The following is a 72,089-nucleotide window of genomic DNA, read 5'->3' on the forward strand; positions in this document are numbered from 1 at the left end:
TCCCTGTAAAGTAAAAGAAGAGGGGATTTCACATTTGAGAGAATATGGAAAGACAGAGAGAGAGAGAGAGAGAGAGAGAGAGAGAGAGAGAGAGAGAGAGGGAGAGAGTGAGAGAGAGAGAGACAGAGAGAGACAGAGAGAGAGAGAGAGAGAGACAGAGAGAGAGAGAGAGAGAGAGAGAGAGAGAGAGAGAAAGAGAGAGAGAGAAAGAGAGAGAGAGAGAGAGAGAGAGAGAGAGAGAGAGAGAGAGAGAGAACATTTCTATAGAAGGAAATGAAGTCATATCCATCATAGCAGATACCTTCCAATAAAACTAGATGATCTCAACCATGATTTAGGTTTTTCCAAAGCCTAAAACCAAGACGATAATGAACATTTTGGGGCTAGGAAAATCCCGAGCACACCATGCACTATGTCCTTTTGCACATGCTGTACTTTCATTTTTCAATCTAGTGAGAACATAACTGGGTCGCTGAATGTGGCATTCAGTAGGATGGTATAGAGATCTGTGAGTTGCATAGTTGCCAGTTTTAAATTGTTTCCCTGTATTTCTAATTCTTGTATACTTCCCTCATCAAGATAGTTTGGGTAATTTGGAACCCACTTATCAAAATACCCTTTTCATTCTAATTGTTTGTTCTTTGAAACCCAAGGCCATGAGGTCTTAAGAATTTGCTGACTTGAACTACCAAGAGATTAGTCGGTCTAGAAATGGTCAATCAACCAGAGATGTAACATCTAAACTTGCTCTGCTATGACCTCTTTGTAAAGGGTTCTTGGTGGCTGCATAATGTCTGTGTTTCCCCCAAATCATGCTTATCATCCCCGGAGTAGATAGGATATCTTACACCCTTTCCCAGGAGTAGCTTCCCCTCCCCTCTGTGTAAATTCATAGCATAAGGGAGCTGCAAATGATCTTAGAGATTATCCAATCCAGTCACCTTCTTTGAAGCCTCAAGTGAAGAAATGACTTGCCCAAAGTCACTGAAAAGCCAGAATTTAACTCATTCTGCATGGTTGTCTCCCTCTTCTTGTAGGTACCTAGTGCTCTCCTTTTTCTCTTTCTTCTGCCCTAGCGAAACTTGCTTTGAAGGGATATTGGCTTTCCTGGAGAAGTTCTGGACGAGTTATAAAGATATTATAAAGATATGTGAGAATAATTCATTTTGTTTAGTGTTTCTAAGTTTACAAGATGCTTTCTTGTAGAATCACAGAATATCAGATCTTAGAGTCCTTCCCACACTGGGGTGTGCCGGAGATGTTCAAACTGGTTTGCAAGAACCAGTTGTTAAATTTTCAGTGAGCATTTGTTGTTGTTCAGGGTTTTTTTTTTAGTAGTGTCCAACTCATTGTGACCCCATTTGGGGTTTTCTTGGCAAAGATATTGGAGCAGTTGGTCATTTCCTTCTCCAGCTCATTTTACAGATGAGGAAACTGAGGCAAACAGGGTGAAGTGACTTGCCCAGGATCACACAGCTAGTAAGTGTCTGAGGCCAGATTTGGACTTAAGAAGATGAGTCTTCCCGACTCCAGGCCCACTCCATCCACTGCACGCCCTACTGCCTTAGTTTGTAAGAGCCAGTTGTTAAATTTTCAGTGTGATTATTTTCACCACAGAAATCATCAAATGTTACAAATCAGGGCTAGATTTGTTTTGTTGATTATCTAAAATTAAGAAAGTGATGGAGTAATAGTGCAGGTTAAGCTTAAAAGTGTGTCCTGCATTCGTTCCCTCCCCCCATTCCCACCTCCAGTTGTTAAACATTTACCAGTATACCCTCCTCAGAGTTCATCTAGTTTCTGGTCCAACCCTTGCTTTTATGTATGAGAAAACTGGGGGGTGGGGTGGGGTGGGGGTGGTTGGAGAGGTCATATGACCTGCCTGAGGTCAGAGGTCATACATTAAGTAAGAAACAAGACTCAAACCCAGAGCTTTTGAGTCCAAATCCATCTTCCTATTGTATCACGCCATCCTCTACATTGTTTCATTTTACCCTTGCAACAGTCTTGTGATAGGTGTTATCCTTCCCACTGTAGAGGTTAGAACACTGAATTTCAAAGTGGTAGCATGACTTGTCCAACGTCTCATAATTATAAGTACCCAGTCTCAAACTAGAATCCAGTTTTCTTGTCTTAGTCTAGAATTCTTTCTACCAGATCCTCACACAGATGATTTTTCTCCCATTATTCTCCTTGCAGTTTTCCTTGTGATATGAGTGGCCTTCTTTGGAGGTCTTTCTCCCATTCAGGGCCGATTAACAATATTTTCCCCTACAGGAAATTAAAGAGTTATAGGTTCATTAGACTAAGGCTTAGTCAGTCATTTTCAACATAAATTCTCTGAAAGGGTTATCATTTTAAACTCTTGTTCTTGGTTATGACCCGAGTACAGGAGATGATTGGGTATATAGAAGGGAGCATCTGACCACAGGGAAGGTATGGATTGGGAATGGAGAGTGGTATTGGGGTAGGGAGTGGGGAGATAAATGGCTTGGGTGTCAATTCCACTAGGATTTATACACACACACACACACACACACACACAAATACACACACACACAAATACACATACACACAAATACACATATGCATGTATACATACATACATACACACATGTATACACACATACACACACAAATAAACATACACACATACACACACACACACACACCCCAAAACCTGACCCTTTTCTAGGTGGGGAGAGGGAATGCATCAAGGGAGAAGTTATATTACGTGTGTGTTTTCAAGAAAACATCAACAGTAAACAAAGTATAATGAAAGTACATTTGCCCATTTGAAATTTTTCAGGGTAATAAAGACATGCTCTCTTTATGGTCCATTGGGATCCTCAGTGAAATGAATTCTGCAAAAAGAGAAAAGTTAAGACTCATAAATATTGCCTTCTTTTTCACCATTAAACCAATGAAATATGTAATCTGCTATTCATAAACTATTGGGAGATACAAATATCAAGAGAAAAGTATTGTTTAAACCTCCAGGTGTTTCAATAGAGCCAAGAACTAATTATAAAATTCCAGAAATCAAGAAGCTAGTCACAGAACAAAAGAAACTTCTCCCAAAGGGTTAATGCTGTTTGGAGACTAATTGTGTCAGTGTCTGCATGTTTAGCCCTCTGGCACTAGAAATAAGTCCTCTCTCAGCAAAGATGATCGCTGGCAGCAGGAAATGGATAAATTCAAGCCTGTAATTTAGTTAAAAGAAAAAAAAACTTGATTTCAAGGCCAAGCACCAAATGGTCCCATTGGCTCTGGGATGGCTGTCCAAAAAGCCCTCTCCAGTGAACTGTGGCTTTGGGGTCTGAATAAGGGAAGTCATTCCAATCTATCTTCTCCCCTGATAGACAGCAGTTCAAGCTCTTTCTTTCCTCAGCCAGAAGCTAATGAACTGCACCTGAAAAAGAAGAGAAAGGGTTAGCTAAATGGGCCTGAGAGTGACAGGACAGGGACAGGAAACAGGTGTGAGGAAGTAGAGGGGTAAGGTGGGGGAGACTGGACTCTGGGGACCCCATGTCAAAGTGGAGCTGCTCTCCTCGAGTTAAAAACTAGAGAGGAGTCTGTATTTCTTTGCTAGTTTGGAATCATGGTTTAGGCCAGTACTTCAAAGGAAAAACTCTTTAGTTTGTGGGCTGTGGGCATGGCTGGCTCCATGAATGAATATATTTAGTCAAACCTTGTGTAATTAGCTATAGGGAAAACAGAGGACATTTGGATAGAATGTACTATACTTGGAATGTGGACTTCTGGCCACATTCCCTGAATCACTAGGGTATTCATGGGAGGGATAGAAGGAAGGCGGGGAGAGAGAAAGAGAGAGAGAGAGAGAGAGAGAGAGAGAGAGAGAGAGAGGAAGACAGAGACAGAGACACAGAGACAGACAGAGAGACCACAGAGAGAGAGACAGAGAGACACACAGAGAGAGACAGAGACAGAAAAAGAGAGAGACAGATTGAGACAGAGGCAGAGAGAGAGACAGAAAGAGACAGAGACAGAGAGAGATTGAGAGAGATGCAGAGAGAAAGAGACAGAGAGAGGCAGAGAGAGAGAGAGGGAGAGAGAGAGAGAGAGAGAGAAGTTTCATGGCACATGAGTTGATGCCATAGTCTAGCCAGGAGTGGGGAACCTGCAGCCTCAAGGTCGCATGTGGGGCCTGGTCCAGGCAGTATTCTTTCTTCATTCACTTTGTTTTTATAGTATGATTAACCAGTCTCTTGAATTAGGATGGATTACACTGAGGAAGCTTTGAAGTGTTTCTAGTCTTAATTCAATTAATACAGTGCCCTTCTTTCCACTCACATAGCTGCCACACTGATGCAGGCCCCTCCCCACCTCCAATCTTCAGTCAGAACTATTGCAAAAGCCATCTGGTGGGCCTCCCATTTTCAAGTCTTTCCTCACCCCAACCCATCCTCCACCGAGCTGCCAAAGCGATCTTTCTAACATTCAAGTCTAACCAGAACTTTATTCTGAGAAGGGGTCCATAGGCTTCACCAAGATGTCAAAGGGGTCCATGACATGAAACAGTTTAATAACCCCTGAAAGGACTGCTTATGGAGACCTACTGTGAGCTACCACTGAGCTGAAAGCCATGGTCTCTAACCATGAGGACAATACACTAACTAGCTGTGTGATCATGGATGAATCATTTAACCTCTCTAAGTATCAGTTTCCTCATCTGTAAGATGGGAGAAATGATACCCATTCTACATAAGTCTTAAATAACTGTAAGATGCAATGTCCATTGCCATTGTCATTTGCACTCAAAAAGTTAATTCTCTATTGATTTTGAAGTCAGGGGTATTGAAGAACACAGTCTATCCTGAAGCACTGCTTGCATAGTGGCCTGTATGGGAACTATTAAACCCGGGTTCTCCACATATCCTGACCGTCTTCTTTTTGTCTGACATTTGCCTGGTATCTGGAAGCTCCTCCTAGCAGCCCTTCAGGAAGTGCGGAGGCCTTTAGCCAGCTTCGGCTTCCCTTCCAGAGACCCCGTGCACAAATTGCTGCCTTCTTTATTCACTTAACGTCAGAAATGCTGTTGCGACCGATTCAATCCTCCTGGCCAAGCCCTGTGTCACAGGATGGCAGGGGTAGAAAGGCTGGCCTGGCTGGGAATTGGAGAGCATCCTGTCTAGTCTTTCATTCAGCCAAATGAAACTCTCAGTGGAACTGATGCATGAGGATGAGGAGTCCACTCCAGCAGAGGCCTGTTTCTTCATACCTCTATCTGTAATCAGAATGGGTGGTGGCACCAAGGCTCCTGCTGAGTCAATACAACTAATGCCTCCATCAGAACTCTCCTGTTCCTGGGGACAATGACAGCAGCCTGATCCATTGTCGGATGCAGAACTGGCTGATACTGTATATGTCAGGCACAATTAAGAAAAATAGCAGAGTGGGGAGAAAGCTTCTGAGAGATGGTATGATATTGTGCTTGGCGAGCTAGCCTTGGAGCTAGGAATACCTGGTTCAAGTCTCACCTTTAACGCATAAAATGGTATAAACTTTAGCCCTTTAACTCTCAGTGGTATGAACAACATTTCGAGACTAGAAGTTACATAGAAAGTGTCATCCTACACTGGCAGAGTAAGTTTCTTGATCAAGGAGTTTCTTCTACCAATGAAACTATAGCTAGAGTCCCTAAACCTTCATTGTTCACTTCTCTACATAGAAGCTATAGAAAACTATTGTCACTTTCTCTTCTTTGGGGGTAAAGTGTTTTTTAAAGGCAAACATACTTTGTAAATGAACAATATAGGTACTCACTTATTAATGCTAAAGCACACGCCTTTCTTCTCTTCGAACGAAGAGTAAACAACTGATATGTAAGGCTACATACACTATCATTCTTTTGTGGGTTTTTTCTTTCATTCTTTCTTTTTTGCTGTGTCTTTTAACTGCATGGGAAGACTATCCACCACGGGAGATTGAATTATGAGTTTGTTGCAGGGAGGGGTGTGTACGCTTTTAAAACAAATTCCATCAAGAAATCACTTTAGAAGGACAAATAGAAGCATGCTTCATATTTTCAAAGAGAAGGAACATAATATGTCTTGGTGAGGATGCTCTAAATCAAGAGGTCAAGGGCACTCAGGGAAGAAGATAACCTATACACACGATAGTATGGCTGCCTTCCTTCTCTTGTCTCCTCCCTGGGATGAGGGAGTGATTCAGGTCATCTGCCTTGGCTTCCTTTGTCTGTCACCAGAGTGAGTCTGCATTGCTAGGAGACTGTGTAATTGGGTTCCAAGTCTCTCTGAGCCTTTTGTATCTGCAAATTCATTTGCTGTCTAGGAGATGGCAAGAACCCAGGCTAGTCCATGAGAAATTGTTGGAAAAATGAAGGTTTCTTACCCAAATAAGACTTAAGTTGGGGGAGTGGAGGTGGAAATGGGAGACGAATGACCAAGGGAACGTCCTTCATATGGACAAGGGATGGAAAAAACCAAGGAGGAGAAGTGGAAACTGGGGATACAGAACCTCATAAAGGAAATTTCACACCCTTTCTCAGATTTTCTGCCCAACCAACGCCCTTGACTGTTTAGATAAATGCTCCCATCGTGTGGCCAAAATGTAGAATGCACAGTAGCCTGAAAAGTCACCCCCCAGAAGTGAGGAGGAAGGGCCTGGTGTTGGTCCTGCCTTTTCTGCAATGCTGTACTCCAATTGTATGTGTTTTCCAAGAGTTTCTTCCTATATACAGAGTAAGGTCCCATTTGCAAAGATTTATAATGTAAAAGTCTCACCTTGAGTGCTGTCTCCTTAGTGACATCTTCTATGATCATTTCAGCCAAGAGTGGTTCCTTTCCTAGTTGATTGTAGTATTAAGCTTGTATCTCCCTCAGAGTACTTATTCTGTACAGATGTTAGTACAAAGGACTCCTTGCCTTTCCTATTCTACTAGATGGTAAGCTCCTTGAGGGCAGGGACTTTCATACTTTGTATTCCTCACACACATCACAGTAAATTGTATTAATAGTGGCTCAGTAAATGTTTGTTGAATTAAAGAGTAAAGATTCAAATGAATTATATATAAGATTATTGAAAGAATTTATTGACGTGAAATATAGAGACACAACTGAGAAATTAGAGAGAATGAGAGATAACTAGAAATTTGTCAATGTGAGATACATACACACAATGAATGGATAAATATGTATATATTTAGTGATTTTATTATAAAAATATGTTCATGTTTGATAAGAACTAAAATTAATAGCTTGTATTCTGATATGCATGTAAGTTGTTGACATAGTTTATTATTTCTTATTTAGGTTTCTAATATCAACAGCTAATAAGTTGACTTTCAATCCTGAAAACATCTATTTAGAACTTAAAAAGAAATATTTAAATTGGGAATCTGATTTTATGTGTGTATACATATGCATACATATATTTACACATACATACATATATACATACCTGTGTGTGTATGAATGTAACTAGAGGCTCAAGCCCTATTGTATAAGGCTCTTTTCATTGGTAGAGATTGATTTTGACCATGTCAACTTCTTTCCATAGTCTTTCTCTACCTTCAGAGACCTCTCCCTGAAGAGAACCTGGAACTACAATGCCTTTTTTCTCAAAACCAGAAAGCCAGAAAGGAGGGTCTCTCCTCTCCCAAGCTCTGGCCAACTCTGCTCCTCTTGAAGACTTGGAGCACAGAGCACTCCACCAATGAGAAGGGTCTTATACAACTGGATTTGATCCCTGGTAACATTGAAAAAGAGACAGAAACAGAGAAACAGAGACAAAGAGACAGAGAGACAGAGAGATACGAATATATAGATATCTATGCAGACATAGATACAGATATCTATCTATATTTACATATTGATAGTTATATATAGATAAAGATAGTTATTGATATCTATCTAAACCCATATATAAATATAGGTCTATGTAGATATAAATAGATATCTATCTGTATGTAGATATATAAATATATAAAATAGATATATCAGGAGATAGGTTCTGGACCTATGAGTTTATTGGTAGAAAGCTGTTGTTGTTGTTTGTCCTTTGTTCCTGAAAATGACATCAGGAAGGTGATGCCATGACTTGCAAGTGAATTGGATTTGAATGAGGGAGGGCTATCCAAAGTCACCAGCCTCACTTTCTCCTCCAGAGTCATCTGGGTCTCAGTGGCAAGAGATGCTCCTCTCCACCCCCACAACCCCACCATTGGTAGAAAGAACTATTGATGATTGAGGAAACTCCCTCTACCAATGCAGGTCAACAACAATATATATGTGTATGTGTGTGTGTGTGTGTGTGTGTGTATATACACACACACACACACACATATATATACATACACATATATACAACTTATATATTTATAAATAATATAGGTTGTGATCTGCAATGTTAGAATGAACATCCGATCAATGAGATCATGGATCCATTTCAGTGTTTGAGAACATACACATATATACACACACACATATACATACATACATACATACGTATATATATATATAAATAGGATTATTAATCTAGAAGGGACTTTTCATGAAGACACTGAGGCCTAGGAAAGTTTAGGTATTTGCCCAAGGCAATATAGATAAGGAACATCTAAATCACGATTTGGACTCCAGTCTTCTGACTCCTGAGTCAGAAGGACAGGACTCTTTCTCCTGTAGTGCATAGCCTCCCTCAATTGTACATATATCTGTGTGTTCTTCTGGTTATACAACTTCAATCAGTTCTTGTAGGCAAATGGAAAGAGATAGTAGGTATCTTTCTGACCTCCAAAAGACCTTGGAGTGGGAGACAAACCAACCAGTAGTAAACGGAGACTTGGTCAAGCAGGGTGACTAGAACAAGCTTCCACAACCACCTGAGGAAACCCTTGGTGGATTTAGTGGGGCTGTGGTGTTCAGGTATAAAATCCAAAAAGTTTCAAATAGCCGGGGGAATTTTGGTTTCTAGAGTATAAGTGAGTTGATAGAAGATCTGGATCTGGCCAGCAATATTAATATGCCAGTGTCTTTTCCTACATGACTATAAATCTTACTTCAGATTCATACATGTTTTAAGCTCCCAAACTTAACTCAGTGGGGATTCCAAGTGTATTGTCAATGTCTTTGAAACCCCAAATTTTCTATGTGCCTATTGAATTGAAGAAACCAAGTGATCAATCCCTCATTGCCTCAAGGGGAAGCCTAGGTAAGCAGTTGGATTCTTTCTTACCCTTTTCAGGAACTTATCTAGATGAAATGCTCATATTCTTCTGAAAAGAAGAGAGGGCCTGGGACAATATTTTCGGGACCCTAACACTTAGGAGGCAGTAAAAGAAGAGCTATCAAATAAGTAAAGAGGAATACCAGACAAGAGCAATATCGTGGGGATCAGAGGAGTGAACTTTTGGGGGAGGTGGCTGATAATGTCAAGGCTGCAAAGAGGTCAGTGAAGATGAGGGCTGGGAAAAGACCATCACTGGCACTTGAGAGATGACTGGTAACTTCTGAGAGCACATTTTCAGGAGAGATATGAGGTTAGAAACCACATTGATATGGGTTACAAAGTGAGTGGGAAGCAGGGAAGTGGAGGCAGCAAGTGCAGATGACTCGACTTTGAACATGGACAATGTGGGAATTTGCACATTTTCAATGTGAAAATATGAATATTTGTTAAGTTTTTCTTTCCTGTTTTCCCATGGAGAGGGAGGTGGGAGTGGAAAAATTAAATGCTTCTTAACTTTTTTTTAAGTTTTAAGTATAGTTGAGCTGGGTGTGGTGATTCACACCTGCAGTCCTGACTGCTGGGGAAACTGAGGTTGGTGGAGGAAAGAGATAAGAAGTTCTGAGCAGCAGTGGGGATAATTCAATCATATGTGTACCCAAAGTCTGGTGCAAATATAGTAAGATTCTGGGAGGAGGAGTGCCAGGTGTGGAGATGGAGGGATGGGGGGAGGGGCAGGGGGCGGTAAGTAAGACCGCCTAAGGAAGGAAAAGCCATTATTCCAGGTTAGAGGAAAAGAAGATTAAAGTGCCCATGATGATCATTAGTGAGATCGAGCCCATAAATGACCAATGTGTTTCCAGCCTGGGAAAGATAAGGAGACCTAATCTCTAAAAAATATATAGACATAGACATAGACATAGACATAGACATAGACATAGACATGACTCTTTCTAGCTGCCACTCGGGTATCTAGTCAAACCTAGACCATTTTGCATAAGACTTGCCTAATGGGTAGAGAGAATGACAACTCTATACTATAGCCCTGCAAGTGGAGCAGAGTTGGATTTGAGAGCTCTGGAGAGGAGAGATACTCTTCATTCTTGATTCAAAAGATGACCTTTGTGGTCTCTTTAGGATCAAATTCAGGGAGAAGAAAGAAAAAATATTTTCTTGCAGACGAATAAGGAGAGGCCAATCCATCAACATGTCCCTGATTGCCAGCTTACCTCTCTAGAGGCTTCAGAAATTTCCCCTTGGTTGAGGTTGGAGCCTCTCTCTTGGTGGAATGAGATTTCAGCTTGTTCCCTTTCTAAAGAGCCTATTCACTTTCTATTTCTCACATATTACCTTCTGTAGAACTCTGATTTCTGCTCACCATTTGCTTGGATAAATGGGTTTACTCACCATTCACTAATTGTGTTGGTCTTTTATATAACTAGTATTTAGTGAAAAGGGGCCAAGCCAATAGATATAAGCTTGGTGTACACTCCCCCATTAAGAGTTAGCAACCAGAAAAACTTGAACCTAAAAATTGTGTCCTTAGACTAACAAAATGCAGGGAAGAAGAAAGATGACATTCTAGAACCTATCAGAGGAGAACAGAGTGACTAGCCTCAGGGTCCCTTCTCCAGCTCCCCTCCTGGAGAAGAGTGGGCAATATTTCAGAGATATCTGTTCATGCTATCTCTCAAGCTGCCTATGCATTTCTATATTATATGTATGTATATGTATATATATATATGGATATATGGATATACACATCTTACCTGTACAGCACACACCCTACATAAGAGTTTGGCTGTGAAAGAAACAAGATGGATAGGACAACATATTAAGAGATTGACAGGATCGAGTGAAGGCTTTTTTTTCTTTTTTACAGACTTCATGTGTTTATGTTTAGTAAGGAAGGAGCCAGTGGATAGGAAGACATTAAAGGTGAGAAACAGAAAGTGGATCAAAAGGGCAAACTGCTGGAGAAGATAGGAGAGGAAAGGGCCAAGGGCCCGGGTTGCGGGGTTTGCTTTGGCAAAGAGAAGGGCAGGGCAAGGTAAAAAACATTTATTAAGCCTTTACTGTGTGTCAGGCATGTGCTAAGTGCTAAGGATACAGATCCAAGCAAAAAGAAAGACAGTCTTTGCTCTCAAGGAGCTTACATTTTAATGGTGGAAGAAGCTCACAAAAGGGAGCTGAAAAGTGGGGTTGGCAGCAGGAAAGATCCTGCACAGGAACATGGTGTCAAAGTCTGGAAAGGCAGAAGGCAGAAACAGAGCCAGAAGGGGAGAGGCCTTCCCCAAATTGGAGGCTCTGGGAGGAATTCACTAATGGGGGAAACGGGCCAGCAGCAGGGTATGGGGGTGGGAATGTTCCTGGGTAAGAAGGCTACATGGACACATGGACACAGGGATGTTTCAGAGTGAGGAGGCCTGGCTTTGAGGGAAGTTCCAGTACGAGGAGCAACAGAAACATGATGGCAAAGTCCATAAAGTCTGAAGAATCACTATCTCTTCCTCAGAAACTGGAGAAAAGGAGAAGACAGGGCCAGTGTAGAGGGGTTTTTGAGAATCTTAGCAAGATAGAAGAGAGAACCCACAATAAACATGGGCTATTGTCCAAAATACAGTCTTAGATCAACCAATGTACCTCTCCTGCATCTTTCTTAGTGGCTGAAGATAAGAGAAGCTGAGGCCATTAACAAGGAGAATGTTTTTAATAATTTCTATTAGGATCCAGCTGGGAAGCATCAATTTATATCAGACTATTGTCCAAGTCCTCCATATTATTTTTACAGTAATCGCAGGAAAGGTCATCCTTTACCTTTCGGATACACACTCAACTTTGAGCTACTGAAATCACAGACTAAATTTTCAGCACTGAGTCTGGAGGTGTCAAACTGCCCAATGCTACTTTACACCTCTCAGCACAGTAGCCCCACAAAGTGTCTAGTACCTACAACTATCAACTAACTCATTTCTGTTGTTCATTGTTGTTCAATTGTTTTGATCATGTCTGACCCTTTGTGACCCCATTTGAGGTTTTCTTGGCAAAGATACTAGAATGGTTTGCCATTTCCTTCTCCAGCTCATTTCACAGATGAAGAAACTGAGCCAAACAGGGTTAAGTGACTCACTCAGGGTCACACAGCTAGTCAGTGTTTGAGGTTGGATTTGAACTCAGGTCTTCCTGACTCTAGAGCTGATGCCACTGTACCACCCAGCTGCCCCAGTTCATTTCTACTTCACCATGTCCCTCTGGTGTAGGCAATTTACTATTATCCCAATTTTACAGATGAAGACATAGTAAGAGAAGAGGTGACTTGGTTAAGGTTATGAAGTGTCAGGGCTAGAATCTAAGCCCAGGTTTATGACTCTAAATCCAATCTTTTTCTCTATTGTTCCATTTTGTTTTGTATTGACCCGTGATTTCACTACTATAGGGAACTTACACAGAGGAATTAGATGGCATAGGATCAAGGGCCTGAGTAGAGGGTCTTCCCTCTGTGTAGAGCAAGGCAAGGCCACAAATGTTTATTAAGCCCGTATCGTGTGCCTGGATTAAGAGTTACTGTGGATCCCCCTTTCATCAGTTACATCCCCAGTGCTGTCCTAGGCAGAATAGGGACACAATTCTTCCTGACTCCAAAGACAGCTCTTTATGTGCTAGCCACCTACCTCTTTCTTAACTCTAACCACAAAAATATATGTTAATTGAATAGAAGAATGATGATATGACCGCCAAATGAGGTGAGAGGAAAGGAATGAGCATTTATTAAGCACCTGCTATGTGCCAGGCACTGTGTTGAGTACTTTACAGATATCTCATTTGAGCCTCATAACACTAGGGAATATTATAGCCCCCCACTTTACAGTTGAGGAAACTGAAGCAGACAGAGGTCAAACAGCTTGCCCGGGGTCACACAGAAAGTAAGTGTCTGAGGGCTGAATTTGAATTCAGGCCTTCCTGACTCCAGCCCAGCTCACTATTCACTACTCCACCTACCTGCCTGGGTGAGACCTATGCCTATCCCTTTTTGTATTTATGTATCAGGAGTGCCGAGTTTATAATCTCAAAGAGGATCATAAACATGTCTGAAAGGTTCGGAACCGCCGGATATAAGAAACTCTCAAAGTAGAAGGCAGAAGAATCAAAACATTTATTTAGGCTCCACAGTAACCAACCCATGAACCAGAAGCCCCATTTTGATATGTTGATCATAATCTTCCAGGCCCAATAAGTACGCCTTGAAAGAGTAACCAGGAGGCTACAGAGAAACATGATTGCGTAAAGCAAAATCATGTTTCCCCCTTGATGGTAATAAGATTACCCACTGGCCTGAAGTCTTTGTTCAGCTTCTTCCCGTAGATCAGCTCTGCTACTGGCAGCTCCTGCCTCAGCTGTGTCTGTGGCTGAAACTGACGTAACTGTCGTAACTGCCTCTGTAACTGCCTCTGGCTCCAACTGTCGCTGTAACTGTCGCTGTAATGGCCTGAAGTCTTTGTTCAGCTTTCTCCCGTAGGTTAGCTCTGCTACTGGCAGCTCCTGCTTCAGCTGTGTCTGTCGCTGTGGCTGTAACTGACGTAACTGTCGTAACTGCCTCTGTAACTGTCGTTGTAACTGTCGCTGGCTCCAACCGGAAAAGGAAGAGAGAATCTTCAAGCTGTCCTCTCCCCTCTTATAGGGTCTTTTACATCATCAAGCTCCGCCTGAATGACCAGGGCTGATTGGTTCTTGAGTTGGCCCCTCCCCCTAGGGTAGAGGTCAACACCTCCCCTCAGCCAGCCCCATGACTCATCACACAGGAAGTCGTCTGCTTCCCGGCATGCTCCCCGGGCCTCCTGCCCCGGAAGAGCAAGCCACAGTGTCCAGAGGCTCAATGAGGTAAGCTGAGTCATTCAAAGAAAACAAAGGCCATTCTGGCTACACTCCACCCCTTGTTATAGGATACATAATCTAATCAGCCATGTATCCTAGAACATACATTGTGATCCAATTACAAAGGAAACTAAAACATATCATTCATTATAAAGCAAAACATATCATTTGGTGACATTCCTATAACTTGTACAATTTCAGTTTCAACATTTTAAAATAATAAAATCACACTGTGATTTTTCTTTGTGTGGTTCTTTCCTCCACCAACACTAATCATAACCCACTTGTAATTCAAAGTTACCATGGCTGAAAAGTACATCAGTCCAGAGTGAATGGTTTAACGATTCAAATGCGATCCACCCCTAGGTCCCAGCAAGATAATCTCTTCAATCAATCATCCCCAAAATAATTATTAATAATTCAAATGTCCACCCCTAAATCCTTGTATCCATTACATAGGATCAATAATATCATAACAATAAAACAACACAGCAAGGATAACACAAAATAAGTAAACAGAACACTATCATCATTTCCACCCCCCTTGAACGATTGGGGCTCAAAATCTTGGGGTGAGGGGTGAAGGTCTCATTTTCCATAGCTTCTTCATGCTGAAATTGGATGTAGAGATGGCCCTGCCCCCAAAAAGTCCCATTCCAGAGGTCATTTCTTTAACAAGCTGGCAGGAATTCCAAGAATGCTACATGCTTAGGCAGTCACCGGAAAGTGCAGGGTGCTTAAGCCTGAAGGAAACAAAACTAGCAACAAGGTTAGCCAAAACAAAGGACAGAAAGAATAGACAAGTATGGACTATAATTCTCCTATTCACGGTAAAATATATGGTTCAGGGGTACGATTTGGTAATTATTTTCCCCTGAATAGACAACTGTTACAGTGTTGTCCTTCCCATGGGCTATAACTTCTGCAGCCTTTGGAATATCATCTGGCTTCCGTTTTACCCATACCTTAGCTCCTGACTTTATTCTATCAATGGAGCAAGACCCTTTTGCCCCTCTAGTAGTTATTTTGGGAGGAGGGTCAGTTTTCACAAAGGGTATTTTTTCACAGGGGATAATAATGACTTGAACCATCCTATCATTTCTACAAAATTGTACAGGTTTTTTACCCATATTCTGGAGTGTCACAACAATTTCTTTTTGATAATTAGAATCTATCACTCCAGCCAATACATGTATTCCTTGAGCCGCTAATCCTGGTTTAGGTAATATCCGTCCAAGATGATTCTTGGGGATTCTCATACATACTCCAGTAGGGGTTTTTCTTATCTCTTTCCTATTTAACCTAAAATTCTCTATACAATGTAAATCATATCCTGCTGAACCAGGTGTTCCTGGACTTGGTAGTGGGACATCTTCCCTCACAGTCCAAAATTCAATGTTTTGGATCTCACATGTTTGCTGTTCTCTGATCTGCAGATTTGGGGTCATCATTCTGGCTAGAGGTGTACTTCCCCCTAAGGGCCTATTATTCAAATTACGTAAGGCAATAGACAAATTATCCTTCCAATGTCGATATGAATTATTTGAGCTTAATTTTCTCAGCTGTTCTTTCAACAATCCATTCATTCTTTCAATTAGCCCAGATGCTTGTGGGTAATATGGAATATGATATATCCATTCTATATTATTCAACACACAATATCTTTTCACTTCTTTGCCCTTGAAATGTGACCCATTGTCACTTTGAATCTGCATTGGGGTTCCATAATATAAACTTACAATATCTAGAGTTTTACAGGTGTTTTTCTGAGTTGCGTCTTTATAAGGACAAGCCACTAGTACACCTGAATAGGTGTCAACACACGTACATACATATTTACATCCTTTATCCTGGGGTAGTGGGCCAATATAATCTATCTGCCAAATTTGGGCTGGAACTTTTCCCCTTGCTATTTCTCCAGTAACTATCCTAGGAAGAGTTCGTTCTTTTTCTAATTGGCATATACAACACTCCTCTGTTATTTGTTTTAACAACGCATGAGAAATACTGATACCTCGATCCTGTGCCCATCGATGGGTGGCCTGGACCCCTAAATGGCCAGCAGTCTGGTGGACCCATCTTGCTAAGGCTGGGTCATCAGTTGGAGTTGGAGTAGGGACAATACATTCAGTAGCAATCTTTGCTAGTCGATCCGCATGTGCATTGTACTCACGTTCTGGTGTGGTCAGGGTTGCATGAGCATCAACATGAAAAACTGACAGATCTGTAACCAAAGACATGTCCCATATATTTTCCCATAACTCTTTACCCCAAACTTGTTTGCCATGAATCTCCCAATTCTGATTCCTCCATATAGGCATCCACGTAGCTAATCCATTAGCTACCGCCCACGAGTCAGTAAATATATGACACTGTCCTCCTTTCTCTGCTCTGATGGCCTGATGCACTGCCATCAGTTCAGCATATTGGCTACTTCCACCTATCCCAGAACTTTCCAGAGTTCTCCTTGTACAGGGGTTATAGGCTACTGCTTTCCAATGTCTCTTCTGTCCTAAATATTTTGCTGTCCCATCAGTAAACCAAGCATGTTTCTTCTGTTCTTCATTTAGTCCGTCATATCCATTATTCCATTTCATGTGATTCACTTGGGTATGAAGGTTCAACATCTGTAGCATTTGCAGGAGCAGTTCTGATTTCCCTATCTCTCCTGTTATCAAGGCCTTTATCTCTGTACATTCTATATAATTCATTGGTTGGAATTCCATCTATCATTTCAAAACCTACTCCTGCTCTCAATAAAGCAGTAAACATTTCTTTCCTTGTTACTCTCCTTTGGCGCCAAGTTTGCTGGTTATTCACCCTTCTCTCTTGAGGAGATCTATCCCTTCCCCAGTCACCTAAGTCATATAACTGTAAAATCTTATTTATCACTGTTGTAAGACGGCTACCTACTTCTCCAAGTAATAAATTCAAAATTAGTTGTTTATAAGCAGGGGGAGCTGTCCTAATTATTAAATTCCTATGAGGCAGTTCCATTGAATCATTGTAATATTTGTCTGCAGTTCCTGTCATAATGGCAGTCTTCATTACCTCCTCCTTTAGTCTCATGATACAATCTCTAAGTGAATACCAGGGTCTGTGCTCAGTGGGCCACATAGAATCAGTAGCATATCTCTTATTGCATCCCACAGCGGCTAATGCCAACAGAGTAGTCCTGCTATCACCATCTCCTTGCTGATGATGTTCCCTAAAAGCTTGTTGAACTAGAGGATCATGGCTGATACCTATGAATCTCATGCAGTCTGTCCCATCTACTGATATTCCACCGGCCCCTTGATCACTGAGTCTTACCATCCAAGATATCAATGGTTCTCCTATTCTTTGGCTGAATCTACTCAAAATATCTGTGACCTCTTGCGGTGAGAAATCTTCCTGAATTTCCCTTGTAACTGAATCTTCACCTCGGGTTTCTGTCTTCCTCCTTTGTATGGGTCGAGCCCTTGTCTGATCATTTAACCATCTCCTATTCTCTGTGTGAGGCACATCCTGAACCCCAGTAGTGTTTTGTGCCTCAGCCCCTAACATTGTCTCATTCTCCCCCCACTCACTTCCTCTGCCACCATGGCTAGGACGAAGCAGGCAGTCAGGCTCTTTCTGGGCTGGGTTGAAATGCACTCTGGGCTTTTTTGGTCTCCTGTTGCTCTTAGCCACATTAATAGAAAAGTTCTCATTTGAGTCAGTTTGGTCTCCTGCTATCTGAGATTCCTCTTCTTCCTGTGGGGTAGGAGTGCCCCCATGTCTTTCACTTAATCTCAATCTTTCGTATACTAGCCGGTAGGCTGATAACACTATCCAGCTTTGCCTAGATAGTGATGCCCCTGACTGAATCCCAACTTCTCGTAAACACTTTTCCAAATCCCTAGGATCTCCTCTCCGTAGCCTTGGTTCCCAGTTTTCACAGGGTCCAGCTTTTTTAGCCAATTCTTTTGCTAGGGAGGAATAAAATGGATCCTCCCATCCTGGGATATTCATCTCTTCCTCTGAAATTGTTCTGCTTCTAAATAGAGATCTTATACCTAGCGATCCTGTTCGTGACGCCAAATGTATCAGGAGTGCCGAGTTTATAATCTCAAAGAGGATCATAAACATGTCTGAAAGGTTCGGAACCGCCGGATATAAGAAACTCTCAAAGTAGAAGGCAGAAGAATCAAAACATTTATTTAGGCTCCACAGTAACCAACCCATGAACCAGAAGCCCCATTTTGATATGTTGATCATAATCTTCCAGGCCCAATAAGTACGCCTTGAAAGAGTAACCAGGAGGCTACAGAGAAACATGATTGCGTAAAGCAAAATCATGTTTCCCCCTTGATGGTAATAAGATTACCCACTGGCCTGAAGTCTTTGTTCAGCTTCTTCCCGTAGATCAGCTCTGCTACTGGCAGCTCCTGCCTCAGCTGTGTCTGTGGCTGAAACTGACGTAACTGTCGTAACTGCCTCTGTAACTGCCTCTGGCTCCAACTGTCGCTGTAACTGTCGCTGTAATGGCCTGAAGTCTTTGTTCAGCTTTCTCCCGTAGGTTAGCTCTGCTACTGGCAGCTCCTGCTTCAGCTGTGTCTGTCGCTGTGGCTGTAACTGACGTAACTGTCGTAACTGCCTCTGTAACTGTCGTTGTAACTGTCGCTGGCTCCAACCGGAAAAGGAAGAGAGAATCTTCAAGCTGTCCTCTCCCCTCTTATAGGGTCTTTTACATCATCAAGCTCCGCCTGAATGACCAGGGCTGATTGGTTCTTGAGTTGGCCCCTCCCCCTAGGGTAGAGGTCAACACCTCCCCTCAGCCAGCCCCATGACTCATCACACAGGAAGTCGTCTGCTTCCCGGCATGCTCCCCGGGCCTCCTGCCCCGGAAGAGCAAGCCACAGTGTCCAGAGGCTCAATGAGGTAAGCTGAGTCATTCAAAGAAAACAAAGGCCATTCTGGCTACAATTTACCACATGCCTCTCTTTTGTAAATGGGCTGAGATGGATGCTGCTAGCTCCGTGCTAACTAAACAGTTAAAAAAAAACCAACCAAACGTGCTATCCATTCAATCAGTAGATGAAATATAAATGATAAATCAAATAATTTAAAGGTAAGTATGAAAATGCTGAAGTGTCCTGTATAGTTTCCAAGAAAATGTAGATGCGTTCAGAACAGAATGAACTGAACATTTACAGACTGGGTTTACAGAAGAAAGATGGCACTGACATCTTGGTTATCAAGTCAGTTTATCAGATTATTCTAAACTGAAAGTGATCCGAACAGGCTGAAACCAAATCTTCTACCAACAACCCAATGGCACCTTCGTCCATGATTACATTACATGTCCACCATCTAGTGAGTATGATAGGCGTGTTCCTTGTTTGTCCCTGTATGCCAGGCCCACACATTTCCTATTCGTTCTCTGGAAACGCTCAACTGGATGAACCATGTATCTAACACCTCCTATGTGAAAAGGCATTTGTGGAGAAACAGAAGGGGAAAAGGCTGTATTCCAGTCCTTAAAAAATGATCTTGCTGCTAAAGGCCATGCTTCCACGGCACTGGTTAAAAGGGGCTTGGGACTTTTTCCAACAAACTCCATTGTTACAAGAAAAATTCAGAATCATTTCTTAGGTAATTAGTTTAGCCTAAGTAATGCTTTTTAGTACTGCAATTAAGGGTAATTATTCAATTCTCCTCCCGGCCCCCCTCCATTTTCTCAGGTACTTTGTTCTGCCCTGAAGAAACAGGCTTCTGCTCCTATATATTTCCATTATCAAACTGCATGTTGAGCTTTGCTCTTTAGAGGGAGGATAACTTTGTTTGCTTGGAAAAGAGAAGGCAACGAATGCTACCGAGTGAAGACAGTCAGAGGTGCAAGTAGGATGAGGCAACCTGGATGTTGTCTGGGAGGACCCACGTGGCAAGCTCTCCTCACCCTCAGTAGTGACCTACAAACCACTGTTTCTGTGCCTTGGGCCACCTTGGTCCTCTGCCCACCTGTGTGTATCACAGACACACACACACACACACACACACACACACACACACACACACCCTTTCCTAACCGTGTGGCATCCCTCTCCGAAAGACCACCTTCTACCCTACCTATCTGAGGTAGGATTTGAACTCAGGTCTTCCTGATTCCAAGTCTAAAACTCTAAAATGATGAATTATTCCCCCCTTCTACCCATGTTCCCACTCAAGACAGCTTTCATAGTGATGCAGACTGGACTCCAGTACACTACTACAGGGAAAAAATCACTGTCCTCCCCATCAGACTGTCCCTGATGCTGCTGAAGCCCTCCACAATTCAAAGCATCGAAATGCCTCCTCTGTCACACACATCCTACTCCCAATCATTTTGGCCTCATGCAAAAGAATTCCTGGCTTTTCCTCTATAATGATTGCCTCCAACTCGGGGGCACCCTTATCAGAAACAACAGAAAGTAGAGACGAGATACAGAAAACAGGTATGGCTTGCTCTTTATAAAAGCAAGAGTCACAGATACCTCTGCAAGCCACGGAATTTCTGCACCCTCGTGACAGTCACACAATTCTATATAGCCTGTGAAAACAGACCAGAAGTGGACTGATTTAACCAAGTCTTTCAGACCCTGTACAATGGCGTGAGTTTAACTTCTGAGCCTCCAAGCAAATTCTCTAAAGACCCAGCTTCTAAGGTACTTGCCTGAGAAATGTCTTGATCATGCATCAGACAGAGAAAGGGAAGTTATTCTTCTGTCCACAGCACTGCCCCTGCCCAGGCCTCCTTAGCCTAACCTAACCACCCCACCGCACTCCTAAAGCTGCCTAAGGCATAATTCTGCCTTTGGCCAAAGCTGATTCTGAAATATCCATATTTGTTCTCAATCTCTCTCTCTCTCTCTCTCTCTCTCTCTCTCTCTCTCTCTCTCTCTCTCTCTCTCCCTCACTCCCTCCCTCTCTCCCTCCCTCTCTCCCTCCCTCCACCCCTCCCTGTCTCTCTTTCTCTTTGTTTTTAGATACATAGGGATGGGGACTGAACCTGTGATTTAATGGATATAAGGAACTCTAGGTGAGGAAACTTTTCTATCATTATAGTATCAACAGCTCTGCAATTTATCGTCTTAGAGCACAGAGGGTCACAGCACCAGTAGGTATTCAGGGCAGAGCTTGAACTCAGGTCTTCTTGACTCTGAGGCCACTACAACTTCCTCCCCTCCTCCTCCTCCATCTTCTTCTTCTTCTTCTTCTTCTTCTTCTTCTTCTTCTTCTTCTTCTTCTTCTTCTTCTGCTTCTGCTTCTGCTTCTTCTTCCTTTCCTCCTCCTCCTCCCCCTCCTCTATCCTTTCCTTCCCCTCTCATTCTCTCTCTCTCACTCTCTCCCCTTTCTCTCACTCTCTTTCTCTCTCCCTCCTTCCTTCCATTCCTCCTTCTCCTTCTCCCCCCCCGCATAGCTGTATAGATGCAAAACCCAGGATTATATTTACTAATAGTACACTATAAAACATCATTATCTGCTTATATTTTTATCCTTTTTAAACCATAGTCTATCATCACAACCAAAAATGGTAAAGCTTAACTTATCCCATGGAGAGGGGGGCAGGGAGGGATGGCACCGAGAATGGTGGGCAAAGCTTTGGTTTGTTTAAATGGACCTGGATTCTCCCACATGAATCAACAGAAGGGAGCAGCTGAGGTATGGTGAATAATTGGAATCCCATTTCTATTTGTGTTCATGGATGCCTGATGCCCACCTTGGCCACTCTTCTCTAGGCTGGGATATTCGAAGCAAGCTCAGCTGATATCATTCAGAGAGTCAGCACTGGACGAGATCTGCCCACACTGGACAAGAGCTGCCCACAGTCCTCGGCATTTCTGTCTTCCCCAGTTGTAGTGCACATTGTGAGTGGGTCTTGAAACTACAACAGAAGCTACACGAGCTAACCCAGCACAGTCACTCGTGGACACCCCTTCCTTTCGTGAACACCATGACCAAAGGGGAGGAATTCCAGAACCAAACGGTATGGCCGCCACGGGGAGTCTCTCATTTTCCTTGCACTCAATCCACTGACTCACCGCACCATTACAACCAAGCAAGGGCCAGTCTGGATGAAGAATATGACATCCTAATGGACTAGTGACAGAGAAGGAGACGCACATTCTCAAATATGGCCACTAAATTGATTTGTTTTGTTGGACTCTACGTCTCTGTTACAAGGGCGGGCTTCCAGTCTGGGAGGAGAAGTGGATAGCTTCATGGCCAATAATAACAATTACAAAAACAACAGCTAGTAATTGTATGGTGCTTTAAGGTTTGCAAAGTGCTTTACTACATAAGTAAATTCAAAATAATCGTGTGAGGTAGATGCTATTAATAGCCCCATTTTACAGAAGAGGAAACTGAACCTAAAATGACTTGCCCAAGTCACAGAGTTAGTAAGTGTCTGAGGTAGGATTTGAACTCAGGTCTTCCTGATTCCAAGTCTAAAACTCTAAAGTGATGAATGATTCCCCCCTCAAAAAAAAAGCATCAACAAAACATTTTTCAGGGAACAGAAAAAAAAATCAAAAAGTATAAAAGAAGACACAAAAAATAGAACAGTCCTGTTACTACCTTGTTAAATGTGCTATATATAATGTATACATATGCACACATTTATTTCTATAAAAATAAACTGTATATAATAAAAGTTCAGTCTTCTTTCCAAGCCTCTTTTTGGTTCTTTATAGATTGAAATGCTCGTATTTTTTGATGATTAAGTCAACAACCAAAACTTTAATAATAATAACAATAATGTGAAGAATATCCCAGACCTGGGGGTCTCTTTTAATCTGCTTTTGCTCCCCTGGCACCGCTGGATCTCCTGAGACCAAGCCCTAGGTAACTTAATCCCCTCACCTTTGGGGACATCACTGTGGGGCCCTGCTGTCCTGTCTGGTGAGTCACCATTGTGAACACTAAGGGCCTAATATCTGCCTGGTCCAGACTCCAAACCATTCTTCTCAGTCCTACCATTACTTCTGGAAATGGCACATCAAGGGCATTGTTCTATGGCTCCACTTGACCATCCCTTAACTTCCCAAGCCAAAACACCGCACCTGGCCACCAATACCCGATAGGTGTTGTAGGATGCAGACTCCTTGAGGTCAGGGCCCGTCTTACTTTCATATTTGAATGTCTGGTACTGAGCACAATATTTGGCACATAGTAAGTGTCTAATAAGTGATTTCCAACCATTCACTTCTCCTTCTTGCCCATTACCCATTACCATTGTCTGGTTCCCTGAAATAACCTAGCAGAATTGTAGAAATAATCAGTAGTCATTCAACTAATGGGTTTCTCAGAGCCATGATGCAGAGGCAGACATACCAGAGAGCCTTTCCTTCTCCCCCACTAAGAGCATATTATAAGACACCATTATCTCTTTATGTCTGAGGATCCTAGTAGTTGGGATATGGAAGTTCATATCCCCAACCATTAGAAGAGGGGCTATGGGAGTCCTCCTCCCCAAACTTCCTGGAATTTTCCCTTCCCTTTTCTCCTCCAAACTGGTTGATGACTCCAAAGGAAGGAACCTAGAGTACACCGTATTTAGTGGTTCTAACCCCTTTAACCCTACCCTGACACTTGGACCCAGTTGCCCTTTCCTAATAGATTGAGTCCCTACAGAATCCTGACCCAACTGTGGGACAAATATAGCTGCTAACACTGCTTTAATGGACAGAGTCACCAGCTATGATCCTTCCAGGACTATGGAGGACCCCCAGTTCAGACTATGTGCCTTCATACTGCACCCTCAACTTCAGTGGGTCAAAGAGAAATAGATCCCTACAAGCAGTATATTGAGTTAGAAAACCACAAATTAACATTGTCTTTGTTGTATTATACTTTTATTTATTTTGTTAAACATTATCTGGTTGCTTTTTAATCTAGTTCAGCTGTACTTCTCTCTCAAAGCGCACCAGGCCTTATCACCTGCCTTGCCACTATGCTGTCTAGAACAACAGGTATTGCCACATGATCTGCTAATGTACCCTAAAAACTTCTGAGTTTGAGTTCTACATTAAGCACTTCCTAGCTAAGTGATCCTGGTCAAATGACATAACTACTCTATCTCTCAGTTTCTTCACCTATAAAGACCCTAAGGGCAGCTAGGTAGGGCAATGGATAGAGCACCAGGCCTGGAGTCAGGAAGACTCATCTTCCTGAGTTCAAATGTGGCCTCAGAAACTCCTAGCTGTGTGACCCTGGGCAAGTCACTTAACTCTGTTTGCCTCAGTTTCCTCATCTGTAAAATAAGCTGGAGAAGGAAATGGCAAACCACTCCAGTATCTCTGCCACGAAAACCCCAAATGGGGTCACGAAAAGTCAGATGTGACCGAAAGATGACAACAACAACAAAAAAGTCCCTTCCATCTCTTAGACCAGGGCTGTCCAACCTTAGGTTTTTATTGAAACAATAGACAATACATTTTGATTTGCCATTGTAGTGAGGGTTCTGAGGTAGCTCAGCTTCCTTTACTAAAGTATTAATTTAAATGTCTATGCTTGTAGGTGGGCTGCATAAATCGCACTGTGGGCTGCATTTTGGACAGCCCTGCCTTAATACTATGATCCTATAAAAACAAAGTTGAATGCTGAGTAATTAAAATTACTAGGTGGGTCCAGAAGATAGTATATACACCACCACCCATTCTTTGCAGTGGTGGCAGATCCTGGGTGTGGAACCCAGACCCAGAGGGTCCATGAGCACAGAACATTGTCAGACTAAACCAATGTGTTGGTTAGCTGTGCTGAAAGACCTGTACTCTTTATTCTTTCAGCCAAGAGATGGCTCAATATAGAGTAGGCGGTGAAGTGGGGGAGATTTTTGGAAATGGAGGTAATATGGAAAATTCAGTGAGAGCTAAAAATTAAAAGCCTTCTATCTGCTAAAAAATTAATTTTTTCTGCATTCATAATTATTATGTAACTCTTGATGCTTAAAATTTCCTTTTGTTTAAAGACCATGGAATAGCGAATAACTAATAATTACCATTATCCTCATTTTGCACATGAGAAAACCAAGACACTGAGACACTACAATAATTGATGAAGTCAGGCTGAAGACAGGACAGAGGACTCATGTCTCAGCTATGAGCTACTGCTATTCATTAATCCCACAATCAATGGCCGTCCTGCCTAAACCCTGACCTATATTAAAAAGAAGGAGCCAGACAGACACTCCGCCCACATGGCACTATAGGAAGAGTGTTTCCCACACGATTTTGTGGAGACAGATCCTGACCCAAATGCACATATTATCCATATTTAGTGGTTCTAACCCCTTTAATAAAAAGCCAGTGACTTGAAAAATTAAGATAGTTTTATCCTATGCTGCAAATGAACCATAAACACTGGGTTCAAATTCCATCTCTCTCATTTATAATCTGTGTGACCTTGAGCATGCCATTGTAAGAGGAGTCATTTGGACTGGATGAGTTCTAAATCCCCTTCTGATAACAGCTGACCCATAGTGTTTGCAAAACAGCTTCTATGCATTGTCTCAGTTAAGCCTCACAACAACCCTCTGAAGTACTATGGTCAGATTGTAAGTTAACAGACTTTTATTAATCACCTACCATGTGCCAGGCACCGTGCTAAGCACTGGGCATATAAAGATTTTTTTTTTAATGATCCCTGTTTTCAGGGAGCTCCCAGTCTAATGTGTGAGATGGCGTACAAACAATTACATTCAAACAATATGTACAGGAAAAACTGTAGATAATCAACCGAGGGAAGGCAATAGCACCAAGGGAGATAAGGAAAAACTTCCTGTAGAAGGCAGGATTTTAGCTGGCACTTAAAGGAAGACAGGAAGGAGGCAGAGCATTCCAGGCATGGGGGACAGGCAGTGAAAATGCTGCAATATTATCCCCATTTTACTGGTGAGGTGAGGAAATTGACACTCAGAGAGGTTAAGTGAGTTGCTCAGAGTCGCACAGCTAGTAAGTGTCAAGGGCAGGATTTGAACTCAGGTCTTCCTGAGTCCAGGTCTCTATCCACTGTACTACCAGCTGCCTCACCAGATTGAGATCCTTTTCTAGCTTAATCCTATGATGCTATATAATTACCCCCTCTGAAGCATTAATATGATTTTTATGCCGAACCCAAAGCCCAGTAGAACTATGCATGTGATCAAAAAGAAAATTCCCATCTTCTGTCTGTCTCCAGGAGAGAATGAGATTTTAAGTAGAAGATTGTGGATTTCATGAAAAGTAGCACCGTCTTGTTATTTGTGGCTGGTCAAAATGGAAACATGATTTATCTAAGGGGCAAGAAAATGGGTTGGAGACATTAAAGGCACTTTTTTGGTGTTCTGATTACTCTTTTTTTTATACCCAGATTTCATCTTGCAGTGGAATTAGAAGACAGTCTGAACTGGTCATCCTCCATCACATTGGCTAAACCCAATTGTTGGTGAAATCCAATTAAATCAAAGAAGAAATTTTTACCAAAATAATTCTTAAACTCTTATTAGATAGCAAAGATCTTAAATCTAGTCCTACAGGTGAGGTAATGGAAGCCTAGAGATGTTAAGTGACTTATCCAAGGTCATTGAGGACCATTAGACTGTACAAACACCTTGAGATCAGACACTGTCCTTTACCTTTCTTTGCATTCCCAGCACTTAGTAAAGTGCCTGGTACACAGTAGGTGCTTAATAAATGTTTGTTGACTGATCAGTGCTTTCCTCTGTACCTCAATGCAAATCTCTCTTCACCAAACAAGTTTAAATAACTACTGTATTGCACTAATTCTAGAACCAAATGTCACAGAGATTATTTTAGACCTTCAAGATCATATATATTCCCTCATAATTGTATTATGTAGCTGTAGTCCAATTACGGAAATCTTTTCAGCACCACATCAGGTTATAGTTTAGGGGGGTATTTGTCTATGTATTGTAATAGCCAGAGCTATTTCAATGGATTGGCAAATTCCCATGATTCCAGGCATTGTCATTTTTCAAAACAAATCAAGAAGCGTTTATTAAGCGCTTACTATGTACAAGGAAGGCTCTGCACCAAGCACCGAGAATACGAAGAAGGGTAGAAGATAGTTCTTGCTCTCAAGGGGCTTACATTTTAATGGAGGAAAATAGTGTGTAATGGAGAGTGGAAAGCAGGGGGGGCGGTTAGGGAAGTTAGGGGGGACTCATCAATGGAAGACAGAGGTCTCAGGTGAAGAGGGAAAAATAGCTAAAGCATGGTGGCAAAGTCCCATGGGCGAATAAATGCTTGTTGACTTGATTAAAATTTGAGGACTAAAGACTGGATAACCTTTCATGACTATTGGTTTCTATGCCAGTATATTATCATTCTTCTGAAATCTTCTGAAAGGGACTTTATGGTTGAGCAATCATCTTGTAACACTGAGTAGGAAATTTTCCTGACCAAGACACTAAAGTTTATGTGGTATAGTAGGAAAAAAACACACCTAGGTTTCAAGTCATAGGACCTAGGTTCAAATACTGGTTTTATTATATATCACGTAGCACGGCGAATAGAGCATTGTGCTTGGAACAACAAAGACTCATCTTCATGGGTTCAAATCTGGCCTCAGATACTTACTAGCTGTATGACCCTGGGCAAGTCACTTCACCTTTTTTGTTTCATTTGTAAAATAAACTGGAGAAGGAAATGGGCAAACCACTCCAATATCTCTGCCAAAGGAAAAAAAAAACAAAGAACCAAATGGGGTCCTAGAAGTCAGACACAACTGAAAAATGACAACGACAAAAATTACTTATTACTGATGAGATTTGGGCAATTCATCTGAATTCTCTGGACCTCAGTTTTCTCCTCCCTAAAATGAGGAGGGGGGTAACTAGATGATCTCTAAGATACTTTCCAGATCTAATCCATGATCCTATCCACCTTTCCACAGTCAAATCTCTTTCCCTCTGAGCTCCAACAAAAGCTGCAGAAGGATTAAGAATAATTAAAAAAGCAAACATAGCTTCCTTAGACCACAAATCTCTCTCTCCTCCTCTTTCTGTCTCCCACCACTCCCATCTTTCCCACTTTGTCCCTCCCTCTCCATCTTCCTTCTCTCCCTCCCTCCCCACCGCCAGTGTTAATGGGATAGGAAGATCTTCCCCATCCATTAATAGGTTTGCTTCTTTGAGCTCTGGCCAGGCTTACAGCTGTGATACATCCTGAGTCACATAGAGTCCATTGGGGGAGGAACTTGCCTAAGGAGGAGCTTGCTTAGGGGAAGCTTGCTTGTAGGAAGGCTCTCACACCTTTTAGTACTAAGTCTATTAGGAGGGTTGTGATGCCTTCTGGCTCTGAGCCTATTAGTCAAAAAGGTATATATACTCTGAGGTGAGATTTTGCTTTGGGGGTTCGCTTATGAGAAGGACCTTGTGATTCAGGACTCTGAGTAGCTGTTTATTAGGAGCCCTCTCCCCTCACTATTCAGATGTATTTGTGCTCCCCCATCCAGTGGTGTATATAGGTGGCTATATTACTTTGATCAGACAGTGGAGCCCTATCTGTTGGGCTGTTTTCTCTGCTTATATTTTTCCATATTCAGGGTGCTGACCTTTCCCTTGAACTAGTGAACGTAATGAAAAGAAGATTATTGATGCCTTTAAAGCTGTCTTTCCTTTAAAAGCAGATAAAAGAACCTGTGCCAGCAGGCCATTCTGGGTATTCCAGGGGGCTTGCCATTACACCCCCACCACAGGTGGAGACATGTAGATATCAAATCTATGATATCAGCTTTGTGGGAAACTCCTGGCAGGGAAACTCCACACTAATGCAGATGTGAAACTCATCTGTAACTAATAGTCTTGGAAAGTTACTTGTAGGCAGTGAGATCAAATGACTTGCCTGTCACACAGTGTGAGTCAGAGGCAGCACTTGAACCCAGGTTTTCCTGTTCAAGGACAGCTCGCTCTTCTCTCTCTCTCTCTCTCCACTACACCACACTATAACACATTGCCTCTCAGTCTTCAAATACCTGTAGATACTAAAGGGCTGTGAAGTGGATACAGTGAGCTAGGCCTGGAGTTAGGAAGAACTGAGTTCAAATTCACCCTCAGACATTGGACGCACTGTGTGACCCTGGCCAAGTACTTCATTTAATCTCTGTTAGCCTCAACGGCAAAATGGGGACAATCATAGCAGCTACATCCCAGGGTTGTGATCATCAAACAAGATAAGATTTGTAAAGCTCAGTGCCTGGCACACAGCAGGCAATTAATAAATACTTATTCCTTTCCCCTTCCCTTGCTCCCCTAATATTAATTGCAAAGTTTTACTGAATTCATAGTAGTCTTTTGTCATCATGTCTTTTTTTCAACTGTTAAGTGGCAGAGTGGGGCCTAGAATCAGGAAGACTCATCTTCCAGAGTTCAAATCTGGCCTCAGACACTTATTAGCTGTGTGGCCCTGGGCAAGTCACTTCATCCTGTTTGCCTCAGTTTCCTCATCTGTAAAATGAGCTGGAGAAGAAAATAAACTACTCTAGTATATATGCCAAGAAAACTTCAAATGGGGTCATGGATAGTCTGCTGCAACTCAGCAACAACAAAGGTATCAAACAAATAGCCAATAACACTCTTGAGTGCTACCTGAACCAGGTTAAAATGAAGTTTCTATCTAATTTTAATGTTCTGGTCTTTTAATAATCAAAGAAATATATAAATGTGTGGTATGCTAAGTTAATATGAGCCCCCAAGGGATCCTTATGTTACGTACAGGGTTAGACCCTATCCCTACTTGACATAGTAACATAGTAGACCAATGGTATCAAACTCAAATAGAAAGAATTCCTACAGCCACATATTGGCTTAGAAAACCACAAGCTAACATTATCTACAAGGCATTGTATTTTTATTTGTTTTGTTAAACATCTCTCAATTATATTTTAATCTGGTTTGGCCAGCACTCAGAAGTTATACAGGTGGTGAGTTTGACACCTCTGGAAGTAGAAAATCTTTAAGAAATAATATAGATGAAAACTTCATCTCTCTGTGGCCAAGTTGGTAGTAACCTCTTCAAACTTAATCCCTGGACAATAGAAATAAACAGTGTCCTGCCAGACCCATATTCACTGTACAAATCAGTAAATAAATTAACAAACAGATAGATAAATTTGAGTTGCTTGAATAAAAGTTGGTTTCTTAGATGTATTTATTTCTCTACATGCTCCCAATCCTGTGTGAGCTACAGGAAATACCAACAGTAGCAAAAACACAAAGCACCTGAGTTATTCTGATGAAAACTTTCGTCTTTCGAAAAGAAGATTTAAAAAAAAAATCTTATTTGCAAATTTTCCTTTGTTTCCCTTCTTTTTCTATTCTGCTCTGGTTAATTATTCCTTAAATGCCATGGATGCAAGGAAGTCAATTTGGGTGGGAAAGCTTCGTCTTGATTTTGAAAAGCTGAATGAATAGATTTTTCTTTCTGAATGGTGGCCATCAGATAAGACTGTCCAAGGGGGCAGATGTTGCCAGCTGGCCAAGATCTCTGACAGCTGTATTGAATTTTAGCCCTATCTGTGACTCCCTTCCTTTGTGGCTTTGAGAAAATCGGATCTCATTCATTCAGTGTCTCAGAGCTATGGAATGAGCTTAACTATCCAACCACAATATGACTTTATCAGCTCTTTCAATAGTTCATTTTTTACTGATGACTTTGATAAAACCAGGGATGCTGAATTAACAAATCAAACAGCTGAGGCCAAGCCCCGAAGTCTGATGCACTGAATCTTAGCAAGAAAGGCAGTCATCTGGAGAGAGAAATTTCTGAATTGTCCATTTTCCCTCGAAACCTCAGTTTAAAAAGTATTTTTAAAGTAAGAACAAAAAACCACAACGCTTTGAACAAACCACACCTAAAACACAGACAGGGTTCTTGATAGAAAACTCAGCACAATATGGAATATTTTAGGGCCATTGTGGCCCTATGAGTTGGTGGAAAGCATGTTAGATTTAGAGTCAGGGAACCCAGGTTCAAATTCTGACCCTGCCAATGGCCTTGGTGGCAGAAAGGTGGCCCAGTGGAAAGAGCTCTGGGCCTGGAGTCTGGAACATCTAAACTCAAATCTGGCCTCAGGCACTTACTAGTTGGGTGACTCTGGGCAAGTCACTTAATACCTATTTGCCTCAGTTTCCTGACAGACATTTGCCTCAGTTTCCTCAACTGTAAAATGGACACAATAATGCACCTACCTCCCAAAGGTTGTGAAGATCAAATGAGAGAATTTTTGTAAAGCATGCCTGGTACATAATAGGCCCTTGATAAATGCTTTTTTTCCTTCCTTCCCTCCCTCCTTCCTTCCTTCCTTCTTCCTTCTTTCCTTCCTTCTTACTTTCTTTCTTTCCTTCCTTTCTTCTTTCCTTCCTTCCTTCCTTCCCTCCTTCCTTCCTTTTTCCTTCTTTCCTTCCTTCTTACTTTCTTTCTTTCCTTCCTTTCTTCTTTCCTTCCTTCCCTCCTTCCTTCCTTCCTTTTTCTATCCTTCTTTCCTTCTTACTTTCTTCTTTCTTCTCTTCCTTCCTTCTTTCCTTCCCTTCCTCCCTTCCTTCCTTCCTTCATTCTTTCCTCCCTCCCTTCCTTCCTTTCTTCTTTCCTTCCTTCCCTTCCTTCCTTCCCTCCTTCCTTGCTTCTTTCTTTCCCTCCCTTCCTTCCTTCCTCCCTCCCTCCCTTCCTTCCTTCCTTCCTTTGTTCTTTCCTCCCTTCCTTCCTTCTTTCCTCCCTTCCTTCCTCCCTTCCTTCCTTCTTTCCTACCTTCCTTCCCTTTCTTCCTTCCATCCTTCCTTTCTTCTTTCCTTCCTTCCTTCCTTTCTTGTTTCTTTCCCTTCCTCCCTTCCTTTCTTCCTTCCATCTTTCCTTCCTTCCTTTTTTCTTTCCTTCCCCTCTTTCCTTCCTTCCTTCCTTCCTTCCTTCCTTCCTTTCTTGTTTCCTTCCCTTCCTCCCTTCCTTCTTTCCTTCCTTCCCTCCTTCCTTGCTTCTTTCCTTCCCTCCCTTCCTTCCTTCCTTCCTTTGTTCTTTCTTCCCTTCCTTCCTTCTTTCCTCCCTTCCTTCTTCCCTTCCTTCCTTCTTTCCTCCCTTTCTTCCTTTCTTCTTTCCTTCCCTTTCTTCCTTCCTCCCTCCCTCCCTTTCTTCCTTCCATCCTTCCTTCCTTTCTTCTTTCCTTCCTTCCTTCCTTTCTTCTTTCCTTCCCTTCCTGCCTTCCTTCTTTTCTTCCTTCCTTCCTTCCTTCCTTTCTTCTTTCCTTCCCTCCTTTCCTTCCTTTTCTTCTTTCCTTCCCTCCCTCCTTCCCTTCCTTCTTTTCTTGTTTCCTTCCCTTCCTTCCTCCCTTCCTCCCTTCCTTCCCTCTTTCCTTCCTTCCTTCAGCCAGTCACTTTACTGCTCTAATGCTCATTTTCTTTCAATGTAAAATGGAGAGGTTGAACAAGATGATTTCCAAGCTCCCTTTCAGCTCTAAATCTGTGATCCTAATATCAGAATTATAGAATCTTGAGCTTTAAGAGGACATTCTAATGTCCCCTTAAGTTATCTTGATGTTCCAAGTTGTATAATTTTTCCGGTATGGGTGCTTTAAAAAAATAGACCTCACAGAAATAACTTAAACACTGTCATATTGGATAGATATGTAAGGTTGAAGGTATTATTTGGCATCAACTGTAATCTATCCAATATATTCCTTTTTCCAGTCTCAAACAGCATAGAATCAAAATTTCCCATCTCCTGTAGGACATAGACTCAAGTATATGGATGATGGGGGTAAAGTTGTCAGATACTAAATGAGGTTAATTGATATTAATTAATTAATTAATTAGAAATGCCCTTGTCTCATGCCCTACCATGGAGCTAAACTTACATATCTTTTCTCAGTGTTGGATAATTAACATGTATAGTCTTAACTATAGTCATTTCTGCTCTGGGAGGTGAAGGATTACTGTTTGGGAAACTGTTATCATCATAATGTCTTTTTTTCCAAAATGTACATTTTTTTAAATCGCTGCTAGAAACTTTTGTAATAGCAAAGAACTGGAAACAAAGTTAATATTCATGTATAGGAGCATGGCCAAAACAATGAAGTACATGAATGTAATGGAGTTACTGCTACACCTTAAGAAATGATGAATACGAAGAACAGAGAGAAGTGTGGGAAGACTTATGTGAACTGATGTGAAGAGAAATAAGCAGAACCAAGAAAGCAATATACACAAGGAAAGGATGCTACAAGTACTACACTGGAAAATTTAGGTGAGGTAAAAAAAAGATCAATTAAATTTGTTTTGAAAACAATAATTTGGAGGCTCTTGAAAGGCAGCATTAGAAATGCTAACTCTACCTCTGTCTTTCTCTGGGGTCTATTCTTCATGTTCATTCCTTTTTTTAAAAAAAAAGGTATATTAATCAACCTTGTCTTTTCAATACCATAAACCACAAACAAAATCTTCCACATCCCTCCCAACCCCAACCCTTTTCACAAAGAAAAAGTTAAGCAAAACCATGATACAGTGACTGTGCTTGACAGTATATGCAAAATCCAGCACCTCTGCAGAGTTCTTGTCTTTTGAGAGGGCTAAGTTCTCTCATAATTCATTTCAGAATGGGATTGACCCATAGAGCGAGAAAAGATCTGGTCACCTACTAGAAAACCAATGCTTTAATGATACATGTGTGGCCTATGTTGAATTGCTTGCCTTAGGGAGAGTGGGTGGGGAGGGAAGAAGGGAGAGAATTTGGAACTCAAAGTTTTAAAAGCAGATGCTCAAAAAAAAAGTTGCTTTTTTTTGCATGCAACTGGGAAATAAGATATACAGGCAATGGGGCATAGAAATCTATCTTGCCCTACAAGAAAGTAATGGGAAAGGGGAGTGGGGTGACAGAAGGGAGGGCTGACTGGGGAATGGGGCAATCAGAATATATGCCATCTTGGAGTGGGGGGAGGGTAGAAACTTTGTAACTCAAAACCTTGTGGAAAGCAATGCTGAAAACTAAAAAATATCAAATAAAAAATCATTAAATTTTTAAAAAAGGGAATTCAGATAGAAATGGTCTTAGGACAAGTTGCTCTTCATATATTTTTCTTTTTAATTTAATGGTTCAGATTATTGAAAAGGTGTATAAGGGATGTGTTTCCTTCCTTCCTTCTTTCCTTCTTTCCTTCCTTCCTTCCTTCCTTTCTTTCTTTTTTCTTTCTTTCTTTCTCTCTCTATTTTTCTAAAAGTTGCAAAATATAAGCTCAGTGAAGACATCTCTGGGCTAACTCTAGAAGCTCACAGGATGATAGGGATGACGTACACTTCATCCTGATTCTTTATAGTTTTTTTCCTTCCATTTCTTTGCTAAATTCTAAATTTTTTTTTAATTCAAAATAAATGGACTAATTTCTTTACTGTTAAAAAAAACAAAAAACCCAATGCTTTTAATTATAGCATAAGAATCCAGTAATCTGAGTAATCTAGTAATCTGAGCTACTAATCTAAGACTGCAGCTAGATGGTACAGTGGATAGAGCACGGACATGAAGTTTGGATAAATAGGAGTTCAAATCTGACCTCAGACACTTACTGGCTGTGTAACCCTGGCCAAGTCACGTAACCCTGTTTGCCTCAGTTTCCTCATCTGTAAAATGAGCTGGAGAAAGAAATGGCAAATCACTCCATTATCTTTGCGGAGAAAACTCCATACGGAGTCACAAAGAGTTGGACACAACTGAACAACAATTGTCTGAGGCCAGTTATTGTAAATGAATGGGAACAGAATGTTTGGATAAATAAGGTGATCTACTTCCTGGACGTCAACAGCCTAGTAAAGAAAACCATCTTACAAAAGAGGGATGCTTATAGGACAGGCCACAGACTGACTATTGAGGCTTCATGTGGTGATAACTGTTAGCTGAGCTTCACTCCCCCGTCTGACGTTTCCCACTCCCACCCCTCCCAGTCAATTCAACAAGTTCTTATTAAACACTTGCTATCCGTAAGGCACTGTGCTAGGTACTAGAGATACCAAAAATATAAATGAAAAATGGTTCCTGTACCAACATTTGAACAGATAAATATGCCGCGATTCGATAAACAGATTAAAAATACAACCTAAATATTATTGATGCCTTATATTTTTACATATTTCCTAGTATCTCCCCAAAGCCAAATAGAACCTTCCTTTATCACAAAGAAAAAAATTGAACCTAACCCAGAGACCTTGTCTGATGGAATTGTCAACATTCTGTACCCATTTATTCCCCAGGAAGATATAATGTAATATAATTCCAGGAAGGAGAAAATTTAGACAAGGATGCCAACTCATCATCTTCCACAGAAGCCTCACGCACCGTTAGTTGGACTATCGTTTTGACTATTTTGAAATCCCTGGACCTTTTGTATATGTGTACTTGACGTTATACTTTCCCTTTATACCTGTAATTAGTTGTGTACTTTTTCTCACCACCAGGGGTCAGCAAACTACAGCCCACAGGCCAAATCCTACCCACTGCCTGTTTTGCTATGTCCTGGACAGCAATACAAAAACAGGCGAGGGGCCTGTGGTTCGCCAACCCTCACTTATGGTCCTTGAGAGCAGAGATTGTTTGGTTGTTATTGTTTCAAACAGCAAACTTTCTTTGTGTCCACAGTGCTGAGCATTGTGCCTCCAATGTAGCAGGCTCATATGTAACAAATGGTAGTTGTCTGACTGACCACTCCCTCCTATACTCCAAAGTCCATTAAGACAGAGATCATGGCTCATGGGTCTTTAGAATGCAGAGAATTAAGAGAGTGTTCAGAATGTCCTTGAAAAACAAGCAGCCTACCTTGCACTTTAAAAGTCACCATACAAGCCATTTAGATAATCATTCTCTGAAGAAGCAAGTTGGAGATCAGCCACTAACTGCAATAAAGCTGTTTTCTGCAGCTGCCTCTTGCTGCTTATACCCCATCTCAGACAGTACAGATTGAGGAAATTGTTGGGGAAATGTAAACTAAAAAATTATGACTTTCTATTTTTAGGGAAGGCCATATATATACACATATATGTGTGTGTAAGTGTATATATTTATATGTATACATATATATTATATATATATACATATAAAACATCTAGTGAAAAAGAAAGATGCAAATACAGCTGAATTAAAATAATTCACTTTGTGGGGAAAAATATATTTTCATAATCTCTGTGCATTTCCCACAACCAGACACTTTCTTTCCTCCTTTCTCCACATCTTCCTTCCTCCCTTCTCTACATCTCCCTTCCTCCCCTTTCCCCATCTCTCTTTCTCTCTCTTACATGCTTTGGAGCACCATACAGCTTTAACCAGCACTCATCAGCATTGTTCCTTTATTTGTTTTAAATCGGGATGGCTCTCTGCAAAGTAAAGTAAAAGCTACAAGTTGGTGGTGGAGGGTGCCCCAGACTGACAACATCGTCCATTGCAGAGAGCCCTGTTCAGAAATGCAGCGATAATCAATGCCCTGTCGTCTTTCAGAGCTCTGGTTGCACAGGCCAGACCCACTGCCATCTGCAAAACTGCTAGTGCAAACCAGATGGCTGCTTTTGTGCAGCAAGATGGTGGGGGAGAAAGGCAGTGCAGAGAGATGGAGCCAAACACAGCGTTGTACTGAGATGAGAATGCTACGGGACAAGTGGGAAACATCCCACATACCCTCGTGTACCTAAATTTATACACTGTTTAAAATGTGACAGAACTGAACTCAAAATTGCTACGGTGGCTATATTTGTACCACCTCTCATTTTCCATGTGGTTTTCTTGAAATGTGTTTTTATGTTTTGCTTTTCATTTCTAAATTCGCCGCCTGAATTCTGTTTCTAATTAAGCTGCATTTGCCCCATATATGATTTTTCTCATGCTATCTACCATATATGAGGATTTAAAAAATTTTAATCATTCATTTAATAAACATTTGTGGAGTGCCAACTAAATGATCAAAATTGGAGAAAACAGGGTCCCTGCCCTCAGGGAATTCACAGTCTAGAAGGAAGCCACAACTACATGTTGCAAATAGACTTCTTCCTGTTTTAAGGATGTACACCAAAAGCATGGTACAGTGGAAATAGCACAGGCTTTAGAGTTAAAAGACCTAAGTTCAGTTCTCAATTTGGTTACTTACTACCTATGTGAGCTTCAGCAAGTCATTCAACCTCTCAGGGATTCAGTTTTCCCATCTATAAAATGGGGAGATTGGACCAGTTGGTGATGGTGGTGGTCATCGTAATGATGGTGGTGAAGCATTTTTTACTCTTTTTTTTTTTTTTTACAAATTTACTCTATGCCAGACACTATGCTAAGTGCTAGGGATACAAATGCAAGAAAAAATGATAATCTCTGCCTTCATATGGCTTACATTCTAGTGGGGACACCCAACAAATATAGAGGAGTGGGTTGGGTACATCCTTGAAAGTGATAATAGGCCTGGTTATGGACAAGATAAGGTGAAAATTCACCTATCAGAGTTCAGGGTGCTCCCAAGGTCATTGTCCAAGATTACATTAAGAGGGGGATGAGGAGGTCAAGGACAATAGCCAGAGCGCAAGTGCCCTGGTTTGGAAACAATGGATAGGAAGGCCTTTGAGGTCCCTTCCAGCCCTATCTCTATGATCCTATGAAGTCCTACAAATTCTGACCCTTCCTTCCCTCCTTCCTTTGGTAGATCTTTCCTAAAGCAGTTCCAGAGTAATTCTTACCCAACTCAGCTTCCCAGAGGGGAAATATAGTGAACTAGGGAGATGGCAAGGGGGATCACCAGGATTGGTACTGGCTCCATGGGGAAATTCATTTCCTGAATGCTAGGGAGAGTGGAAACAAATGATACTGACTCATCACGAGCCCATGAAGAACAGGAAATAGGACTTGTCTTTTCCCTTTCAAGAGGACGTTCCTCAGAACCTCCCTATTACTGTCAAGGGCACCACCATCTATGCAATCATCCAGTTTTGAAATCTTGGCACCATCCTTGACTCTTGCTCACCCCACATACCCAATCCATCATCACATCTTGTAATTTACATCTCCACATCTTTTAAATATGGCACATGATCTCCATTCACATAGCTACTACCCTAGTTTAGGCCTTTTTTGGACTCTTGCAAAAATATCTTCTAAATAGAACACTGGACCTGGACTTCAGAAAGACCTGGATTCAAATTCCACCTCAGACACTTCCCACTCCCCTTCCTTCCTCCTTCCTTCTTTCCTTCCTTTCTTCCTTCCTTCTTTCCTTCCTTTCTTCCTTCCTTCCTTCCTTTCTTCCTTCCTTCCTTTCTTCCTTCCTTCCTTCCTTCCCTCCCTTCTTCCTTCCCAATCTGACCCCCTTCTGTAAGCATACTGTAAGCCTCCTTCTCTCCAGGGCTCACCACATCAGTGGCAGATTTAGTGCAGAGACCTGATTGGCTTAGTCCACCGGAGCTTAGAATACCCAAGCTCAAGTGATCCACCAGCTTCAGCCTCCCCAGTAGCAGGGCTTACAAGCATGTGCCAGTATGGAAGGTTTCCACAGGCTCTCTTCCATCTTGGAAGCCCAATGAAGCTTGTGGCTGTGGCAACAAGGTACAAATGAAAACTGAAAAATGATGAAGGTATGGGTTTTTTTGAACGGCAAAAATTAAACAAAAAAACAAAACCTTCAGACACTTGCCCTCTAGTGGTCAACTCTGTGACTTGCTACACTTAGGAAATGGATGATGGTCACCTGCTGGGAGAGAATTGAACTGTGGAGCAGAATTTGTAGTGACACAAACCAAATGGGCAACTAGCATGCTCTTCTGCAGAAGGACCGAGCATCAGAGAGCAGCTGAGTGGGAGGAAGCAATGAGGGGAGCAGAACCATGAGAGAACACTGAGAGAGAGAGCAGTGACTAAGAATATTGAGGATGGTGAGAAGAGGCCGACCAAGATGGTGAAGGCCTTGAGCGCGTGTCATATGAGGATCAGCTGAAAGAACCAGGTGTGTAATTTAGCCTGGAGAAGAGAAGATCAGAGGGACGTTACTGTCTTCGTTGGACACCTTCTGTTTGAACCCAGAGGGCAAAACCTGGAGTCTCAGAAGTTGCGAAAGGGAAACAGGTTTGATGTGCAATGGTATGTGGGTGAATGTTTAATGACTGAGCTCAGGTCCTCCCGACTCCAGGGCCAGCGCTCTACTCACTGCGCCACCTAGCTGCCCCCACAATACACTTTTAAGTTTAATGAGCATCAGTAACATTTTCCCCATCACTTTCTTGTTGTCACTGTTGTTCAAGCATTCCAGTCATCTCTGACCCTTTGGAGGTTTTCTTTGCCAAGATACTGGAGTGGTTAGCCATTTCCTTCTCCAGCTCATTTTTACAGATGAGGAAACTGAAGCAAACAGGGTTAAGTGACTTGCCCAGGGTCACACACCTAGTAAAAGTCTGAGGCCAGATTTGAACTCAGGAAGATGAGTCTTCAGGCCCTGCACTCTATCCACCACTTAGCTGTCCATCACTTTCTTAAATCTAAACAATCAATAACAACAAACCAAGACCTGATCTGTAAATGCCCACATTAAAAATTTAACAATTGGCTCTTTGGTTCAAACTGGCTTCAGCATACCCCTAGATGTCAGGAAAACTTGTATTATAGCTGTCTTAAGAGGTGGTGGCTTCCCCCTCCTTAGAGGTCTTCCACCAGAGCTAGATAACCACTTGTCTGGTACAGTGTGGGGATTCCTTTCATAATATGAGGTCGACTAGTAGGTCACTGAAGTCCTTTCTGACTTTCTAAGTTCTGGCTCTATAACTCCAGAGTTCTCTATCCTGCATCTCCAAGAACAAGTGTGCAATGCCTTTTCCACAGGACAACCTTCCAAGTACTTGAAGACAGCTATCATGTTCTCCTAAGTCTTCTCTTCCCTGACTATACATCCCCACCTCTTTCAACCAGACTTCACATGACATAATCTTGACATTCTTCACTTTTCTAGTTAATTTTCTACGGATGCTCCCCATCTTGTCAATGTCCTTTCTAAATTGTGATGTCCAGACTTCAAATGATTTTAGGTGGTCTGACCAGGGCAGAGTCAGTGTTATTCATGGTAGAAGAACTAGATGGAGTCCACAGACACCAGTAACTTGCCCAAGGTCACACAGATATTCAGTGGCAAAACTAGGATGTCCCCAAACTATCAGGTCAGCGCTCACTCTTTTCAGTTTGACCCAATGTTACCTGATTTCTTGGATTATTACTTCTCCTTCCCACAAGAGGCAAATCAATCCACTGGGACAACAATGTGTTGTTCTTGCTGTAGACTTAGGTCTTTGGTGAGCAGAGCAGGAATCTATTTTCTTAAAAAGTATCCCTGAGCACTAGATTTTAAAATTTAATAGATTTGTACCATCAATGCCAAAGAACAAAGACAAGTGAACAAGAATAGAAACTAAAGATGAAGCAGAAAAAGATTATGTAAATCCCACTTTCTTTAGTGCCATTTAAGTAAGGCAGAGTTTTATTCTTTCTTCATCTAATGACAGAGTAATTAAATTTATCAAAGAAAAGTGAAATGAGTTGCAAAAAAAATGAGTACAGGATAAATGAGTTTTCAACACCCTAGCGATGGAATATGATAAATCAACAAAAAGACAAAAATCAAAGAAGTTACAGGTTCAAATTAAGTGCATAGGCCTCTCCTAATGCCTAAAATGCTCACCTTTCTAACTTATATCTCTTAGAATCCTTAGTTCCCTTCAAGGGTCGACTCGAGTTCTTTCTCCTATTAAAAGCCTTCCCCAGTTGTTATCCCCATCCCCCAGATTACTTTGAATCCACCTTTTACCTATCTCCTATTGATTTATTGATGTACATGTTTCCTACTGATTAAAATTAAGTTCTTTGTTTCATTTTTGTCTTTGTATTCCCAGAGGCTAACATAGTGTGTAGCACAGGGGTGGGGAACCTGCAGCGATGGGGGTTACATGTGGCCTTCTAGGTCCTTGGGGTGAGCCTTTTGACTGAGCCCAGGTTTTACAAAACAAATCCTTTCATTAAGGAGATTTGTTCTGTGAAGTTTGGATTCAGTCAAAGAGCCACACTTGAGGGCCTAGAGGGATACATGTGGCCTTGAGGCCACAGGTTCCCCACCCCTAGCCTAGCACATAGTAGACATTTAATAAACACTCATTGGAATGAATTCAGAAAGTCAAAAACTTTAAGCACTACAATAACTCAGATAAGATCTCACATTCATCACCTTCTCTCCACTTCTGCTGTTATCACCATAGTTCAGGCCCTCATTACCTCTTCTATTGAATATTGCAATAGCCTCATAATTGATTTTCCAGTCTCCCTCCTCTCCCTTAATAAACATTTGTTCAATTGAATTGTTTATCATTGTATTAGGTTCAGTAATTATAAGGTTCTAAAGGACTCTAAATGTCAAACAGAGGAGATTGAATTTCACTCTAGAGGCAAGAGGATGCCATCAATGGAGCTAGAGTCAGAGCATCACTTTAGTATAGCCACAAGGGGGAGTGTATGAGCAAGGCCAGGAGAACTGTAACTTCAAATAATACACAAATGGCTTTCTGAAGTCTTCCAAAGCTCACACAGGCACAATTACTTTCTTTCTTTCTTAGGCCTGGACAACCACATGAGGAAATAGCTGTCTCAATGTGCCCTCATGAAAAAAAGGCAACTTCCTGCCTCATAATCTGAAATTCATATAAGTCTCTCTACTTATATCGGAAATTTATATAAGACTTGAAATTGATATAAGTCTTTCTACTTATATCTAGTTATATCTATCTACTCATAAGCACTCTGGAAGTCTATAAAATTAATAAACATTATTTCCAACTCAGGTTCTCATCCTCGTTGGGGTGCAGTGGGGCAGAATATCCTGTTCCTTTAAGTGTTTTGCTCCACCTGCCCCACTCTTGCTCTCCTTATTCAATCAGCAAACAAGCTTATTGATTGACAGTGAACATCAAGTTGTTTTTTAATGATAATAATTGAAATACTATAGCATAGAAATGGAAAGTAAACAATTCAAGAAAAACCTGCCCCAAAACTTGTTGCCTGGAGATACAACCAGGAGGGAACAAGATTTGCCTTTTTCCCTCTTTCTACTCCTTCACCCAGGAATCAGAAAGATAGAAAATAGGAAGGGAAGGACTGGCAACCTGGAAGAAAGGATGGAGGGCACGTATGTAAAGAGAGGCATTGTTGGCAAGGCAAGTATATTTTGGAGCCCAGGGTTATTTTTAGAATGGCACTTTGGCAACTTTGTGGGGGATGGGTTGGAGAGGGATGGAGCGGAGACAGGGAGAGGAAATAAGAGGCTAAAAAATATTTTTGCACAATAGAAACCAATATGTCCACACGTAATCTATGATGCCCCTCCCCCCATTTCCTGCCAAAGATTCCAGGCTCACATAGACCAGCTTCAATTTTGGTGAGCTTGCCCTCAAAAAATCAGTTTCTCTCCTTGACTCAGTGATCCGGGAAAGTCTTCTAATATTCTTAGAGTAGAGTTGGTTTCCCCAAATGTGGATGACAAGAGTTCCCAGCTCCCACACTAAGCACTTAAGGTACAATAGGGGTATCAGATATGATTCAACCTTTATTTTGCCCCACAAAAAAATACAAAACACACACACACATAAAACCTCACAGGAACGGGCTCATAAGAAGATAAATAAATGCATAGAACAGTCAAGTAGCCCATTAATTCCCTTTAGAAGGGAACCAAACTTAGAGTTGCTATCTGGGCAACACATTGACATTGCAGTGAACTTCCTCTCTCCCACAGGGTCATAGCACAGTCCTTTTTTTCAGATTCCTAATGCCATCCTGTGGCTTGGATTCCAGTAAGAAGATAAATATATTTTAGTGGTTATTGAATAAACACTAGCTTTGCTCTCCTAGTATGATGTTGAAATAAATTAATTAAATTAAAAAATTAAAAAATATACAAAAATAATTAGAATGCTGGATGGAAATTATTTGGACTATCTTTTCTTCAAGGAGCAAAGCACTGTTCCAGGAAATCCCCTTCTCTTTTGAGAAAGTCCTAAACTTGAACATGGAAACTCCCAAATTTTTGGCCAAGTGGACATTTACAGATTTGCTTTTACCCTGTGGTTCTGCACAAAATCTCCCAGTGTCCCAGTTGCCACCATCTCCTGAGACAGAAAAGTCCTCAACCAGGTGTCTAATCTCTAATCTAAAGAAACAGAAAAGTAGAAGGTGACTAAGGAACCTGAGATTTAGTAACCCCCTCTCAGGACACCTGGGCAAGCACATACAGCTTCCACATGCTCCATTTGCAGCAACAAATGACTAATAACTGCTGAGGGGGGAAGAAGACGAGGAGAGAAGAAACTGCACATGGATACAGATTTCTCCCCTCCCCCAAAAGTCATTCCATACTGTTGTGTTCCAACTTATCTCCAGATGGAGGAGAATGGAGGGGAAAGGATAAAGGGAAGGGAGGGAGATACTATCTCATTTGTCTAGACCACAGGAATGGGCAGTTGATTCTCATCCAGCCAGACATAGAGAAACATCCCCAACTTCTGAATTCCAATCAGTACCATAGGTATGCTCACACTCCATGGAGAAGTGTCCTTAGATCCCATCAAAGGTCCAAGTCTATGGTCACATCTAGTTGTTTAGAGGAACTCATCTCTTTGATCAAGGATTCCTCCTTGCACAGAATAAGAAAGAAATAAATGGCTGAAAGTCTTTGCCATAAATGTCTCTGATTAAAACCTGACATCTAAAATGTATGAGTCAGAAAGGAGGGGAAGGAAGGAGAAAATGTGTCCTGAAGACTACAAGGGGAAGCTGGTGCATGTAATTCCCAGATTAGGTGAGATGGCAGCACAGCCTTGGAAGCTGGTGTTGGTTGACTAGAGGTTGAGACCTGCCGGGGAATTCCAAGTGGGGGACTAGAGATGAATAGCCAATGTTCTGATGAGTAAAGCTGAAAGTGCTGACTCACCAAGAAAACAGCAACGTGAGTGGGAAATGAGTCTATTGAGAGTGTTTCAGGGACCGTCATTGAGAAAGTGAGTGAATTGATGCATGCCAGGGCAAGTAAAGAGCTAGGAAATCCTAGCTGTGCCCTGTGCCCTGAGCCCTGGTCTGAGAGTGACTGTATCCCAATATAGGGCAGTGACCTGTATCGCAATATATCTCCAGCCTCACACAGTGTGATATAGAGGTAAAGTGATAAAATGAAGGGCTGTACAGAGGCAGCTACATGGATGTGGCTGAAAAAGCTCAGGACTTAGGGAAGACCAGGTTCAAATCCACCTCAGATTCTTACTAAGGTGTTACCCTGGTCAAGTCACCTAATCTTTCTTAACCTCAATTTCGTCATCTGTAAAGTGGGGAAAATAGTAGAACCTACCTCATAGAGTTGATAGGATGACCAAATAAGCTTACACACACACACATACACACACACACACACACACACACATACATATATATGTATATATATATATATACACACATAAATATTAAGCACTTCTCAACTCTTAAAGAACTAGATAAATGTTACTAACTATAATGACAATTAATCTAAATTTTATTTTTCTGGGCTCTTTCTACTTCTGTTAAGGAAGAGATGGATGGGGGAGGAGTGGCTGAAGAGGCAGAGTTAAAATGAGATTTAGGCACTGAGCCAGTAATCACCCACTCAGCAAACCTTAAAGGAGTGACTCTACCCTTTGGTGTGGTTTCTTTTTTCCTCCTTCAAAAACATTTAACAAGGAATTTTCCTTGGGATTTAGATTTGGGAAAAGGACTTACTTATGCAGAAATGTATAATCACCCATGGCCACCTGACCAGTTTCTCCTCCAGGTGAGCTTGAGTCAGGGACTCAGAGTCCTCAATGCCACTTATACTTTTGTGCTTCTTTGCGGGGCCATAGGTGACTAGAAGTGATCCCGAGAAAGGCATTTTCAGCCTTGGAGGCAACCTTGTGTGTTGGAGAAGTCAGGGCTAACTATGCTATATGAAGTGCCCCCTATAGCTGCTACAGAATTTAGAGGAAAAGATGATCCATGACAAGAGAATGAATAGTTTTCCTGAAGACATGGGCTTTGAGGGAGTTGTTCAAACAGAACAGAGATGAGGTGAAGGTAAAATGCTTATTCAACAGTCTCACTAATTGCTTTATGTTTAAATGCTTTAAATATTGACCTCCCAGGAGAGCATAATAATAATGTTAAGTTACTACTCCATGTTTAAGTCTTTGTCAACTTACGCTTCTAAGTTTTTTGTGTTTTAAACATTTATTTGTGTAGAAGAAATAAACAGCTGTCTGTGTCTATTCTACATTGTATATCGAATTATTTTCTACTCTTTTCGGGAAGATCCTAGACATGAACTGAACCTATGCTTTAAATAATTCTCCCTGGAGCTCTCAAGTGGATACATAAAGAGCAAGAGAGTTTGAGAAAAAACAGCTTGATCCCTCTTTTTAGTGGCTTGGCTCTCTCAGAACTGAACCTGATCTGCATGTTCTGGTCCAGAACTAGAGGTTCCTTCTCATCTCCAGAAGAAATTCAGCCAAAAATACTAAAAGAATTGGCAAGTATAAATGCCCCAGCCCCCTAGGACCAATAGCAGTTCTGTGTGTCCTACTTGGGTGGGCCTGGTTCCAAGAACAGCACATGTGGCATTGGAAGGAGCCCAGCTCTAGACATGCTCAATGGGGTCTGTTCTAGTCGAAGATGAGGGTTCTACCAATTACATTCACCACATTTGCAACTATTATAAGAATACAGTCCCTAATAGACAAGTGACCCAAGGATATGAGCACAATCCTCAAAGAAAAAAGACAGAATTTCAGTGAGGAGTATTACTGTGTATCAAGAAGATATACTTATTTGAGAAAATTCAAGAACCAGAAGGGAGAAATATGGTAGAGAACAGTTGGATAAATATCAGTTGAAATAGCAGAAATAGCAAAACGTTCAGAAACAGCAACAGTGTCATCAGAGTGTGCTGCATACCATCTGGACAGAAAGAGGAAATAGGTGAGATAGTTGGGAAAGGATCACAACCTTGGCCCAGTGGCAATGTATAATTAGTGTTAGGAAATTTCAATCCTTTGAATATCTGCTAGAAATAAATGAACTCTGCCAAAGGCAGAGAAGCTAATAATTTCTTGGCTTGTCTTAATTTCATCTTTCTAAAAGTATAAGAATATATAAAGAGAATTATTATTTTTCATCTTATTCTTACCAAGAAGGAAGAACTAGTTGTTGGGGTAGAAATAATTGGACTCTTTCAAAGGAAATTATTCCATCTTAGAATTTGTGATAAATGAGAGGAAAACCAGACATAGTCTAATGTGCATCCTAGATTTGGGGAGAGCAGATTTCAAAGGTTTCAGAGAAAGAATAGTAAGATCCCATGGCTTAAAATTGTACTGGAGACTTAAGTTCACTAGAGATGGGTAGCTCTAAAAAATGGAATTCTGAAGACACAAAGAAAGAAATTCTGATGAGAGCGTGAGGAGGAAAAGGGGTCATTGCCTAAATAAACTGATATGGATGCATAGAGAACTCACTGTCCAACTTTAATTTTTAAAAGATACGATAGAATGACAATAATAAATGGAAAACACAGCTTGGTCCGATGAGAAGACTGTTAGGAACATTAAAGTTCAGATTGACCTAAGTATGACAAGAAAAGCCACCTACTGGCTTCCTTGATTTCCTTCAAGTCACAGCTAAAATCCCACTTTCTGGTAGAAGTCTTTCCCAATCTTCCTTAATTCTAACGCCTCCCTTCTGAGATTATCTTTGTCTTATTAAAAAAAATCTTGTTTGTACATAGTTGTTTGCATTTTGTCTCCCTCATTAAACTGTGACCTCCTAAGGAAGGACTATTTTTTGTCTTTCTACGATCCACAATCCAATGCCACCTTGCCCTTCTTCATACAAGGCTCTCTGCCTCCTGACTCTGTACCCTTCCTTCTTTTAATTTTTATTTTTATTTGGTCTCTGTACACTTTCACTGGCTGTCCCAACACTCAGAATGTTCTTCCTCCTCCTCTCTGCCTATTGGATTCTCTAGCTTGCTTTAAGACTCAGCTCAAAACCCCACTTCTGTAAGAGGCCTTACCCAATGCTAGTGACTTCCCTTTGAGATTACTTTCCATCTAGTCTGTATATATATTTAAGCATAGATGTGTATATATGAATATATGTGTATACATGTGTATATATTCATATGTATACATACACATGTATGCATACATGTGTATCTATCCATATGTATATACACACATGCATGCATCTTGTTCGCATATTTTGTTTGCATATTATCTATCCCATTAGTATGTGAGCTCCTTGAGGTCAGGGACTACATTTTTGCCTAATATGTTCTAGGTACTAAGCACTGGGGATACAAAAGTGGTCCCTACCCTCAGGGAATTTACAACCTAATAAGGGAGACAGCAAGCAAACAGATATGTACAAACCAGCTATGTACAGGATAAAAAGGAAATAATCAATGGAGGGAAGACACTAGAATTAAGAGGGTTTGAAGAAGGCTTCCAGTAAAATTTGGGATTTTCGTCAGGACATAAAGGAGTCCAAGGAAGCCAGTAGGTGGAGTTGAAGAAGAAGGGCCTTTCTTCGTATCCCCGAGGCTTAGCATGATGCCTAACACACAATAAAGTGCTTACTAAATGCTTGTTAACTAACAATCCAAAAATGCAGTTCATTTAGGCCAGACAGATTGAATTCATCACGAGCAGCTAGGTACATTCTTGCTATCGCCTCATTTGTCTTGGATACCAATTTCCTGTTGGCCGCTTTCGTTCTATAATTTCCAGTGCCAGGGTCATTTTCCTCAGCAGAGAAAGCAGAAGCAATTAGGAATTAATTCCTGGATCCCTGTGGCTTGAACTCTTGGGTCAGATTAGAGACTCTACTCCCTGAACCTAGAACCCAGAAGCCAAAGACTCAGGTGCATTTCTCGGATACCACACGGCCTCAGGTCATGAGGGCCTCAGGCCTCAGGCCCTCCCTGCTTATAGAGCTGTGTAAGTAATGGAGTTACTTCCTCCCTCAGATGCAAATGCAACAAAAGCCCTGGTTGATTCTCTCTCAGGCCCTTTGAAGACACAAACAGTCCCTGCTGTGAAGAAGGCTCCATCCAACCACAGTAGGTAGGCAACACAGAATGTCCACCACCCACTCTGCAGTCTCCTGAAAGCAGTTCTTTATAGTCTTGTATGTAGATGATGCCATCTTAGGTGGTCTGAGCATGCACCAGACCCCTCCCCCCATTACATGAGGATACTAACTAAACAAATTTACAGATTTCATCCTTTATCAATCATATTACCAAGAGAATACTTTATAAAAACATGACCAAATAATAACAAAATTCATTTGGAGGAACCAAAGCTATAGAATCTCAAGGCAAATGATAAAATTTTTAAAAGGGTGAGGACATAGCATTAGCAGACCTCCAACCATATTATGAAGCGATAATCATCAAAACTATTTGGTACTGGCTGAAAAAAAACAGAAAAGCAGATTGTGGAACAGACTAGATAAGAAAAAGCCAGAAGCAATCGAAAACAGTAGCCCAGGATATGATAATATATCATTATTTTTATTACAGTTAGAATTCTTATTTAACAAGAACTCCTAGGAAAACTAGAAAGCAGTTTGGAAGAAATTGGTTTTAAATCTGTAGCTTATGCCATAGACCACAACAAGGGCCAAATAGATGCTTGGTGAATATAAAAGGTCATGAAAAAAATACAGAATAGAAGGAGTTACCTTAAAACTAATACTCCTGGCCTCAGACACTTGACACACTAGCTGTGTGACCTTGGGCAAGTCACTTAACCCTAATTGCCCTGCCTTCCCCCCTCAGAAATAAAACTAATACTCAGACACGATACTGTATACACTGTCAGAAGAGGTTGATGTATTGGTTTTTGTTTTGAGGTTGGGTTTTTTTGCTTAAATGTTTTGCCTTTTTACAAGGAATGGTTCAATTTTGTGTGTGTTGGGTTCCAGAGGTAACTGTGATTTTTTTAAAATCCACTCATAAAACTAATTTTAAATTTAAGAAAAACTATAGAGGGAACTTAAGAAAACCAGATCCTTCTTGTTAAGTCTCTCCTTGCTAAGGGGGTACTCAGTAAGATGGATTCGCTGTCTCAGATCATTCAGAGGATTCCTGAGGCATGAATTGAGCCTCTGATAATGGTGTAGAATGATTAGCATGCCTCATGAAGAATCTAACTTACTATTCCAGAGTAGAAATAAGACCCAAGGGAGTGGAACACTCTCTTAGGGTGCATATTACAAAAGAAACAAAAGCAAGGCAACAAAAAAGAGATGTGGGAGACCAGAAAATTGAGGATTGTGAAAAGAAAAGGAAGAAGAGAGAGATGAGGTAAAAAGTATTTTTTAAATCAGTGGGAAGACTACAATCATGTAATGAAAGGATACTAAAAGAAAGCCATATTCTGAGTAATTGCAATAGCCAGTTTTAGGCCTGGACGACAGATAATTAAATATGCCTCCTCCTGGAGGGGGGGTGGGATTTGTAAGGCAAAATGTTGCATATGCCATTGTGTGCAGAGGTTCAGTTGTTTCTCAGCAGTGTGTGGGAGAGCCTCTATCTCAGAATGACTGAGGTAGGGGGGAGAAGCATTAATAAAATTTATTTTTAAAAATAAGTGGGAAGCTTTGCCAAGGAATTGATGACAATGAATGAGGAACTGAAAAGGCAAAGCAAATATTGAAAGGGATTCAAAAAAAAAGTCTAGGAAAGGGAGAGTATTCAGAAGGCCCAAAATAACCCAACACCTGAGAGACAAGCAAAAAAAAAGACAAAAACCAGGGGAGGTCCATATTCTTGTTTGACTGAGGAAACAGGTTAAGATCAATACAGCTGCACAATTTGGCTTCTCTCTAAATACTTTATTCTTTCTGTGGTTCAGTTACTATCTTTTTAAAGTCTCAGATTCTCTAAAATTAAACACACACATACACTCCTTGAGTGTCCGATGCCTACTCTTAAGCAATTTACTTGGTGAAAAAGTCAATCAACTGATTGTAAATTTGTTCACAAAAACACAGGCACCTGCAGCTGGAAACCACCTAAAGATATTGCTTTGTAACCTGGGAGGTCCTCAAGGGGATAGTGGACAGAACCTGTGATTTCACTGATTCAGAGAACTCCTATGAATTGCCTATTACTTTATAGAAGTATTAATTATTTATTGTGACCCAGATAAAAGGGAAAAAAATCTCTTGGAAGGGGACATGAAGTTCAGCTACCCACCCTTGCTTTCTACCCAAGAATTTGTTGAACCCAGCTTGTTCAAGGGTAGGGGCAGCTATGAACAACTTACATCTCAGTCCTGGTGTTCCCACTATATGACTAAGGCAACGGGACTGTTAGGGAGTCCCTCTGGGTTGGGGTGGGGGGGCGGTGGCATGCCTGACCATGGTGTAGCAAGTAATGCTTCCATCTTACTTTAATAAGGCATAGAGTACAGAGGCAAATGGCATGGGATATAGGGTTTGGGTGGTGAGAGATGGACTGACTATTATTCATGCCACTTAGGGTTAATTTATGAGCATATCCACATCATGTCAAAGTTAACTTTAGGGTTAGTTCATTCGTGTAATGTTTACTGGCATTCTGCTGATCTAACTGTGTTTGTTTGAGATTTACCCTCCACGGGCAGTTAGCAGGACTGAGGGGCCCTTACATTACAGCCTAGCTGGCTTTCCCTAATTTAGCACACGGTCTCAGGATATGGCCTTAGTTCATTTATGAGACAGTTTCTAGTGGCTCCTATGCTCCCCTCATTTATGAGACAGTTTGCAAGTAGCTGTCATGCTCCCTTGATTTATGGGACAGTCTGTAAATGACTTTCAGATTCCCATTTGCAATCTTACTTCCTCCTGTTATTATCTTATACAGACTACTTATAAACTTAACTTTCATACTAGCTAAAAGTGTGATTGGGAGTGGGTGAGTAAAGGGGACCAGAACATGTTAGATACAATTTCAACACTTCCTAGATGCAGAAAATCCCTCTACCAATTCAGTTTGACCCCTTGTCTGCAGTTGAAGGTATTCCACAAGTCACTGTTAATTATGAAAATGAAAGTGCCCAAAGCATTCTTTTCAGCCATTTATTCTTTTCAATCCACTTGTAAGGTGTGGAATTTCCTACAGGAATCAGGCTGGGCAAACCATCATGATGCTCTGAGGTTTTTCCAGGGCCAGCAGGCTAGTACTGCTATTTCTTTCAACCTAGGAAAAAAACCCAAAGCACAAAATTACCCAAATGTCAGAATTACTGTGTATGGCCTTCCCCTTTTGAAGAGAGGTAGAGATCCAAATGGTAGAGGAGAAGAAGGATTTGTCTAGACAGCAAAACCCCACTAGTTAATTCATCCTCAATCTGAAATGAGGCAGATCCACCATACTGAATTTTCATTGAGAATTTTATTCTTTAACATTAAAGGACTTAGGTATTTTTTGATAATAATAATCCAGATTGATGACATTATGGATACGAGGAACTCCCTTGGGTGGAAACTTCCTTAATGATGCAGGTGAGAGGCCATGCCGTATCATAGATCAAGGACTTGTCCTGAAGTCAGGAAGATTTGGGTTCAAGTCAAGCCTCTGACGTTTAGCAGCCATGTGACAACTGGCAAATCACTTAACCTGTCTCATCAGTCATTAATTATAATCAACTGAGCTGTAGCCTTAGAGAGATCTCTGGGGAGGTGAAGTTTTCATAAATTAGGTATGGAAGTTAAAGGTTAGGGATGAGTCAAGACATGTCCAAGATTTTTAGCTTAGGTGATGGAGGGAAATGGTGATTTTACTGATAAAGATGGAAAAACTGGAAAAGAGAGCTAGTTTTAGAGTAAAGATGATTAACTCAGATTTAGATTTCACTTTAAGGTGATAGAATAATAGAAACATTCTTTTGGGAGAACTGGATTTGAATCTGGCTCTTAAACTTACAAACCGTATAGCTATGGGAAAGTTGCGTAATCTTTCTCTAGTTTCTTCACCTGTGAAGAGGAAGACCTGTTCAGGTTCACCAGGTAGTCAACCATTGCTCACAAGCCCCTAGTTTTTGCTCTGAATCTCCCTACAATCAGCCAGAATTAATCATGTGACATTCTACAAGGTGACATTTACTTTAGAAGGAATGTGGTGTGTCTCTCAAAAAAATAAGAATCATCACCTATTACCTCCGCAACTTCCTGGGAATGCAGGTGTTGAATCCTCCCTTTCTCAGACCTGTTTACCAGCTCAATGCTATTAATTTATAGGACAGGAAAAAAACAGGTCATTTGTCCACTCTCTCTGCACTGCTTGTGCTGTCATGTCAGCCTAGGGTATGAACATTGTTGTTTGTCCTTCTTTCGAAGAGGATCAATGACAGCACAGGGTGATGTCTTGATTTATGCGTGAATTGGATTTAAGTGAGGTAGAGTTGTACAAAGTCGTCAGCCTTACTCTCAGAGTCATCAATGTCCAGAAGAAGGACAAAAGTCAAGATGACCAGTGATGGCCCAGGATGCAGAGGATGACCTTGGTATCTTCAATGCCTGACCAAGCCTTAAGCGCTCCACAGAGCCTGCCTCAGCCACCTTCATGGCCATTGGAATAAATTGTTCTCATCCACCCATTCTGTCGGGGGAGATTTCACATGCCTGCAGTAGACATCCCCGTAATTCACTGCGGGGTTTGAAGTCTGTCAGTTACCCTCAACTGGCCAAACCAGGATATGAACTGAACCCTCCATATCTGAAAGGCATTCATTCCATCTCAGCACCAGATCTCTGGAGCATTGAAGTCATGCAACAATAGCTTCCCAGAGCTGATCGTGAACTATAAGGTCTATAACTATTACTACCAAGCTTAGTAGAGTGTAAGCTTCCTGTTAATAACAGAAAGAGTTAGAGGCAATTTGAGGCAGCTTCCCAGCTCCATATCCACTTTCTTTTCTGTCTTTTCCTGCATTCTGATTCTTTTATGAGAATTAATACCTCTCTCTCTCTCTCTCTCTCTCTCTCTCTCTCTCTCTCTCCCTTCATTGCTTTTGCAAATTTTTTCTTCTCTAAGAGGTAGCTTCCAACAGAATAGTCTAGGTACATCCAGGGGGAGTGCTCCTTTCTCTCACTCACTCTCACTCAGATGACTTGGTAACATTAGAATTTTACACTTCTCGAAGGGCTCAAGCAAGGAAGTAGATCAAAGTTTCCTCCTCCATATGAGTACTCCCATGCATCATCCCTACTGCTAGCATCCTACCCTAGTAATTTGCAAAAGGCATCACTGGTCACCATTTGTTTTAGCCAGCCTCACAACCCAGAAGTTGGTGGTCATTCCCTGCTCCTTCCCTCATTCCACCTCCTGTGGTTCAGATCCTAGAATCAATGTTTTCTGTAGCTCTCCTTCCTATAATATCTCAGTTTCTTCTCTGGCTTCTACAGTTTTGCCATATCCAGTTGTCCTGATCTATATCTGGCCACTGGACCCAGATGGCTCTGGAGGAAAAGAGGGAGGCTGGTGACTGCATAGCCCTCTCTCACTTAAATCCAATTCATCTGCAAGTCATGGAATCACCTTCCTGACGTCATGGTCCTCTTTGAGGCAACAACAGTTTTGCCACTCTCCTGTAGACACCATTGATTTCCTCAGGGAATCTAGTACAGTGGTCTCTGAAGTGGGGCACATATGCTCCAGTGGGTGTGCCAGATGATCTATTAGTGTGACAAGAGAAAATATTAAAACTTCTATCTATATTGATTTTTAATCTAAAAAAAGAACAAAATTAAGCTTTATTAATATTTAATGTACAGATTGACCCTAGTGCTCCTGCTTTGTCTATGGCTTAAATAGTCATATGTCATCTACAATAAAAGCATGGGAATTCTACAGTGGGATTGATAATGGTACTTTGATTCATTCTCATCATTTATATTATATAAATTATATAATCTACTATTAACTGGGCAGGTCGGTGATGCAGTGTATAGAGTGCTAGGTCTAGAGTCAGGAGGACCCATCTTCATGAGTTCAGATCCAGCCTGAGACACTTACTACCTGTGTGGCCCTGGGCAAGTCACTTCACCCTGTTTGCCTTGGTTTCCTCATCAGTAAAATGAGCTGGAGAAGGAAATGGCAAACTGCTGCAGTATCTTTGACAAGAAAACCCCAAATGGGGTCACAAAGAGTCAGACACAACTGAAATAACTCAGCATCAACAAATTAACTAAACTAACCCTCAGAAAAGGGACAAGTGGTTTATAAAAAGTCCTGAAAAGAAACCATGGATTGAATATAGTAATAATATGAAAACAAATAAGCAAGAAAATGGCTAAATCAACACTCCTATGAGCACAACTTCTTCATAATTCACATTATCAAGTAAAAACCATGATGATTTAATCAGGTAGAAATGAAATGAAAAATCATAAAGATTATTTGAAACATAGATCCACATATACTGTCATCAACAATAGACTTTTCCCTAAGTGCATTAAGATATATATGGGTGTATACATACATGCATACATGCATACATATATATATGCATACATACATATATATTGCATTAAGATACTAGCTGATGGCAGTATAAATCCACCACAATTAGCAAAACATTTTAAAAACCAATGGAAAAGAGAAATTTGCCAGCCAAATTTCAACAAAAACTTTTGCATAATTGGTGGATTAGGCTGCAAAATAAGCATCATGATTTAGTAAATGAAGCAAATGGTGCATTTATTCCATCTGGACATACATATATCTGTGAGGAATCTTCTTCAGCTATGAGAGCCATTAAAACCAACTATCAAAATAAACTGAATTTAGAGTAAGACTTAAAGGCACCATATCACAGTGTTAAACTGAGATTTAAAAAAATAATAAACATATTCAATAACATTATTCTCACTAGCACATTAAAAATAATTATCATAATGAAGGTGAAATATCTTATACCACTAATAAATAAAACTTTTAAAATTAAATAGCTATTTTATGTTTATTTCATCCTTTTTCATTTTTATCTTCATGTGTTTTATAATCTACATAATATATATATTAATACATGCATATAATGACCTCTGTAAAGGAAGAAACTATTCTAGAGTCTCTGTTTAGAGCTCAGAATACATCTCTGGTCTCCTGTACCTGGAATGTATGCTGTCCTCACATCTGCCTGAGGGCAGGGACTATTTTTCTTTTTTCCCCCCTATCTGCATTAGTGTGTGTGTGTGGGGGGGTTTTCTCATCTGAGAGTTCTCAATACCAGTGAAATCACAGGTCCCTCCTCTGTCCCAGTCCTAACCCTAGCATAGTGCCTTGTACACAGCAGAAGCTTAATAAATGCTCATTGTGTTGCATAGGATTGAAGGCCAGCATCTCTTTCAACATCATCTTTCTCCAATGATAAGAACTGAACAGCCACATTTAGACTTCAGTAGCAGATGTACTCCTGGATCCCCCAGCCCCTCCCCATCCTTGCATACAAAAGATTCTTAAGAGAGTTCTAAGAACAAATTCCTCCTTCTTTCACCAAATGATTCCATTTTTAGCTCCATGCCAGCTTAGGGTGAGTCAGTCCCATCTCCTTCCTCTTCTGCTTTTGTCAGCACCTCCCACTGAATTTTGGGACTCACTCTCCTCTCATCTTCCCATCCCCCCATCTTCTTCCAGAGCAGCAGGCCAGGTTGTCCAAATGATCCTGGACTGCTTTGTAAAAGATCTCCAAGTCTCCCTCTGCTTGGGTATCTGTGCTAAGGGAGGAGATTTTCTGGCAATGTCAATGGAGACGGTTATTAAGCATCCAAATGGAATATGTCCAAGAGGCAGTTGGAAATATAAAACTGGAATTCAGATAAGAGAACAGGATTGGAGATTTTGGAGCCAGTCTATAAGCAATATCTGAAACCATGAGAAGAGATGAGTTCTGCCTAGAGATATTGTTATAAGAGGGCAGGTAGGTAGTACGGTGGATAGAGTGCTGGTTCTGGAGTCAGGAAAACTCATCTTCCTGGCCTCAGACACTCACTGGCTATGTGACCCTTGGCAAGTCACTTAACTCTGCTTGCCTCAGTTTCCTCATCTGTAAAATGAGCTGGAGAAGGAAATGGCAAACTACTCTAGGATCTTCACCAATAAAACCCTAAATGGGGTCACAGAGTCAGACACAACTGAACAATAACATCATTGTAAGAGTTTTTTATTCCTTTTTCTCCATTATCATGGCCACTTTAATTATGAGGAAAGTCACAAAGTAGCCAGCTGAGATTTTTCCTAAGATTCCCAATTACCCCCAGAAGGGGGCAAAAGAATTTATGATACCCACCTTGTGTCTATAAATCCCAGACTCCTCCCTCATTACTGATTTTCTGATAAACTAGGTCTGGTGTGATTTTCTTCTTTTCAGTTATCTTTGGAATGTACATCACGCAAGAATACCTTTGTAATGTAAATCTTTACTTTCTGCTCTCCACAGTTTTTTCTGGCAGCTATAATCCAAACAATTTTATCCTTGTCTTTGTCTCTCTGATGTAATTGGAAACTATATAAACTTTAAGAAATCTCTGTTGAGAGTTCAGAGTTATTTTTTGGACTTTGGGCCTATGCTGAAGCCTAAGAAACATAGATTTTGCCTCGTAAATCTCCACACGTTGATAGTTTAATAAGTAGCAGTATCAATCAGGGAATTCATGGTTATTTCCACAACAATATTTCAGTTTGACCAGCACTTCTTAATCTGGGTTACACAGACTCCTGGGGGTCCAGGAATAGACCTCAAGGGCTCTGTGAACTTATATGAAAAAACAAATATATAAATCTTTATTTCACTAATTTCTAGCTGAAAATTCGCATGTCCTTCAATTATGGATGTAGGCAACAAACCACAGCACGTGTAACTTTGTCACCAATAAAAACCAGATATTTATATACTACATTATAATTGTTTCGGCTGTCTCCAAATATCCTTTATACTCATCACTACTTTGAAATTACTGTAATTATTAGACACTCAGCTAGATCACACATAATCATATCTCTCTACAGATTATATTTCAACATAGTTGGTTTCCTTTATAATCCTATGTATTTTATTTTGTACATTTATAAGCATCATTCTGTAATTTCCATCGGCTTCACCAGACTGCTAAAGGGGTCTGTGACACACAAAAATGTTAAGAACCCCTGTTTTAGCTTGTGTGCAGCATTTTTTTTACTAATTGACAGGCATTTTACTTATATTATATAGTTTATTATTATATTAATTAATCAATTAATTAATTTATATTATATATTTTATTTATAATTTTATAATTTATTAAGTATCTGCTATGTGCCAGAAACTGTGTGTTTTAAATTAATACTAAAACTCTAGTTCTGGAAATAGTTTGCCATTTGCACTTTTCAACGTTTGAAAAGTCTTCCCCTCTACTCACACCCCTTCTTCTCCCTGTAATATCAAATTAGTAAAGTTCTATTCATTAGGAAAGTCATTCCCACTTAGAACATTAGGAATCTTTCCTACCCCCTAATAACGATGGTATTGGAATGTCCTGGAGAATACCATATCATATCTCAAGCCCTCCCTCTAAAACCTGTGAATGCTGTATAACTGTCATGACCAAGCTTGGCTCCAAGACAAGCTGAGAAAATGCACCTCCTCTCTTTATGGAGGTGAGGGATTAGAGGTGCAGAATATCACATATACCATCAGAGTTGGTTGGTGTTTTGGTTAATTTTGTTAAACTGCTTTCTTTTTCTGTCTTAAAAAAAGTCTTTGTTAAAAGGAATGGTTTATTGGGTAAGGAAAAGGAGAGAGGTTGGAAATTAACCTGATATAAAAACAAAAGATATTAATGATAGATATCAATAATCTTATAAAAGATATCAACATCAAATAACAATAATCAAACGAGGATATGGAGGCAGCTAGGTGGTGCAGTGAGTAGAGGATCAGCCCTGGAGTCAGGAGGACCTGAGTTCAAATCCAACCTCAGACACTCGACACACTTACTAGCTGTGTGACCTTGGGCAAGTCACTTAACCCCAATTGCCCTGCCAAAAAACAAACAAAACAAACAAACAAGGCTATGTTGGAAAGTAAAATTGTTGTAAAAACAAATGATATCAGTAATCAAATAAAGATATCACTATCAAATAGAAGATAGCATTTTTTTAAAGAAAAGAAATATTTCATTAAATGCCAGTTTGGGGGGGAAAATCTATAGACCATCTGTGAAGCTTATGAAAATATCAGTTTGGGAATTGTCCTTAACCTAAGATAGACAGCAAGTCTAACTAGTAGCCATGAAGCTTACTAGACTGCAGCCTCCATGCAAATAAGAATCATGTCCTCTCTAAATTTTCTATCTGCTATAGCACCTACCCTTAAGTTTTGTGCCCAGTAGACGCATAATCAATGTTTATTGGATCTGAGTGTTGAAATTAGATTGTTCTTTAAAAGTTTTCTAGTATCAAGTACATTTACCTAATGGATTAAAAGAAGATTAAAAAAATTAAAAGGGTATAAACACAAAACAATAAATGAATAGTTCTGCCTATCTAGGTATCCAAAATATTCCTCTCATTGTCATTTAGGTCGTAGAGCTTGAAGGACCTTAAAGACCAACTCCCCCATTTTACAGATAAGACCTAGAGAGGTAAAGGGATTTTCTTAAATTCACAGAGATAGTAAGGAACAGAGACGAGATATACTTCCAGCCAATATACAGATCTGAGCTCATTGCCCTTATAAAGTAAGAAGAGGTACGGAGATAATTCTTTCCCAGGAAAGAGTTCCCTTTTGGAAAGGAAGGCCAGACTAAGCCTCCTTCACATTAATCAAAAACCTGGAGGGTTTTCTCTAAATATAGTGCCACAAGGCCCAGCTTAACGACTACTTCGGATATCACCCAACTCCTTGACCCATCTGCTTCCCCAGTCACTGACTTCCCTGGCAAAGGCAGGCCTCTCTTAACCTAAGGTCAGGGCAGCTTTTGCCTGCCCTCAAAATGTGTCTTGAGTTTATGTAATGCTTTAGTTATAAGACTATTACAGTAAATTATTTCCTTCTCATTCAATCTGATGAGTTGTTTGCTTTTTTCCCCCTCACTCTGCAGTTTAATATGTAAAATTTGAAAACTGGGACAATTTCTTAACATAGTCTCTGCAACTTATGGGAAAACTCAAAATTAATTATGTATCAAGTAACATAAGAAAGTGTTGGTTGAGGCTGAATTAAGCTTTTGCTATACTATTTTCAACATCTGAAATGTCCTAACCCAGCTCTCTCTAACTTCACAAGTCCTACTACCATTCTCTAAGGTTCCTTCAGGAAATCATCCCTGTTCTCCCAAATCAAATACTGCATAACACTTCATACCTTTCATTATATTCTAAATTTTGTGCTATAATCACTATGTGGTTACTGTATTCTATTGTATATTTATATCGTTATACTATCTCCTTGCTAAGCTGTAAGCTCTGTAAAGACAGAAGCTAATCTTAATTATGTTTTTGTGTTCCCCAATGCCTGTGCAGGCTTGGCTCCATACATAATGGTTGTTTTCTGATTGAATGAATGAATGTATGAACCAACACTCATCTTACCTACCAGAGACAGTACATCAGATACTAAGATGTAAGAACCCACATGTGGTTTTTTCTATTGTCATCACTGAAGAAACTCTATGACAAAAAAGATATTGGCCTCTAATCCTATCCAATAAGTGATGATTAAGCTTCTTCTGTGTGTACAGCAATGTTCTAAGGATAGCAAAATAAAGTGAAAAACAGTCCCTGTCCTCAAGGGGCTTACACTCTAATGGAGAAAGACAATACATCCACATATTCAGCTCCAGGAACATGTTGCTGGTAAGCCGGTTTGGTTGGAATGTTGAGCGTATGATGGGGAATGATACTCAATAAGCCTAGAAAGTAATTTCATGACTTGCATGAAATAATGAAGGGTGAAATGAGCAGAACCAACAGAACGTTATATACAGAAACAGTAATATTGTTTTAAGAACAACTTTGAGCAGATAAATCATTCTATTATAAATACCCAAATCAACTACAAGGGACATAAGAAGGAAGATGCTATCTGCATCCAGAAAAAGAACTGATAAATAGATGTATAGAATGGTTTTACATATATATGTGTGTGTGTGTGTGTGTGTGTATACATATATATATGTATGTATGTATATATATACATACATACATACATATATATATATATATATATATATACACATTAGTGTCTAATGGTAGTCATCTCTAGGGCAAGGAGAGGGAAGGAAAAAAAAGAAATTTACATGATAACTTTATCATATATTTAAAAGGAATAGCAAGTTGCACCTAATAGATTTGCAGTTTCATTTTTTATTATACTATGTTATGGAAATGCTTGTTTTATTCCATAAATTTAAAACAAAATGAATAATTTTTGAAAAATAAGCCTGGAAAGTAGGCCTTCTGAATGTTCTGACATTTGATAACTGAGCAACTAATCTAATTCTGCTACCTGGCTATCCTGCCCTGGCAACTGCCAGCCCTTCACATAGTGCCTGCCACCTTGTAGGCACAGGCGTTTAGTAAATGTTTGTTAATTGGTTGGCTAATTGCTATTCTGCCACCTCCCATGGTTTCAGCATAAGTAATGACACTGGTGAAAAGTAAGAAATTTGGCTGGAAATGAGCGATTTATGAATTTGGGACTTAATTTGTTTCAGCTTTCCCCTTTGAATCCCAGATGGCTCTCTGATGCCTTCCCAAATGCATCACCTCAAATTGGACTTATGAATGGAATGACAGTACGAGGAAACAAGCATTCTTCCTGCCCTATGGGAAGCCCTAAATACTTGCTTGGTTAGGAGAATGAAACCCAGAGTAGCACAAAAATAATTTATACTTACTAATTATTGCTGCCAAGATGACAATAAAAAATAGATCTAAAGACACAAAAATGTTAGTAATCTAAATTTTACATCTAAAAATGCTAGCATTTTTGGTCTGAGATGCTTAGTTTCAAAATTGAAGAATTAAAACAGAATCTTCTGCTATATTTTAGCATTTCCATGGATGTGTAAATGTTTCAAAGCAGTTTCTACTTCTAGATCATAATCTATTCATACCTTCTTATCATGTGGACTCTTGTCTACCTCTGCCCACCCAAGGGTGTGCTAGTGCCAGAAACCATGGAGAGTCAATCGTTAAATGTATAGTATGAGCATTTATACCTTGGAAATCAGCAAATATAACAAATCAGAGCATGATTTATAGTTTTGTTGAGTGTCTAGACTTAAGAAAGTGATGGAGAAAATGCTGAGTAAATTTAAAATTCAGAGAGCTGGTTGTTAAACATTTACCAGCATGCCCCTGCATAGATCCCATATAGGGAGTCCATCTGACATGCTGGGGACCCATCTCTTGATTTCTGGACAGAGATAATAGAACATACCTGGGCTCAGGAGGAAAAAGGATAAAAGAAGAGGAGATAGCATAATATAGTGGAGTGAGCAGTGAACTTCCCAGCTGATCTCTAACCTTGGGCATGTCCCTTAACCTATCTGGGTCTCTGTCTGACCATTTGTCAAGTGAGGGGGTAGGATGAGAAAAACTTTGAGCTCACTTTGAGTATCTATGATCCTCTAGGAGGAACATCAGAGACCTTCTAGTTCAACCCCCTCATTTAATAGATGAGGAGACAGGAGCCCAGAAAGGGTAAGTCATTTGTCCAAGGTCATACAGAAAGCAAATGGCAGAGTGAGGATTTGATCTCAGGTCTTCTATCTCCAAATCAAATGCTCTTTCCTCTATACTACACCGTTAAAAGCTCAGAAATACTTATCCAATGGATTTATGATCTCATCAGTGTGGATACTCCTTTTCTGCAGGTAGAGATCACAACCAATCCATACCATCTCACCCTACATAATTCTTAGTCATGCCATTCCATGAACCCTACAAAGAATATCCACCCAATGTACTGGAGGCCTTTCTCCATGGTTGTTGATGTTGTGTGTGTGTGTGTGTGTGCATGTGCTTGCATGTGTGTGCGTGCACTCATGTGTATGTGTGTGTACTTAACATTCTGCAGGCACAAATACAATACTTGAGCTTTCCATCGGTTATCTCTTACTCACTTCATGACCAGCCCATCTTCTTTTTCAATCAGACCCTTCCTGGATATCTTTTATATTGCTTCTTGTAGACAAATTCTCATTTGAAATAATATCCTACAAACTACTTATGTCCACAATGTGGCTCTCCATTACCATCCAGATCGCCTATAATTTTGGTTCTTTAGAGACTGAGGCATTCTATCTTTGCAGACATGTATCAATGGGTAAATACTGATGCTAAAGAAGATGGACAATAGTGTTAGGGTGCAGTTTATGATCATTGAAAATGCTATGTAATTTCCCAAATGTAATCAAAACTACTCTCAGTTTCCTTTTCAAGTCTAGACCCAGCTCACTGTCCATATATACCCCTCCAAAGGCAGAGAGGTGATACAGTGAATGGAGGAGTCATGAACCTGGGGTCAGGAAGACCTGAGTTCAAACTGGACCTTAGACATCTCTTAGCAAATCACTTAACCCAGAGGTGGAGAACCTGCAGCCTTGAGGCCACATGTGTCCTTCTAAATCCTGAGGTGCAGCCTTTTGACTGAATCCAAATTGTTCTATAAAATTTGGATTTAGTCAAAAGGCTACACTTAAGGATCTAGAAGACTACATGTGGCCTCAAGGCCGCAGGTTCCCCACCCTTGACTTAACCTCCCTCTGCCTAACTTTCTTCATCTCTGATATTGGGATAATAATAGGACCTACCTCCAAGAGTTCTTGTGAGGATAAAATAAGATAGTATCTATAAAGCACATTGCAAAACTTAAAGTATATATAAATTCTAGCTATTATTATTACAATTATTATTACTATTGTTATTATTACAAGCCTTCAAAAATATATATCTACTGATTATTATCATTAGACGCAGTGACTGCCTGAAATACAACCATTAGCTCAATGGATTAACCATCTAATTGTGATCAGCAGTCTGGAGGATAAAAATTCTCATCCATTTGGTTTTTCCTGTGTGTATTGTTAAGGCAATTTAGTTTGAATGATCATGAATTTTACTGTGAATGTCTTTTGGTACGTTGGGACTTGGTGCAAGCAACACAATCAGAAGTCTTCTACAAACAGAAGCACCTGAAGGATGTCATCATCTGCATAGAACATTCTACATGAATGTCATAAAGGCCTTTAACAGGTAAACCTTTCCCTGTGTTATGCCTTGCTTGATGTCGATAATCATAAGAGTATTGAATAAAGTTATCTCTTTGGTTGTATCTATCAAACAATCTTGCATCATCTTAATATATACATGGGAGATACTTTGTTGTAAAAGAACCCAGAAACCTGCATTGTAATGAGACAAATACTTTTGAAAAAATAATAATAAACAAATAGCAAATAAAGGGTAATTTTTACCTTTTAGTCAACTTTGTGACTGTAAAGATGGGCTTTGCAGTAGAAAATTATGGAAACCTGACTGTTTCCTTTTCATATTTCTATCAAGGATACCTTCAATAGGTGTGGAAATTTTTCTTGAAAAATGAGATGAGAAAATAGGGATCTTGTTTGGTAGTTATGGATTATGGTAGTTAAGAATTTTCTTAAACCATTTTCCTCTGCTTATAGTAGAGTTACACAAGAACTGGCAGCATTTCTTCTATATTGGAGGAGAGATTTTTCTTCCACAGGACTGAGATCAGCCATACAAAGAAAAATAAGTAAAACTATCCACACGAACACGTGCACTGCCGCCTCAAGATGACAAAAGTAGAAGTCGCAGTCACTTGACGCATACTTTGTTCCTAAATTTTCAAGTGGGTTGAAGTAATAGCTCTACGTGTAGGAGTTGGGATACATCTTGGCATGAGTCACTGTCATCTCCAAAGGGGTGTTCCTCTCAGATGACAAGAGGGCAGAGCACCACAATGGCTTATAAGCATAGACATAAATGGAGTGGGGAAGACAATGGTAGTTTTATAAGTCTCTGGGCTGAACAATTGCTACTCAATAAACAGAAGCAAGTCCTATGAATGCCTTGTGCCTGTGATAAATGACTAATCATGATCTCCCCAAATAATTCTAGAAGTTAATAACTAGAAAAAAATGTCAACCAAAGGAAACTTTGGGTCATAAAAACAAAGAGCCACATCATATGGAGGGCTCAGTCATCATGTAGCATAACAAAGCCACACTTGCAAGTTTCAGAGGGGACCATAGAGCGGGTGGGGCTGTTCAGACAGAAGATACGCATCGTTCTTTCAACCAACAGACTGGCCAACTCTGATGCTTCCGGAGCTCCAATTCCTTCTCCATTTTCTTCTTTTCTCATATTTCCTTTAAGCCACAAAACCGGAGGGGTTTTTTTTTCGTCTAGCCCTGTGATAATGTCAGAAAGGACACCCTCCATCTGGGTAGCAACCATGTACTCCATTGTCTTTTTAGGATTATTGATGGTTCAGTGACTCTAGTCAATTAAACACAGTGTCTGCAGTGAAATGAGCTCTACAACCTACCCCCCTGCTTTGGCATAGCTCCTCTTCAATTTATCCAGTAAGTCCTTATCTCAAGCTAAAGCAATTAGGTCATACCTACCAGGTCATTTTTGATAAGGTTCAAAGCTTGGCAGAGTAACCACATGATATTGTCCATTTCTTGTCCTTGCTCTGAGCTTCATGAGGGCTTTGTTCACGTTCTGAAAGACAGTGGCACTAAGGTTCCCTGTCATCACTTTACTTATAAGCATCTATGATCTGCCCGGATCAAAAAATCAGAATTTTTTTCTTTCTGACATTTTGATCTCTCTGGGGCTTCTTCAATTCAAGCCTTCATCATCATCTGTGCATTTCCTAGCAGTCTAGAAGCATCTTGGTCCCTGGATGTAATTCTCAAATCAGTACCTACCCTCTCCTTCTTCTGGTTACTGATATCCTTTCAATTACTCTTTTCCCCTAATAATACCATCCATTAAACATGAGAACAATTATAGTAATTAATGAAAAATCAAATAAATAGGATGAAAAAGTAATATTCTTGATAGCACAAGAAGGAAGAACAAAAAAACAAACGAAAAGCCCCCTCAATTGCTACAAAGTTATAATGACCATGTTTGGCTCTAAAGAAAGAAGGAGAAAATGTATTCCCCTCTTTTATTGACAGAGATGGGAGACTATGGGTAAAATACTGATTATGCTGTCAGACGCCGTTGATGTGTTGGTGGTTTTTACCAAAGTACCTTTCTCCCCCCTCTTTTTTTATTCTTTGCTGCAAAGGACAGATCTTAGGAGCAAGAAGGGTAGCAACATAACAAATATTGCTTATGTCACAAATGAAGGTGATTTAGGAACAAAAGATATCAATAACAATTTTTTAAATTATCATTCCTTATTTTTCTATTTGGTATGTTCAGTTTTTTCCAGTATCTGAAGAATGGATCACTCAATGCTTTCAAAATCATGTTGTCAACATGACTAATGTGAAAATATGTCTGATGTGAACATATGTGTAGAGCCTATATCAAATTGCTTGCCGTCTTGGGGAGGGGGAAGGAGAGAAAATTTGGAACTCAAAAGCTTGTGGAACTAAATGTTTTAAATTAAAAATAAATAATTTTTTAAAAAAATCATGTTGTCTCCAGCACATATTTCTTTTGTGTGGACTAGGTCTCTTCCAGCTTCTTTTCCTGACCATTTTCTTAAACATTTTTTTTCCATTTCCTCATAATCATCAGATACTGAGATCTTAAAGTTCAAGTGCAGTCATTCAATTTTCATCACTGGTAAAAAAATAAATGCTGAAAATGGTAAAATTCTAAGATTTTTCAGGAGAGAATGGAGCCATAAGCTCACCAAGAAAGGGTCTAACCCAAGGGTTAGAATCTGTAAGTAAAATAGAAACATAGTTTCTTTGTTTTTAATTGGAGGGCTACTTGAAAGTAAATGTAGGATATACTGAGTTTCAGGAACATATAAAGAAATCCTTAATGAAACAATTATCTGCATTCCTAATTCTTAGTGGAGATACCACAATCTGATTTTAATAGGAAAAGATGAATAAATTTTGTTAGCATCTTCTTAAGTATATTTTATTCAGATACAACTGAGAAATGGCTGATGTGCTTCATTGGTATACTTACAATATTGGCTTGGGGTGCGTGCTAAGCCTTTCTCTTATTGGCTGCACACCATCTGGTAAACCAAAGCTCTACAACATGCTTATTTCACGAAAGATCCCTGGAGTCAGAAGATCTGGGTTCAAGTTGAGGCTCTGCTATTTGTACTTCTAACCTTGAGTTTCCTTCTCCGTAAGAAGAAGAGGTTGGACCAGCTGACCTATAAGGGTCCTTTTCACTCTAATGTTCTGTGTCTTACAGTGCCTGTAGCTTTTACTCATTGGGGAGGTGGAAGGGGATTGTAACTAGCCAGTTATATATTGAAGATCCTAGGCCTAAGCTGGGATACCGAAAATCACTGTGTGCAAACCACTCTCCCACCCTGGGCCTTAGTTTTCTCATCTGTAAAATCAGGGGGATGGAATAGGTGATATTTTCTCTACATACCTTATATCTTGTTTCTTGCTAATATTAGTATATTAGCAAGTATTATTAGGCACCCTAAGTTGACTTCAGGAACATATTTCTTTATATGAACATTTTAATATACAAGGAAATGAGGTCTGCATTTGAAACCAAATCTCAGTTATCTACAGTTTATTTTCTTTAAAAAATGTATGTTAATCCCAATTGACCAATGATCAAAGGATATGAATAGGCAGTTTTTGGAGGAAGAAATCAAAGCTATCAATAGTAATGTGAAAAATGCTCAAAATCGCTAATAATTAGAGAAATGCAAATTAAAATAACTCTGAGTAACCACCTCATGAGGCAGCTAAGCGGCACAGTGAATAGAGTTTGGGGCCTGGAGTCAGAGAGACTCATCTTCCTGAGTACGAATGTGGCTTCAGACACTTACTAGCTATGTGACCCTGAGCAAGTCAATTAACTTAGCTTCCTCTTCCGTAAAATAAACTGGAGAAGGAAATAACAAACCACTCCAGTATCTTTACAAAGAAAACCACAAAAATGGGGTCACAAAGAGTCAGATGTGACTGAACAACAACAACAACAAAAAAAAAACCATACCAACAACCACCTCACACTCATCACATTGGCTAAGATGACAGAAGAGGAAAATGACAAATGCCGGAGGGGATGTGGAAGAAATAGTTACACTAATGCATCGGTGGAGCTGTGAACTGGTCCAACTATTCTGGAAAGCAGTGTGGAACCATGCCAAAAACGCTATTAAACTGTGCATACTCCGAGATCCAGAAATACTTCTACTAGTTCTATACCCCAAAGACATCACAGAAAAAGGAAAAGGACTCACATGTGCAAAAATATTTTTAGCAGCTCTTTTTGTAGAGGCAAGAAGTGGAGTCTCAGGAGATGCCTATCAATTAGGAATGGCTGAACAAGTTACATTATATGAATGTGATGGAAAACTAGTGTACTATAAAAAATGTTGAGGGGGATAGTTTCAAAACACCTGGGAAGACTTATATGAACTGATGCAAAGTGAAGTGAGCAGAACCAGGAGTACAATGTTCATGGTAACAATAATATTGCGCTAATGATCAACTGTGAAAGACTCAGTAACTCTGATCGATATAATGACCCACTACAGTTGTAAAGGACTCATAATTAAACACATTATCTATCTCCAGAGAAAGAAAACTGCTAGATCCAGAATACAGATTGAAATATATTTTTCTCTTTTTTAAAAAACATGGTTAATGCAGAAATTTGTTTTGCATGACTTCATATTTGTAATGAGTTTTGTATTTCTTGACTTTTTAATAGTCAGGGAAGCGGCAGGGGAAGGAGAGGATCTGGGACTGAAAATAAAATAAAAATGAGTTTTTTAAAAGTATATTAAATTCAAGATGGTAGCGATTAAATTGTCTTGCTTGTCTGGATCTCCTTCTGTACTTCTCTGTTTTTGTTGTTGTTGTTTCAATGATAAGCATAGTGGATCAGAGAGCCAGCCTCAAAGCTAGAAAGACTCAGATCCTGCCTCTGACATATCATCACTGTGTGACCCTGGATAAGTCACTTACCCTCTTAGTGCTTCTAACAGCTGTCTAAGACTAAACATTTCTGAACCGCATTGGTATAGGGAGTTTCCTCATCTGGAATATTCTATACCAATGAAATCTAAGATCCCGTCCTCATCTCATTCTATTATTACTACCCACTAACTGACCACAGGAATAGATTTCTTAACTTGACTTCCAACTGTCAATAATCATCAAACTTGCAACCTGAAAATGAAGAAACTCTTCACCCAACACTCTTACCAACCAACCCCATTCCTCTGATCTCTTTACACCTCACTGGACTGGTATTAAAAACCTGACTGCTAATGAATAGATTCTCTTCAGGGAGTCATAACCTTATTTCTGCTGACCATCCAAGCTGCGGCCTCAAGGCCACGTGGGACCCTCTAGGTCCTCAAGTGCAACCATTTGACTGAATCCAAACTTCATAGAACAAATCGCCTTAATAAAAGGATTTGTTCTGTAAAACTTGGACTCAGTCAAAAGGCTCAACTCAAGGATCTAGAACGCTACATGCGGCCTCGAGGATGCAGGTTCCTCACCTGTGATAAAGTCTAGAAATGTTGTCTTTTCTGGTTAGGTAATAATCTTTCACACAAATGGATGAGAGCAAGTTGTAGATTCAGAGTCAAGAAGAGTCAAGTTCAAGAAGAAAAGGATCTTGGGGATTTAGTCCAACTTTTTATTTTACAGAGAAGGAAACTGAGACTGAGGAATGGGAGGTGATCTGTCAATTCCACCCAATGAGTTAGGGCTGGCTTTTCAGGGATATGCTGGTAAATGTTTAATAATCAGCTCTCCAAAGAGAACGGGGGTAACGTATATATGACACACTTTTTTTAGTTGAAATCAGAGACTTTTATTTTTGCACTACATGTGGTAAATATCTATACATAGAGAAACATGACTCCTGTTAACACTGAATATGTTTACTGTTATTGCTGTTGAAGTATAATAGATTCTGCTCCAGATCCTTATTTTAACTCTGTGTGTGTCTTCCTATTTCAAGTGTGTTTCTTGTAAACATATTGTTGGATTCTGGTTTCTAATCTATTTGCTATCCATTTCCATTCTATGGGTGATTTCATCCCACTCACATTCACAGATATGATTACTGGATATTTCCATCTATCACATTTTCTTCTGTTTATCCATCTCTCTCTCTCTCTCTCTCTCTCTCTCTCCCTGTTTCTCTCCCCCTCTTTACCCTGTCCCTCCTCGAAAGTCTGTTTTGTTTGCATAACTATACATGTATAACCTACATTGAATTGCTTGCCTTCTCAGTGAGGATGGGTGGGGAGGGAAGAAGGGAGAGAATGTGGAACTCAAAGTTTTAAAAATAAATGTTAAAAATTGTTTTTACATGCAACTGGGAAACAAGATATATAGGCAATGGAGTATAGAAATCTCTCTTGCCCTACAAGAAAGTAAGGAGGAAGGGGAAAACGGAGGGTTATAGAAGGGAGGGACTGGGGGAAGGGGTAATCATAATGAATGCCATCTTGGAGTGGGGGGGAGGGGGAGATGGGGAAAACTCAAAATCTTGTGAAAATGAATGCTGAAAACTTAAAAAAAATTACTTAATAAAAAGTCTGTTTTGCTTCTGATCCTTGCCTCCTTTAGTCTGCTTTCCCTTTTATTACCCCCTTCCTTTTCTTTATTCCCCTCCCCTCCTACTTCCCTGTGTGTGTGGGACCTTTGAACCAATTCCAATGAGAGTGAGTTTCAAGCATTGTCTGCTGCCACCACCTTCCACATTCCCTTCCCCTGTAATAGCTCTTCCTTGTGTGCTTCTTTTATATGAGATAATTTTCCCCATTCTTCCTTTCCCTTCCCACTTCTTCCAGTGCACCCTTCCTTCCTACCCCTTCATTTTTTAAAGATTATCCCAATATAATAAACACACTTGAGCCATCGGTCTAAGCAGACTTCTTCTGAGTGCCCTAATAATGATGCAACATCTGCCCATATGGGAATGTAAACAGTTTAACCTTGTTAAGTCCTTTATTATTTCTCTTTCATGTTTAGCTTTTTATGCTTCTCTTGAGTCTTATGTTTGAATGTCAAATTTCCTATTCATTCTATTCCATCAGGAATGACTGAAAGTGAGGAGGAGCAGATAGACTTCATTATAACCTGGAAAGACTTATATGAACTGATGCTGAGTGAGGGGAGCAGAACCAGGAGATCATTATACATGATTACAGATACACAGTATCTGTAAGGACTAACTTGGATAGACTTGGTTCTTCTCAGCAATGCAAGGTTCAAAGACAGTTCCAAAAGACTCATGGTGGAAAAAGCTATGGACCTCCAGAGAAAAAAATATGGAGTATGAATGCAGATTGAGGCAAACTATTTACTCTCTTTTTTCCCCTTCTTTTTTGGTTTCATTTCTTCTTTCTCATGATTCATTCCATTGATTATAATTCTTCTTTACAACTGAACTATTATGTAAATAAGTTCAATGTGAAGGTATATGTAAAACCTATATTGGATTACATGCCTTCTTGCAGGGGGAGGGTGGAGGAGAGGGAGGGAAAGAAAATTTGGAACTCAAAAACTTGTGGAACTAAGTGTTGTAAACTAAAAATAAAAAATAAATTTAAAAAAAGAATGTAATATGCTAAATAAAATAAAATGATTTGTTGACACCAAAAAAAAAGGAATGATTGAAAGTTCTCTGTTTCATTAAATAACCACTTTTCCCCCTGAAGGATTACACTCCATTTTGCTGGGTAGATTATACTCCTGGGTAGGTTGTACTCCTAGCTCCTTTGCCTTCTGGAATATTATATTCCACAAACTCCATTCCTTTAACATGAAAGCTGCTAAGCCTTGTGTGATCCTGTGACTTGATAACATTTGACTGGTTTCTTTCTAGCTTCTTGCAATATTTTCTCTTTGCCCTGGGAGCTCTGGAATTTGGCTGTAATATTCCTGGGAGTTTTCATTCAAGGATCTCTTTCAGGAGGCAATTGGTGGATTCTTTCAATTTCTATTTTACCTTCTAAGATCTAAGATATCAGAGCAATTTTCCTTTATGATTTCTTGAAATGTGATGGCTAGGCTTTTTTTTGATCATGGCTTTCATTTAGTTGAATAATTCCTAAGTTATCTCTCCTCTTCCCTGTGTGCAATCTGAGCTAGCCTCTGCCCCAGTATCACAGACCTCTCCTTTTAACTTCCTAAGTTGTCTTGGCCTAGAAAAATATCTCACCCTCACCTTTTGTGGGCTATACCACTCCAGAATTCAATTAGACATGTTATTTTAAAGTTGTTTGGAGGGAAATGTTGAGAGAGCTGGCTGGGTTGCTGCCTCTACTCTTCCCATGACACACTTTTCAATTTAATCTGAATTGTTAATATTTTCTCCATCACTTTCTTGTCTAGAAAATCAACAAAAGAATAAATCAAACCTTGAATTGCAACATTTGCTGATTTTCCAAAGTGTAAATGCTCACACAGAAAATTTAACAATCAGCTCTCACCAGCTAATTAGAGCTGACTCTAGCACATTCTATGACTTCAAACTCTTAGCACTTACAATGTCAGGTTATAAGGATTGAATATGGCATGCATGGGAAGCACATTAGCTTCAGAATCAGATTTCCTGAGTTCAAATCCTGCCTTTGTTCTTGAGCTAGTCAATTAACTTCCCAGGACCTCAGTTTCCTCATCCACAAAATGGGGTGGGGGGGGGAGAGATTTGGATTTATCCTTTCTATCTCCAGTTCTGTGATATTACGCTACTCCAATATAGTGTAGTCAAAATTAAACAGA

Source organism: Trichosurus vulpecula, chromosome 3 (assembly GCF_011100635.1).
Source record: "Trichosurus vulpecula isolate mTriVul1 chromosome 3, mTriVul1.pri, whole genome shotgun sequence".
Classification (NCBI taxonomy): Eukaryota; Metazoa; Chordata; class Mammalia; order Diprotodontia; family Phalangeridae; genus Trichosurus; species Trichosurus vulpecula.